We start from the raw sequence: 72,089 nt of genomic DNA on the forward strand, positions 1-72,089 counted from the left end.
AATTACAAAATGACTTAGACAAGATATCTGTATGATGCAAAAAGTGGCACTTGACTCTAAATAGTGAAAAGAATGAAATCACCCACATGAGGACTTAAAAGACACCGCTAAATTTCAGTTACAATAAAATCTAAGGCTGTAAACTCAACTATATACTTAGGTATTACAGTTGCGAATAACTTAAAACGGAACGATCACATAGATAATGTTGTGGGGGAAGAAAACCAAAGACTGCGATATATTGGCAGAACACTTAGAAAACGTAACAGATTTCCTAAAGAGATTATTTACACTACGCTTGTTCGCCTTCTGGAGTATTACTGTGCGGTGTGAGATCCACATCATATGGGACTGACGGAGGACATCGAAAATGTTCAAAGACGGGGAGAGAGTGCCATGTATATGATACATGAATTGGGTGGATCTTCTCATGAAATTTCAATCACGAACTTTCTCCTGAGAGTGTGAAAATATTCTGTATGCGCCCACCTACTTAAGGAGAAATGATCATAACAATAAAATAAGAGAAATCAGAGCTCGCATGGTAAGCCTTCTTTTCTCCCGCGCGCTGTTTGAGAGTGGAACTGTACAGAAGTAGCTTAAAGCCGTTTCGATGAACCCCCTGCCAGGCACTTAATTGTGAGTTGTAGAGTAATCATCTATATATAGATGTAGATTATTAACAAACTATTGAAAATACCCTACTGACTTCTATTTAAAATATGTAGTTCAACTTTTAGGACAAACGTTCGACCACGTATAACTCCAATTCCGGTTTTTCTGTTTTTGGTCTTGGCAACCACACACATCACGTGGGAATGTGTACATTATTGTCTCTGCAGTGCTGTACCGATTCTTACGTCAAGTGCTTGTTGCTAGTTTCTATTTTTAGGCGGTGTTATTAAAATAGTGCTGTTCGGTTTTCCCAATTTCTATAATAATCCAATATTTCAAAGCAGTGGAATTTTTTACGATTAAACCACCCCTTTTTTAAATGTTTTAATAAAAAATCAAAAAGCTGTAGCACTCTTGCTATGGTAAGTTGATATATCGGACTTTTTATCCAGTTATTATTAAAAAAGTTTAAACCAGGTGATAACCGAGACCAAACAAATACTGAAAAACACCGATCATTCAAAACTAAAATACCAGATACCTTTTAACCGGTCAGTTTTTCGCATCCTTAGTTTATAATCTCGGTGGAATAGTGTGTGGTTGGTAAGATGTTGGACAGGATCACTGTACAGCATAATTGATTGCTAGCACAGTGCCTACAACAACAATGATTTCATTAATTCATTGTAGACTCAGGCTTAAGCTTGGTTGTAACTGTGCGTGTTGTATTCCTGGAGTGATGCAAGCCGATCCCCTCCGACCCGCCGGCCGGAGTGGCCGAGCGGTTCTAGGCGCTACAGTCTGGAACCGCGCGACCGCTCCGGTCGCAGGTTCGAATCCTGCCTTGGGCATGGGTGTGTGTGTTGTCCTTAGGTTAGTTAGGTTCAAGTAGTTCTAAGTTCTAGGGGACTGATGACCTCAGCAGTTAAGTCCCATAGTGCTCAGAGCCATTTGAACCCTCCGACCCATCGAAAAAACTCGCAGCTTAAGCCATGTATTTGCCTTCTACGTGTATGATGAGCCTTGTCACCTAGTTGATGTCAGTTGATATTATCTGCAACCAGTCTTCTGGCGACTTGTTAAGAGGATTGATGTATTTAGTTATCAGGAACTTGTTTTCAGCTCAATCCGTTTCGTCACAAAGGCCAAAACCAGATGACAGATCTGCGTGAAAGCAGCTTGAGGCGGAGTTCATGGTACCGTTACCAAATATCATCATTTTAAAAAATCTTAACCTCCCCCCACGTCCATCAAAAGGATTAGTAAGAAACAGAAGACATTCCACTGAAGAGCAGTCATGAATACAGTTGCTCTTGAAGAAAGAAAGGCTAATCACAGTTTTTAAAGGATCCAGTCTTGACATTCACATGAAACTGATTAGTCCCTGCATGTTATTTCGGACATTACTATAGGTGATATTCGCGCTTCTGGTATATCAACTCCTGCGGAAGTGAAGGCCTGCCAACATTGAGGGACGGTCAAATGACCTTTCACCTATTTAACTTCGCACACGGAGCACACGTGCATGAGAGAAGTTCTCGTATGCGAAGGCTGCAGAAAATGAGCGGCAATTGCTAAAGCGTTTTGTAATACAGGTTGCCGTGTACATCCGGATAGCCTTAAGCCGTACGTCTGGTTCACCACGAGTGCGCGAGTGAAGCATTTGTCTGCTGTGGCAATTCCTGCCACATCAGCGACATGAGAACGAGTGTGTAACCGAATCGTGACGCTCGGCCGCAAACATTTATCTCGTTCCCTGTTCCTTCGCCAGCGGTGTCACTGAGATGCAGCAAGACTGTCCCCTTAAGCCCGAAAGACCACTCCATTCTACCCGCGGCTCCACAAATACATTCCCACATATACTACAAGTACTTTTTTCAACCAATATGCGAAAATTTATCTCAAAAAAATTCTCTACGCAAAACATATTCGGTAAAGAGAAGAATGTTAGCTCAGATTATCACTTTGCGTTGTTTATTGACAAATACACTGAGGCGATAAAAGTCGTTGGATAGTAATATGCACACAAAATGATGGCGGTAGTATCGCGTAAAAAAAATAAAAGGGCACTGCTTTGGCTGAGCTGTCATTTGTATTCTGGTGATTCACGTAAAAAGTTCTCCGACGTGATTATGGCCGCGCGATGGGAATTAACAGACTTTGAACGAGGAATGGTAGTTGGAACTAGACGCATGGGACATTCCACTTCGGAAATCGTTAAGGAATTCGATATTGTGAGATCCTCATTGTCAAGAGTGTGTCGAGAATACAAAATTAGAGGCATTAGCTCTCACCACGCAGTGGCTTACAGCCTTCGCTTGACGACGGAGAGTTGTGGTGTTTGCGTAGAGTTATCAGTGCTAACAGACAAGCAACACTGCGGGAAGTAACCACAGAACTGTATGCAGGACGTAAGATGAACAGTGCGGCGAACTGTGGCGTTAATGTTCTACAGCAACGGATGACCGACGCGAGTACCTTTGCTAACAGCACGACATGGCCGGCAGCGCATCTCCTGGACTCGTCACCACATCGTTTGGACCCTAGACGACTGGAAAACCGTGGCCTGGTCAGATGAGCTCCGATTTCAGTTGCTAAGAGCTCATGGGAGGGTTCGAGTGGTGGCGCGGACCTCACGAAGCAATGAGCTGTCAACAAGGCACTGTGCAGACTGCTGGTGGCTCCATAATGGTGTGGGTTGTGTTTACATGCATGGACTGGGTCCTTTGGATGTTCGGCTACTTAGAGACCATTTACAGCCATTCATGAATGTTATGTTCCCACACAACGATGGAATTTTTATGGAGAACATTGCGCCGTGTTACCAGGCCACAATTGTTAACGTTTGGTTTGAAGAACATTGTAGACAATGCGAGCGAATGATTTCGCCACCCAGCTCTCATGACATGACTGCCCTCGTACATTTATGAGACATAACCGAGAGGTCAGTTCGTGCGCAAAATCTTGCACCGGCAACACTTCCTCAATTATGGACAGATGGCTCAGTATTTAGGCAGGGAACTTCCAAATACTTGTTCAGCCCATGCCACGTCGAGTTGGTACATCACGCCGGGCAAAAGGTGTGGCACGATAGTAGGAGGCATCATATGGGTTTTGTCATCTCAATGCTATGCGATACGATGTTTCCCGGTGTATTTCTAACTTTTAGAATGCTCCCGAGTCCGACCGAGTGAACTCATACGTTCTCTACGATATTTTGGCAAACAGACTTGTTGCTATGTTCAGGTGGTTCTTAACGACTGCTGCTCTGATTGGATCAGCCTCCCATATAAGTGGATATTTACCCTCTGCATAATTCCACTTCTATAGTTGCCCGTGCAGACTTCGTGGAGGATGGCGACGGTAGTGGGGGTGGCGACGCTCGCCAGCCTAACTGTGGCTCTCAGTCGTCGCGTTATCGTCGCTGGGAGTGGAGCACAGACTACGGGAACACTTTTGCTTGTTTCGGATCAGTTCAGGGATCCCCACCTGACTCAGTTGCAGGCCACTAATTTCGCTAATTAGAGAATCTCGGATGCGAACTTCAATGGCCTCTGCAATCAGTCCCTGAAGAAGGAAATGTCTTGGTATTATTGTAATCTCGATATTACTGTAAGCTATTTTATGGACAGCTTTCAACTATGGTCGGCCACGGTTGATTTGGTGGTTTTGCGTAATTCAGGATGGCATCTTATTTCACAGCACCTCTCCTCCACTGTGCGTAGTTCCCCCAATACGTGCCTTTTCACATTGGCAGTGGATTTTGTACACCAATGATTTGCGAAGGCCTAGGTCATTCTTTACTCAGCCTCCAAGGCATCCAAATTTTATGGACCTTACATGAGCTTGATCCATAACAACAGGACAATACAGTATGAGATCCTCAGAAAATAATAATTACATTTTATAAACAAAAGGCAATTGCAGTTAATCTCATGTATCGAAAACTAACAAAAGAATATCTACCAATATATGGACTGGCATGAACAAACAAGTTAAAATGAAACGCATTTTGAAGACGAACCAAGCAGGTGGTTAATATCATAAAAATCAGTGCAGAAAGGGATAAGGCCAGAACAATACATTATTCCTTTAACGTAAATAAGGCTGGGACCGAGGGTAAGTGGTTGCACGTCATTAACATGGCTAGGCTGCGACCCAGCAAGAAAAATAAAAATGTATTCACCTCTAGCGAGACGCTGATTGGCTCAAGCCATACTTGACGACGTAGACGTAACTCAGTGGGGAGAGCCCCATTATATAAAAGCATTTTGAGACCTAAAATTTCTTTCTCTCTCTCTCTCTCTCTCTCGTCTCGCGGCGGACCACACAAGTGTGTGGAAATAAGCAAGGATGTTGAGAGCTTTGCTTTCTGCAGAGTGAGGACGATACACTTCACATATCATGGAGACAAGTTGAAGTGAAATGCATTTTGGAGACGAAACAAGCACGTAGTTAATTATTCCTGCGGGAATTTTTGTGGCCAAAGAAATTGTGCATGTCATTCCAACCTACAGCGAGTGTGCAATAGCCATTATTTCAACTAGGGAAAGATTGATGTTCTACGGAATGCAGGAAAGTTGTGACTGAGTGAATTCAGTCAAGGACAGAGTAGGGAATTAGCAATTCAAATACAGTATGGACACAATGCTGTTGCAGATGCCACTTGGTAAAGTACCATCACGCATTAGGCCACAGTAAACGTTGAGTCTAGAGTTTGCTCACTCCAACTTGCGTATGCTTCGACCATTGAATATCAAAAGCTAGAATACTAACCTGCCCCCACATTGAGTACATGAGAGTTTTTTATTGGTTCAAAAAGTAAATTTAATCTCCACCAACTCAGTGCATTGACCAGCTATGACAACATAGATTTAAATGAGCTGATGAGGATTTTTCATAATCATTCTTTCCTGTGATAAAAAATTTTCATGTATGCAGATAACGATTTTAATAATCGTCATTTCAATATGTCCAAGAATTAAATATTTTGTTATTGAGTGTCAAAAGTAATTGAACATGATTGTTGTGTATCACTTGACCCCTGAAAGCAACAGTTGATAAATTATTTGTAGAATAAAAGAGGGAATAGCTGTTTTGTCTTTCTAGAATAGACCCCAAACTTTCGCTTTTATTAATTCATGCATTCTAGGTACTTGACAGCAGCATTTCTAATGATTTTTGTTACGATCCGCACCTGATATTAGCTGCCTTACTGGGCCAGGGTCATATTTATGTAGAATGTCTGTTTGACACCGTGGGCTTTAGAAGACAGGTCAGATGTTTTGTCCACTTGCGCGCTAAGTGGTAAGCTAAGTTTGTACACATTAGTACACTAACTGTGCTGATACAAAGGTCGGACATTCGACAAGCCTAGTAGTTCAAGGTCATAGGCATGGGCGAAATACTCATTTGACAGTTTCTGCAGATTTTTCTTAGAGTATTGCCGACAAACGAGATACACACAAGTGATTTATGCTCTCCATTTTCTTCCTACTCTTGCCTAGGCACAACCTGTCTGGACACATTCCTTATCTGCTGAACTCATTCCTTAGGTATGTTTTCACCAGGTGCTTTAGTTCATTTGGAAGACTGTCTTGATCATAGGTGGATCAAGCCGTGTGGACAGGAGTGCGTAAAAATCTTCACAGTGCGAGTTCTGATGATTGCTGGATGCGTGTAGATATCGAAAAGCGTGTGTAGGCTGTACACACTGTCTCCCAGCTTGCCATCTGATTTCAAGAAGCGGGAAGGCGCCATTCTGTTCCACCTCCATGGTAAATTATATGTTGGGGTTAAGCGAGTTGAGGTGGTAGTAAAATTCACCTAAGCTGCCTCACTGTAATGGCCGAACGACGCAAGTGTCATCCACGTAGTTGCAGAAACAGGTTGGTTTTAGTTGGAGTTGATCCAGAGCCTTCTCCTCAAAATCTTTCACCGACTGATTCACCATATTCCTGTCGGAGGACACCTCATGTAAATTCCATCCATCTGTTAATAATTATTTCCTTCAAATAGGATGTACATTCAGGCATGCACAAACTTTTCTCGTCATGTTGGTCTCGAATTTCCCCCTCATCAGTTCCGTGGATTCCTTTAGTGGTATCCTGGTGAAGAAGGACGCTATGTCTAAACTCACCAGCATGTCACTAACATCGAGATGAGTTTCTTGTACATGTGCAAAACGAATCGAAACATCTGCAATGTTGGCATTTCCTCACAGATCTCTTTGTGATCACCTCAGCTTATTTCCTGTTCGATGGAAATTGTGATGAAAAGACGGACAGCGTTGCCGACTGCGGTGAATTTGCTTCCAGATACTGTAAACAACAGGCCCCTAGTTCCTGTGTTGAGTTATCAGTGTGTAGAACGAGAGGAGTCACTTAACTCCCCTTATTTCCAGCCGGTCGCTGTGGCCGTGCGGTTCTAGGCGCTGCAGTCCGGAATCGCGGGACTGCTAGGGTCGCAGGTTCGAATCCTACCTCGGGCATGGATGTGTGTGATGTCCTTAGGTTAGTTAGTTCTAAGTTCTAGGGGACTGATGACCACAGATGTTAGGTCCCATAGTGCTCAGAGCCATTTGAACCATTTGACCCTCATTTCGACGAGAAGTGGTTCATGCAAGACGGAGCTCGACCCCATAGAAGCAGGAGAGTGTTTGATATCCTGGAGGAGCACTTTCGGGACCGCATTCTGGCTCTGGGATATCCTGAGAGCTGGTATGTGCGTCGATTGGTCGCCCTTATTCTCCGGATCTGAACTCCTGTGACTCTTTCTCATGGGGCTATATCAAAGAAAAGATGTACAGCAAAAACCGCAAAACCACTGCTGAGCTGAAAACAGCCATTCAGGAGGTCATCGACAGCATAGGTGTTCCGACATTTCAGCGGGTCATGTAGAATTTTGCTATTCGTCCGCGCCACATCATCGTCAATGATGGCAGGCATATCGAACATGTCATAACGTAAATCCGAATATCATTAGCGATGTAAGTAATTTACGTTTTTTTTCTTGTATTTCAATAATTGTCACCCTGTACCTTTCAGACTGGACGTGGTGTCTTGATGCTCGTGAAGAACGGCTTTAAGACGGTAATGACTCTGTGAGTTTGAACGAGAACGTGTGGTAGGACGACGCGAAGCTGCATGTTTCTTCCACGATATTTCAGGAAGAGTTGGCAGGAATGTAGCCAGTTAACGTGATTGCTGGCAGCTGTGTTCACTAAAATGTACGGTCGCTAGAAGACCGGGCTCCGGAGGGGCATGAGGCACTACCGAGAGGGAAGACCATCATGTTCAATTCATGGCTCTGGCACAGCGTAACTGCACCTGCAGCATCAATTTGAGCATCAGTTGGCACCACAGTGACACAACAAACTGTTGCAAATCGATACTTCAAAGACAGCTCCGAGCCAGATGCCCTGAGGTGTGCCTTCCACTGATGCCAAATCATCGCCATTTGCAACTTCAGTGGTGTCAACCGAGAGCTCATTGGAGGGCAGGGTAGAGGTCTGTTGTGTTTTCTGATGAAAGCTGGTTCTGCCTGGGTGCCAGTGACACCTGTGTGTTGATTAGAAGAGATCAGTTGAGGGTCTGCTACCAACCTATCTGTATGCTGGACATACTGGACCAACACCTGGAGTTATGGTCAGGTACGATTTCGTATGGCAGCAGGAATACTCTCGTGGTTATCCAAAGCTCCCTGACTGTTAATTTGTTCGTCAATATCGTGATTCGACTTGTTGTGCTGCCATTCACGAACTGCAGTCCAGGATGTGTTTTCCAGTAGGATAATGCTCGCCAGCCACGTGGCAGAGCGGTTCTAGTCGCTTCAGTTCGGAACCGCGCTGCTGCTACGGTCGCAGGTTCGAATCCTGCCTCGGACATGGATGTGTGTGATGTTCTTAGGTTAGTTAGGTTTAAGTAGTTCTAAGTCTAGGGGACTGATGACCTCAGATGTTAAGTCCCATAGTGCTTAGAGCCATCTGAACCATTTTATAACGCTCGCCCACATACCGCTGTTGCCTTGGCCTATTCGATCAGCAGATCTGTCTCTAATCGATTACATATGGGACATCACTGGACGGCAACTCCAGCATCATCCACAGCAAGCATTAACTGTGCTGTATTGGGCATCCGAGTGCAACAGGCGTGGGACTCCATTCCACAAACTGACATCTGGCACCTGTACAACACAATACATGCAAGTTCGCATACTTGCATTCCACATTGTGGCCGTTACACCGGTTGTTAATGTACCGGCATCTGACATTTGCAAAGACTTATGTCGCGGTTACATTAACCTATGGTCTTACAATGTTAATTGCTTAAATATGTTACCCAGACAAACGTATTCCCGAAACTTAATCACTCTACATTAACTATTTTTTGGTGTTGCTGTTTTTTCCGTCAGTGTATATTGTGTATATTGAATTTAAATTATCAGGATACATTTCGAATATTCCCTACACAGTTTTAAGTCAACGTTTTCGGAACTGTTGATATCGAGGGACGTTTTACAGAAAGGTCTAATCTTACGGCCGCACGTTGAAATGCCGCTTATGTCCAAGTATCAAACGTTTGTGAGCGTGCCTTCTGCAGAGTATAGCTCTTATGGGCCTCCCGAAGGCTCAGTTCATTCAGCCTAAGTGTGCCCTACCAAGTGTGGAACACTTTCTGCCGCTTACAGCTAAAAGTCAACAGAGTGACTGAACCTCCGGTACAGAATCTCTGTATATCTCTATTACGCCATAGCCGCGACACTGTCTGGTGCAAAAGCTGTTACCATTTGACAGCTAGAGCGACACTAGCGCTCCAAGTGGCTAGAAAGCAGACAGTTACATGCGTCGAAAGGATGTTTGTTTTTAATTACTTTTTACTTAATTAACGTATCAGCTTTTGTTTTGCGTTCCATGCATTAGAAAATTACCAGTAGACATAAATTACAGTGAAAGAAATGCAAAAACAGCCAAATTTCACTTACTCGACGACATTAACTACAACTCAGTCATGAAGAAATACTTTAGAACATCTAATTCCAGCTTACTCCACTGAAAGCAAGAGAATATAAATACATATTTCATGCTTAAGATGCAAATACTGCTGTTTTTGTCTGTTCTTATTATGACAGGGAATTTCCTCGACATATAAAAACTTTTACTATGGAGTCTAATGATTCGCCCATTCTTACACTTCACTCGACTTTCTAAAGCATGGATACTTTTGTAGATATAATTACTTTTGCTTTAAAAGCGAATATATTGAAAATTTTGCCGTTTGTGGTTCAGATATAGCAATTGTTATGGAACTGTTTTGTTCTGAGATGGGAAACAGTTTTTTTTTTCTTTGCCGTGTTTATTATCACCTCTGTGTGACTTTCCCTTCAGCTAAAGATGTGGTGGCTTATTTTGTACGTTAAATAATGTAAGTGTTACGTTCCTTATAGGTTTTCTACGTTTCACATTCACTGATTAGGATGAAATTGTTGCGAACAAAACTTGGCATTGTCGAGTAAATATACAACATCTTTCTGCAAAAGATCAGGTCTCCTGGTGTTTACTAGCAACTTTTGTTGTTCAAGCAGAACGATGCTCTTTAGTTAATATCTGCAAGTTATGAGAAGACCGGATACCTCAGGAAAATAAGGAATGACAAATGTGCTGTCATTTTTAGTTAGTCACTCTACATTAACTGTCTTTTGGTGTTTCGGTTATTGTCGATTTTTATTGCACTATATACTCTCTCTGTTGTACAAACTATGTTACAAATTAAAGTGTCGCTCGCTGTCCACGTGGCGCGCTGCTATAGCAATGGGTAACAAAAAACAGACAGTGTCGCGATTCACATGTTAGACTGCGATCTGCCTTGATGCGTCATTAATCGGCCTTTAATATTAATGTTTTGATAGTTTTTTCTTTGTTTCTGGGATTGGCATTCTATCCGCTGCAGGAAAGGTATGTTATATTTATAAGTATCTTGCTAAAGTACTCTGTAAGTGGCATCACCTAAAGAGATTTTCATGATTGGTTGGAGGAAACAAATTAGAGCAACATGTCCCATTACGTTTAGTTGCTAAATATTTCCTTGCTCGCTGACGGCATTTACTGGGTAAAAGTACATTACTAGCAAGTTTCCCACATTGCGAATATGGAAACAGTACTACATGAATTCGGAATGCAATTTATTAGGCAAAAATCTGGAACACGAGCATACTGTGAAAGTGAAAGAACTTGGTGCGCTCATATCCGATCTAAACATCAATTAAAAACAAAAACAGCGCAAACCTAGGCAAGGAATGATTTGTAATGTCATAGGAGCTATATACCTGTAGGAGAACATGTTTAGCCACCGACATCACATTCCCCGACACTTTCCCACAACAGACAGTATTAAAAATGAACCATCTTGGATACATCTAATCCAATTACTTGGTCATACCCTGTAATGTGTATAAAAGCACAAATACTGGGACATTTGAGAAGAAAGCACATTTGGAGATACTAATATACTTATGAACAATAGTACAAAATTAGACTGCTACATACTTCCACCTACATTTTCACATAGTCGCTTAAATCTTGTACATCTAGCGCAGCTCGACAATAATTTGAGTAGTCATCCCAGCGCGTAAACAGTTTTTGACAACGGGTGTCGATGGCAGAAAACTACAGGTCCTCAGCGCCCGTAAAGCGTCTACAAACATCTTCCTTCATGTACAAAAGGAGAAGGTACCACATCTTGAATATATTAACGAAGATCAAATACCTACCAGGAGCATTACTCATAGAAGATGATTTTGGTCTGCCTCGTGTCACTTTGTAGCAGACCAGTACAATGCCGTAGTCCGCAACATGACTACAATGAAACTCGGAGTCCAACGTTTTCCATTTGTAAAGCTGTGCGCATCGCCTTGCACTTCACAAACGGCGTTCACATTCGCAGTTTGTTAACTCACCAGATGGGTAATCGCTTGCACAAATAAAAATACATAAGCCCCTTCACGTTTTAGGACACACTGAAACGACAGTCGGCTAAAGCACTCCTTTCTCTCCTGTAGACTGTAGCATTTTGCAGGTCAGACTGTGTTCACTGTCCTGACAGGTCACGCAAGGTCGCACACAAACTTTGTCCGATCACGCGCGGCGATGTAATGTTACCGGAAGTATTCTGCGCCTCTCTCTGTCTTAGTTGAGGCAGCGTCATTCTGGCGGTTCTTTCACGAGTATACTACATGTACAATTGCATTCTTCTAGTTATCGTATACTTCGTGGTATAAGATACGTAGTATGAAGGTAATATTGGTCTCTTTCACGTTACATTTGTGGCTGGTGTGCCGAAAAAGGAGACTACTATTTCGTCGCTGCTTTACTGGAATTCTCATGTTTTATCATCGTTGCATTTTTTTCTTGCGGTTATCATTTTCCGATTTGACAATGTCTCTGAAAAAATGCGAAGCTGAGTTTTCGAACTATATCAAAAAAATGGTTCAAATGGCTCTGAGCACTATGGGACTCAACTGCTGAGGTCATAAGTCCCCTAGAACTTATAACTACTTAAACCTAACTAACCTAAGGACAACACACACATCCATGCCCGAGGCCGGATTCGAACCTGAGATCGTAGCGGTCGCGCGGTTCCAGACTGTAGCGCCAGAACCGCTCGGCCACCAGCGGCCGGCTTGAACTATGTCTTCCCCACAACTGTTTAGTTGTAGCAGATCACAAACCCGGAGGAGATGAGGACATATTGCGTCCCAAACAAACCAGCTGCAATGATCGAGCTTAAACCAAATTACAGTTAACGGTTTAACATTGACAAAGAACAAACAAATTCATACGGAGGCGTTAAGTTCTAGTACCAGCCCTGTATTTTGTCACGCAAGGTAATATATATGTGCATCTCAAATGTCTCATTTTTATGTCAATTCACTACGGAGTGTATTTAATACCCAGGGAGTTAGTTTTCGCTTGAGACAACTAAATATCTCGAAAACTACGCATCGTATGAAAAAAATGTCCTAGGTGAGAAGTTAGTATTAGTAAAGGAGACATCTGTCTGTGGTACGACGGCCACCTTCTAACTACCCCTCCTGCTTGGAGTGGGTCGACTTCGTATTTACACATGGGAATCCCCTATTCTTGCTGCATGTTCGCAGTCTACGCCAAAAAATATGTACGGTTTACTCAGATCATTGGTTTAGATTCGTGGTAGATGGCTATGTAATCGGCAAGCATCAAGTGTGCCTGTCTTTGCAATTAAGACCCGACTCATCTGATTCTGCGTTAGTAGATTTAAGTTGTTTTGAGAAACAGCAAGTCAAAGTTTTAAATTTGAATATATAAAATAGAAATACAAATATAAGGTTATGTGAAAAAAAAAAGAATTTTTAACAATCAGATGACACATTCTAAAGTTTTTACACAGCTGTCTTCAATCGATACAAGGATAAAATGACTTAAAGTTTGTTAGAATACGCTGTTATTGCATAGAACGCCTAAAAGCTATATAATTGCAGGTTCTGAGTAACTACTCGTACATCGGCTAAATATGAATCATCTATGATTGGAAAATAGGTTTGGATGATACATTGAATTACTTAACATATTTTTCATTCGGTTTAATTATTTATTTCATTCATGCATTGTTACATCAGGTTCACTTTTTGAGCTACCATTGAGTTGAACTCTTGGTTTCACTCAGCATTGTTACAATCGGAATCACTTTCTGAACTTACTGATTCACAGCTGACACGCAAGACCTCTTCATACTACTCTATATTTTCAAGTTTTATGTACATAAAGATAGTACTTCAGCCTTCTCTTGTACTTTCACATTTAATGGTGGATACATATGAGAGGTGCGCTAGAAAGGAACGGAGTGCACTAGAAAGGAACGAAATCGACAATGAAAGTCGCACACACGTAAATTGCCGGATGACGTCATCATTGGAAACTCGCCCTTATATTATACGTCGTAAGGAACATATTGATTTGTCGCTTTTACAGTAGGTATTTGTTCACACTCCATAAAAGTCTGCAAGCGAACATACCGGCAGAGAATGTTTCGAAACAACCGAGCCACATATATAAGGGAAGCAGAGTCGCTGCCAGGTAGTCAGTTTGAAAGCTACAATCGTCGCGATAACTTGGAAGCGATAAAAAGTGAATTGCGATTATTGTCTATTACCACGGAATAAGTCAGTGTTGTGCTTAGTGGTATTAGAAATATGCGGAGTGTGACGTATGTGTTTTAGTGCTAAGTGTAAGAGTGTGAATAAACTGTTTATTCGAGAATTAAACTTTGCATGTGATTTGATTATTTTTTATTACGGTAAAAGTAAAAGTTGCTTAAGATATCTTTAGCCCCCCATCCTTGAGGTTTCTCTGTATCCGTCACTGTTTCACGCCTGGCTGTTTTACATTACCTAATTTTAAGTCACTGTAAGACAAGAAGTTAACCTTTTTATTTAGAAATGCAAACGGCTGAAAGTTGGAAAAGTATGTCTGAGACCCAAATAGAATGCCGTTCTTATAACGAAGCCTCACGTATTTCTGAACTGACTGAAGTACGTGGTAATAGCCAATAATCGCAATTCACTTTTTTATTACTTAAAAGTTATCGCGGCGATTGTAGCTTTCAAACTGACTACCTGGCAGCGACTCTGCTTACATATATATATATATATATATATATATATATATATATATATATATATATATATATGGCTCGGTTATTTCGAGAACATTGACTGATGGTCTGTTCGCTTGCAGACTTTTTTGGAGTGTGAACAAATACGTACTGTGAAAGCGACAAATCAATATGTATCTTACGACGTATAACGTAAGGGGGAGTTACCAATGCTTTGCAGTAGGTTCACTTAAAAGAGTGGTTTAAGAGATGAAGCCCAGTCTTTTATTAAGCTGGCTGACATACCTGAAACATAGGACTCGGGACTTTTTCTGCTTATTTTCACTATGTTGATGACTCCTCAGCAGATTGTATGTTTCCAACCTGTTTCAGAAGCGTGCCATGTTTGCCAAAATTTCGGTCACATTAATTGAAAGAATGCCCCGTTACAGGAAAAAAATATTCGATAACTACTTTTAAGGTTTTGGACAGCCATGTGCAAAACATTGTCATTACATTATTCTTGTTCTGACCATCGCATGAATCAGATAACAATATTATCTTTTTCTTGTTGAATATTCGAGTTTATGAACAATAAAATCATACAGGAAAGAACATACAGAATTAGGAATTTTATCCGACTCCGATTCTAGGAAGCAATAGAAAGTACTACTCCCATCATTGTGACAATGCACACTGAATGTTTACAGCCACAATAGCCGTTTCTAAACTGGCAGTTACATTTAGACGAGGCAATGGAAGGTTCGCGTTCTGTCCTTGGCTATCGAAAAGAGTATTCAATATTTTCTCTGAAATATTTGTGTTAGGCAATAAATCCAGTTTCAATGGCTTACCTGTTGTGTCATAAAAACACAGCTTGAATGCATTATACAACTTCAGAACATTCAGTTCAAGATTTACAAAATATCTCCTGGCTACTTTTGCTCTGTTATAATGGGCTTCTTTATGAGGAACCTGTTTACAGTGTTCTTCACAAGTAGCCACCCTTTTTCGGTTATTTTATTTGGGCTCCTCTAGAACATCATGTGTAAAAAATAACTGAATGAAAATAATACATGTTTCCTCACGTAACAGTAGGCATAACCACGTTTATAAGCAATACGTAATGTTTTCTTTTCGGAAGTACTTACTCGTTTTCAGAGAATGTTGTACATTCGTTAATCTCATTTCATATATTTGCACTGAAGAGAGTCGAAACTGCCTACAAATGGCTTTTTCATCATTCTTCACTTTGATGGACTAACACAATAAATTATTTCTCTTTTTTGCTCTTTCTTGTTTCCGAAAGCTCTCCTTTCTTTTCAACTAACCCAGTAACATTGTACCTTGCATTATCTTATCTCCATTATCCCAAAACCATTTAAAGCAGTCTTTTTGTTCCTCATTGTCCAGAGCCTCAAAATATCTTAAACAAAACTACACAAATGTACTATACTAAAATTGTTGCAATTATTTGTGTTCTGGCTTTAATAAATAGTATGTCAAACCGAACATACGGTAGGTACCTTTGTCTGCAGCATTTATTTAAATGCCGAAATATCTTCTTCTTCATCTCCTTGCCGCTCGTGAGGGAAACGCAACCTTTGCCTCGGCTTCGCTCATGATTTGCAACGTTTCTCTACCAATTACCGGAGTTTCTCTTGCTTTTCTTCCCTCTCGACTTAGATGTAAGACTTTTATCCACCTCATCTTCATTATTAGTCGCATCTGAGTCATAATAATGTGAAAAACTAGATTGAATGTGCCCTGTTTTCTCGTGCATCGTCACACTAGCACGCGCCTTCAAGTCTTCTGACTGGTTGGTGCGGCCCGCCATACACTTCGAGTATTTGCTGCAATAAATAATTATAAAAAGCGTTATTAAGCTGTTTTTAAATGTTTACAGTTGTTATAAATATAATCTAAGTGTTGGTAAATTAGTGGAAGTGTTAGTGACGTCTAAAATAAGATTAAACGGGGTAAGAAGCGTATTTTTCTTCTCGCGCCTGTAGCACGAATCCTAGGCCTAATTTCAAGCGCGCGAATCGTAAGTAAGCAGTGAATTCAACTTATAGGTAAACGTTTCCAGTTGGTATGAATATAATATAAGCGTTGTTAAATTAGTTGAAGTGTTAGTGAAGTGTTAAAGAAGATTAAAAGGGGTAAGAAGCCTATTTTCCTTCTCGCGCCTATAGCACGGATTTTAGGCTTAATTTCACGCGCGCGTATCGTAAGTAAACAGTGACTTAAACTTATATGTAATCACCAGTTTTTTTTTATTCAGTACTCTTTCAATTTATTTATATCTGCCTGAATAGTTTCTATGGTCCTTTGTTTACGTTTTAGTCAGTACTTAAATCAGTTTATACGATTTCTGTTTTTACCATGAGTGAGAAGTGTGTGACATGCCGTAGGATCGTTAGTTCCGGGGTATGGTGTGATAGGTGCTGTAGTTTCTTTCATTGGGGCGAATGTAGTGGCGTGGGAAATGGGGACATAAATGAGGCTCACCAGTGGTATTGTAGGATCTGCAGTAGAGATAGGAAAATACTGGAACAGGAAGGGAAAATTGCAGCTCTTCAAGCTGACTTAGACAAGGCAAGGGAGGATATGGGCAGGTTAAAGAGGGAGAAGGGTGAACAGAGGTGGGAAGCGGCAAAAGGTAATAGGGGGAACAGGCAAAGGAGAGCATCAGACAGCTTTGTCATAAATCTTGAAAATAGATTTGACCTGTTGTCTCAGTCAGAACCGGATGAGCCTCATGTAGCTGCAGCTGTAGAATGGGCACAACAAGCTTTCAAGGACTTGAAAAAGGTAGGGAAATTTGTAAATAGAAAGAAAGTTCTGTTGTTAGGTAGTTCCCATGCTAGAGGTGTTGGCCAACTACTGCAGGAAATATAGGTCCAGAGTACCAGGTCACAAACTTTTTCAAGCCTAGTGCAGATCTGGGTCAGGTAACAGAGGGTGTAGGTTATTTATGCAAGAATTTCACAAAGGAGAATGCCGTGGTTATAGTGGGTGGTCCGGGACTCTGAATATTCCATAGAGAGTGACCTGGTGAAGATAGCATCAGCAACGAAGCATACAAGTGTGAGATTTGTGTCTGTGTTAAGACGCCATGATCGGCCTCATTTGAACTCTCCCGTCGGGAGGGTGAACTTGGAGTTGGAGTGGCTCCTTAGGACGGATATGGGGTCCCATATTGGTTTGATTCCTGTGGATGCTATCGATAGGTGGGAGTACACTAGGCATGGCCTTCACCTTAATAGGAAAGGGAAGGGAAAACTGTCTGGGTTGATTGCAGAAAACTTCAGGCGGGACAATGTCACAAGTGGTAAAATACCAGTGGTCACAGGTGTCAGAAGGATGCCTTTTTAGGATAGGGAAGGGGGAAAGAAAACGAGTTTTAAGACAGATTGGCAGACACATTCAGTTTGAGAAAACAGATGAACAGGAGTCAGATTTTAGCATACAGCCTCCATTTCAACAATGTTTAACAGAAAGTAATCAGAAACTGCTAGTTCATCTTCGCCAAAGCAGTTATAATCCCATTAGTATGCAGTATCAGTTATCTTTATTACACCAGAACATTCCGGGACTCAGAAATAAAGTTGATGAACTACTCATTTGTATTGATGAAATGAATTCATCTAACAAAATTGACATAATCTGCCTCTCTGAATATCAAGTGACCACTGGTATAGATATGTTAGACATTTCAGGATTTAATCTAGCTTCCTGCTTCTGCAGAGTAGATATGGATGGAGGAGGAGTTGCCACATTTATTAAAAACTGCCATAAATTCAAGAACATTAATCTAGCTTCCTGCTTCTGCAGAGTAGATATGGATGGAGGAGGAGTTGCCACATTTATTAAAAACTGCCATAAATTCAAGAACATTGACATTAATAAATTCTGTTTAGAGCAGCAGTTAGAAGCATGTGCAACAGAGGTAGAGTTCCATAACAGATCGTATATAATAGTAACTATCTACCGAGCACCTGCAGGAAATTATAATCTATTCATAAATCATCTAGAAGCTCTTTTGGGTTATTTAACAGGAAGAAACAAAGAAATTTTGATTGCTGGTGACTTTAATACAGATTTTCTAATGCAATCTTCCAGTAAACATTTACTGCAGTTAGTAATGTTGTCTTTCAATCTAACTCACACTGTAAACTTTCCAACTAGGATCACTAAATCCTCAAGGACAGCCATTGATAACATTTTTATAGACAAATCAAAGGAACAAAATCATACCATAAAACCTGTAATAAAGGACTATCAGATCATGACATGCAGCTCCTTGTTTTAGATGTAAATTCTAAGCAGATTATCAAGACTGCTAAATCTGAGTACAGGAGAGTAGTCAATCAACCAAAAATTGAGTGTTTTAGAAAACTGATCAAAGATATGAACTGGAAAGATGTTTATAGTGCTCATGACATGAATGAAAAATATAACACATTCATGAACAATGACAGTACCATGTTTGAAAACTGTTTTCCTCTAAAAGTTACTCAAATTAAACAGAAGTCTATAATAAAACCATGGATTACACAAGGAATAAAGATTTCCTGTAAGACAAAAAGGAAAATGTATCTGTCGACCAAGCATAGCTACAATTCTGATGATTTAGCTAAATACGATAAAAAAAGTAATTCAGACGTCTAAACAAATGCACTATGAGAAGAAGAGAACAATGTCAGGGAACGAAATAAAAAAATATGGGATATAGTGAAAGAGGAGACTGGTAGAACCAGAAAGGAACAGGAGCAAATACCATTAATGGTAGATGACACATTAGTAACCAATGGGCATAGTGTGGCAAATCTATTTAACAAGTACTTTATATCCGTTACTGATAGAATGGGATTGTCAGGATCAGTAAATAATGCCCTAGAATATCTGAAACTAGCCTTTACAATTAGCTTCAGGTACATGAATATGTCACTCAATTCACCAAAAGAAATAATTTCCATAGTAAAATCTTTGAAAACAAAGCATTCTAGTGGTTACGATGAAATATCAACAAAATTAAGGCATGTTCTTGTGAGTTTAGTACAATTCTAAGTTACTTGTGTAACCAATCAATTTTAACTGGGACGTTTCCTGACTGGCTAAAATATGCAGATGTTAAGCCTCTATTCAAGAAAGGGGATAAAGAGATAGCATCAAACTACAGACTGATTTCACTTTTGCCAGCATTCTCAAAAATTTTAGAAAAAGTAATGTACAGGCACAAATAAGATATTATCAAGAACACAGTTTGGATTTCTGAAGGGTTCTGATATTGAGAAGGCTATTTACACCTACAGTGAAAATGTACTTAATTCATTAAATAACAAATTACAAGCAACAGGTATTTTCTCTGATTTGTCAAAGGCATTTGATTGTGTGAACCACAACATCCTTTTAAATAAATTAGAATTCTATGGTGTCACGGGCAGCACTGCAAAATGGTTCAAGTCATACCTCACTAACAGGAAACAAAGGGTGTCAGTGCAAGGGACTAGTGAATAAGGTCATCAGTCATCATCAGAATGGGAAGAAATTACATGTGGTGTCCCACAAGGGTCCATTTTAGGGCCATTGCTTTTTCTTGTGTACATTAATGACCTCTCATCAGTTACACTGCCAGAAGCAGAGTTCGTTTTGTTTGCAGATGACACAAGTATTGCAATAAATAGTATGTCAAGTGTAGTTCTAGAAAGATCTGCTAATGACATTTTCATGGATATTAATAAATGGTTTAAAGCCAACTCACTGACATTAAACTTCAAAAAGACTCACTATATGTAATTCAGAACCTGTAAGAGGTTTCCATCCAGCATATGCATAAAGAATGAAGAAGAGCAGATAGAAGAGGTTGATAGTCTTAAATTCCTGGGATTACAACTTGATAATAAATTCAGTTGGGAGGAGCACACCACAGAACTGCAGAAATGCCTTAACAAATCTGTATTTGCAATTCGAGTGTTAGCAGACATAGGCGACATAAAAATGAAAAAGCTTGCATACTTTGCCTACTTTCATTCCACAATGTCATATGGTATAATATTTTGGGGTAACTCGTCAAGTCAAACAAAAGTTTTCAGAGTCCAAAAGCGTGTAATACATATTATTTGTGGAGTAAATTCATGGACGTCCTGTAGAAACCTCTTCAACGAACCAGGTATACTAACTATTGCCTCTCAGTATATTTACTCCTTAATGAAATTTGTCCTAAATAATATATATCTTTTTCCAACAAACAGCTCAGTTCATACATACAATACCAGGAACAAAAATGATCTGCACTAGGACTTAAAAGCACTTACTTTAGTTCAAAAAGGGGTCCACTACTCAGGAACACTCATCTTCAATAATTTGCCAGCAAACATAAAAAATTTAGTTACAAATAAAGATCAGTTTAAAAGAACCCTCAAAGACTTACTAGTGGCCAACCCCTTCTAATCCATTGACGAATTTTTTAATAGAAACAAATGATGTATTGTGTATACTCATACTATTTGTATTGTTATTTTAGCTTAAAAAATTCTGTATTGTATATACTCATACTATTATTATTGTTTTTTCAGCTTAAAAAGAGTGACATCTTCCACATCCACGAGGATCTCCTCAGTACGGATCTATAGAACGAAAAACTAATCTAATCTACTCTAATCTAACATATCTCTCCTGTGCCAACCTCTTCATCTCAGAGCAGCACTTGCAATTACATCCTCAATTATATGGTGGATGTATTCCAATCACGGTATTCCTCTACAGTATTTGTTCTCCACAGCCCCCCCCCCCCTAGTACCATGGAGGCCATTCCCTGATGTCTTGACAGACGTCCCATCATCCTGTCCCATCTCCTTGCCAGTGGTTTCCACATATTCCTTTCCTCTCCGATTCTGCGCAGAACCTTCTCATTCCCCACCTTATCAGTCCATCTAATTTTCGACATTCGCCTGTAGCACCACATCTCAGATGCTTCGATTCTCTTCTGTTCTGGTTGTCCCACAGTCCTTGTCTCACTACCATACAATGCTGTGTTCAAAACGTACATTCTCAGAAATTTCTCCCACAAATTAAGGCCTATGTTTGATACTAGTAGACTTCTCTTGGCCAGGAATGCCCTTTTTGCAAATGTTAGTCTACTTTTGCTGTCCTCTTTGCTCCGTCCGTCATTGCTTATTCCGTTGTCTATGTAGTAGAATTCCTTAACTTTATCTACTTCGTGACCATCAAACCAGATGTTAAGTTTTTCACTATTCTCATTTCTGCTACTTTTCATTATTTTCGTCTTTCGATTCACTCTCAGTCCATATTCTATACTCATATAACTGTTCATTCCATGTACCGTAGATCATTTGATTCTTCTTCACTTTCATTCAGGGTAGCAGTGTCACCAGCGAATCGTATCACTTATATGATTTCAGACTGAATTACAATTCCACTCACGAACCTTTCTTTTATTTCCATCATTGCTTCTTCGATGTACAGATTGAACAGTAGGGGCGAAAGACTACATCCCTGTTTTACACTCTTTTAATCTCAGCACTTCGTTCTTGGACGTCCACTCTTATTATTCCTTCTTGGCTGGTGTATATATTGCGTATGACCCGTCTCTCCCTATTGCTTACCTCTACTTTTTTCAGAAATTCGAGCATCTTGCACCATTTTACATTGCCGAACGCTTTTTCCAGGTCGACAAATCCTACGAACGTGTCTTGGTTTTTCTTTATTATTAGGTCGATTATCAAACACGAAGTCAGAATTGCCTTTCTGGTGCCTTTATCTTTCCTAAAGCCAAACTGATCGTCATCTAACACATCCTTAATTTTCTTTTCCATTCTTCAGTATATTATTCTTGTCAGAAACTTGGATGCACGAGCTGTTAAGCCGATTGTGCGATAATTCTCGCACTTGTCAGCTTTTGCAACTCGGAACTGTGTGGATGATATTTTTCTGAAAGTCAGATGGTATGTCGCTAGATTCATACATTCTACACACCAACGTGAATAATCATTTTGTCGCCACATCCCCCAACGATTTTAGAAATTCTGATGGAATGTTATCTATCCTCTCTGCCTTATTTGATCTTTAATCCTCCAAAGCTCTCTTAAATTCTGATTCTAATACTGGATCCCCTATCTTTGATAAAATCGACTCATGTCTCTTCTTCTGTCACATCAGACAAATCTTCTCCCTCTAGAGGCCTTGAGTGCACTCTTTCCCCCTGTCCTCTCTCTCCTCTGCATTTAACAGTGGAATTCCCTTTGCACTCTTAATGTTACCAACCTTGATTAAATTTCACAGAATGTTCTTTTGACTTTCCTATATGCTGAGCCAGTCCTTCCAACAACCATTTCTTTTTCGGTTTCTTCACGTTTTTCATGCAGTCATTTCGTCTTAGCTTCCCTGCACTTCCTATTTATTTCATTCCTCAACGACTTATATTTCTGTATTCCTGAATTTTCCAAAACATTTTTGTACTTCTTCCCATCATCAATCAACTGAAGTATTTCTTTTGTTACCCATGGTTTCTTCGCAGTTACCTTCTTTGAACTTCTGTGACTGCCCCTTGTAGACAGTCCATTCGTCTTCAACTGTACTGCTTGCTGAGCTGTTCCTTATTGCTGCGTCTACAGCCTTTCGAGAACTTGAAGCGTATCTCGTCATTCCTTAGTACTTCCGCATCCCACTTCTTTGTGTTTCGATTCTTCCTGTCTAATCTCTTAAAGTTCAGCCTACTCTTCATCACTACTACATTCTGACTGAGTCTACATGTGCTCCTGGGTACGTCTTACAATACAGTATCTGATTTCGGAATCTCTGTCTGAGCATGATGTATAATGTATCTGAAATCTTCCCGTATCACTCGGACTTTTCCAGGTATACCTCCTCCACTTGTGATTCTTGAACAGAGTGTTCGCTATTATTAGCTGAAATTTATTACAGGAGTCAGTTAGTGTTTCTCCTCTCTGATTCCCTGCCCCAAGCCCATACTGTCCTGTAACCTCTTCTCCTACACCTTCCCCTACAACTGCATTCCAGTCCCCTTACTATTAGATTTTCATTTCCCTTTACGTACGGTATTACCCTTTCAACATCCTCATATACTTTCTCTATCTCTTAATCTTCAGCTTGCGACGTCGGCATGTATACCTGAACTATCGTTGTCGGTGTTGGTTTGCTTTCGATTCTGATAGGAACTGAGCTGTCCACAGTAACACATTCTCTACCCTACCTTCCTATTCATAACGAATCCTACTCCCGTTATACCATTTTCTGCTTCTGCTGTACTCATCTGACCAGAAATATTTGTCTTCTTTCCATTTCACTTCACTGACCCCTACTGTATCTAGATAGAGCCTTTGCATTTCCCGTTTCAGATTTTTTAGCTGCCCTACCACATTAGAGCTTCTGACACTCTTTGGTTATTAAATCTTTTTCTCGTGTCACCTCCCCCTTGGCAGTCCCCTCCCGTACTGGGGGATTATTCGGGAATCTTTTGTCAATGGAGAGATCATCATGACACTTTACACTTACAGGCCAGATGTCCTGTGAATACACGTTGTGTGCCTTTAATGCAGTGGTATCCATTGCCTTCTGCATCCTCATGCCGTTAGTCGTTGCTGATCTTCCGCCTTTAGGGGCAGTTTCCCACCCCAAAGGCAAGTGCCCTCCGTCCTCTTTGACAAGGTTATTGGCAGAATGAGGGTGACTTCTTATGCCGGAAGTCTTCGGTCGCCAGTCCTGATTATTAATCATAATTTAAGCGATGGTGGGTTTCGAACCCAAAAATAATTTGACTACTAATCAAAGACGCTACCCCTAAAATACTTTCAGTCTCATGCAGATGGGTATCGACCCTCTTTCTTCACGCTTATCTGTGAATGGAATAGGAAAAGGGAGGATCTTGACCGAGTGGAGGGGGCAAAGGAAGGGGGGAACACTACTGCCACACAATTTACCCTCCGCCACACACCGTATGGTGCAGATGCAGTTGTAGATGTGAGAAAGACGGTGGAATCAGGTGAGAGCTGTCGGTGACCAACAGCTACAGACGACAGCAACAGCGCGCTCGCTCTCAGCTAAGCTACTGCATTCTTGACGCCACTGGAGTCCAGAGGGCCGAGTCAGATGGCCCTGGGCGTGGGTGGCAGCAGTGGACAAGCGCACCGCGGCCGTGACCCGGCCACCGCAGTGCCAGGCACACCCTGGCACCACACGTGTCCCTGCAAGATGGGCTGCTGCATACTCGTCCTTATGAAACCAGTCGTGGACACTTCTATATGCGTCAAGTGTACAGTGATGTTGGGATTTTCTGACACGGCACCAGTGTGTCCCAATTTAAAGCTGGGAGACGCAACAGGTGCAGGTGTGTATATCTACCCAATTTCGTACTTATCTCGTAACTATATTTGTGTCTATGAAATGTCTCAACAGTTAGTTAGTTGTATGTTCCATAAATCATTAGAACGATTCTTTTATCGAAATGATGTACATCGAGTCAGTTTACAGGATATGTATAGATGATTGCTGTTAACATTACTGAACTCATCATCATTTTATTTCTGCTCGTGCAGCTACTCCTAAAAACTAGTTCTTTTCATTGTTTACTTATTTACTTTTTACTGGTTATCAGTTTTTAAGTAGAATTTCTTCAGTGAATTAGAAGGAGTTGTCCAGGAGAAATGATTTTAAATTAGATTTAAAACTTGCTTCGCTACTTGTCAGTCATTATATGTTATTGGGCAAATGATAAACAACTTTTATTGCTGTATATTGAACTCCCCCTGAGCCACTGACAGCTCTCTCTAGTGTTATAGGTATGTACATCACAGTTCTCAAATTGTGATGGATTATTTATAACGAATTTCAATAGCGAAAATATGTTTCGTGACGGCACATTTAAAACACCTAGCTCCTTGATGGAGTATCTTCACGACGTCTGTGAGTGAACACCATGTATTGTTCTTACTGCTCCCTTTTGTAAAATCAATACTTTCTTTCTAAGTGATGAGTTACCCCAGAAAATTATACCGTACTACATTACTGAGCGGAAATATGCAAAATATATCAGTAGGTGGATATTTTTGTTTTCAAGATTAGCAATTATACTAAGACCAAAAGTAGCTGAACTTAATTGTCTGAGGAGCTCTGTAATCGCTTCTTCTAGATCAAGTTTTCATCAATATGCACACCCAAAAACTTCGAGCATTCAGCCCTACTAACTGACTACTGCTCATATGCTACATCAACTGTTGATATGACCATTTGTTGCACAGAACTGAATGCACCTTGCTTTCTTCTCAGAATTTAGGAAGAGTCCATTTTCAGATTAATTCTTTTCTTAATAATTCTTTGGAAAATCTCATTTACAATCTCTTCCGTTGTTTTCTCTCTAATGGAATTTATTATAACTCTAGTATCACCTGCAGAAGTATCAATTTTGCTTGTTGAATGTTAAGTGGAAGGTCATTCACATATATAAAGGAGTGGACCCAAAATTGAACCCTATGGGACTCCCTTTGTAATTTTTTTTTCCTGCTCACTAAAATTTTCTACCTTTCCGACATTGTCGATATTATTCAGCCCAACCTTTTGCATTCTATTTGTCAGGTATGATTAAAGCCATCTTTGAGTAAAACTACCAGTTCCATAAAACCTGAGTTTTTCTAAAACAGTATCATGATCTACGCAATTGAAGGCCTTTGAGAAATCACAAAAAATACCAGCTGGCGAAATATTTTTATTTAAGGTTTGTACTCTCTGAGTGCAATTGGAATCGTGATTTCGTGTCTGAAAGCTCACAATTCACTGTGACTGGTGGGTAGTTATATAGTGCAACCAAACTGATATCTGAAGTCCCACAACTGTTGTAGGCCCTCTGCTGCTCTATATAACGATTTAGGAGACAACTGAACAGCCCTCTTAGATTGTTTGCAGATGATGCCGTCCTGTAACGACCAGTAAAGTTATCAGAAAATCAAAAGAATTGCAAAATTATGTAGACAATTTATTGATTTAAACAAGATATTTGCAGGGTACAAAGACTGGCAATTCACACTAAACAATCTGAAATGTGTGGTACTCCCCATGAGTGCAAAAAATTCTGTTAAGTTTCGGCTACACAATAAAAAGTTAAATTTAAAGGTTGTCGGATGCAGTTAAATATCTAGGATTTACAACCAAGACCAACATAAATTAAAACTTTCAGATACAGGGTGATTCTTATTAACGTTAAAAAAACCCAGAGGCAATGTAGATGACGCTGATACATGTAATATAATATAGGACACATGGGGTCGCAATATACATGTCCGTGTGGCTCCGGGTCTACGTCCGTGACTCTAGCGCGTAGAGGTCAGGGTTCGAGTCTTACGTCTAGCAGACAGTATTTTTATAATTCCTTGAGACGACTATATGTTTAGATTGAGGTAAGAATTATTATTTTATTTACAAAGCACATGGTCTCCGATGATTTATTGCGAAGTACAGTACGACAACATTCTACCGAATTGCGTCACAGGTAAATGAGTATAAGCTTCTGAATTGCTTCGTCAATAGTAAATAATCTGAGTTTTCTTTATTAAATAATGCGTGTAAACAAAAAAAAAGAATTGACAAAATGAAAGAAACACAATATAAGAACAGCTCTTACTTACAGTGAGGACAATAATTTTGTAACTTCTCCGTTTACAACAGATGACGTTTCCAAAAGGTTTTCGAAATTTGCGTCGTTTGCTCGGATGCAGTCACTGGCTCGCTCTATCATCCCTTAACACACAAGATCAAGCGCTGGGCGTGCGGCACCTGGTGATGTCACATGTTTAATATTTCTCATCTATTTTTGAAGTACGAGTATTTCCGGAAATTTGCGATCCCATGCGTCGTATATTGAATTACTTTTCTCCGTGTGATCTACGTCGCTTCCGGGGTTGGTAAAGGTTAATAAGAATCACCCTATACAAAATATTGTAGTCATGGCATACCACTGCGATTTACTGCCACAACACTTGGAGGCTGCAACATATCTACTAAACAGACTGCCTACTGTAACATCTCGTAAGTTTTCCGCGTTCCGTCGTGGATGGAAATTATGTCGTGTAAGTTTCTAACAAAATATTAAGGTAAACTCAAAGGTAAGTGTATGATGTGTAAGTATAGAATGTACATCTGTGGCTACCTTCCTTTGCTTTTTCCTTTCGTAGAAGAAGGCGAAGTGTATCGATTTTACAGAGTGTGATTCCGCCATCGGAGAGACGTTCACCCTAATGGTCTATAAGAACTACTATATCGAATTGTACTGTTAAGTTGGCCTAGCTGTAATTACGAGGGTGAGTCAAATGAAAACCTTAAATTTGTAATAACATATCGAAATTTCGTGCCATTAACCTGTAAGATGGTAAGCGTGCTACTAACAGCTTGCAGAATGGCCTGTAGGTGGCAGCATAGTGCAGATGCACACATACCGTTGCAGTATTAGTATAAAGATGGTCGCCCCACATGCGACTTGCACCAGGGAAGAACAGCATTCTGTTATTCGGTGTGAAGGTGTCAAACCTATTGAAATTCATCGACAAATGAAGGTTCAGTACGGTGATCCATGTTTGTCACAGCAGCAAGTCTACGAAAGGAGTAGGAAGTTCGCAAATGGTGTGACGTCAGTGGAAAATGTTCCTCGTCCAGGTCAGGCACAATGAGTTGTGACTCCGCAGAACATTGCAGCAGTTGAAGCCATAGGAAAGGAAAACCGCCGAGTGACACTGAATGACACTGCAGCATGTTTACAGATTAGTCATGGGTCAGCACACCACACAGTGCATGATGAGCTCCAGTTTCAGAAAGTGTCTGCAAGATGGGTGCCACGGCAGCTGACTCCTAAAATGAGAGAACGACGTGTTGATGCTTGTGAAGAACTTCTTCGGCGCTTTGAACGAGAAGGTGATGGCTTCCTTGCAACACTCGTTACTGGGGACGAAACCTGGGTTCACTTCCACCAACCGGAAACGAAGAGAGCGAGCAAGGAATGGCGCCATTCCTCATCACCAAAACCAAAGAAGTTTAGAACAGAACCACCAACAGGAAAGGTTATGCTGACTCTCTTTTGGGACGAAAAAGACGTCATTTTGGAACATTACATGCCTAGAGGGACCACTGTCACCAGCGTATCATACACAGATCTCCTAAAAAATCATCTGCGGCCTGCAATCAAATCAAATGGGCGTGGATTGCTGTCAGCAGGTATCCTTTTGCAAGATGACAATGCAAAGCCCCACAATGCCCGTACAGCAGTTGCAACAATCACAGACCTGCATTTTGAGTGTCTTCCTCATCCACCATACTCACCAGATCTTACCCCAAGTGATTTCCATATATCTGGACCACTCAAAGACGCAATGGGAGGAAAGAAGTTCCGTTCTGATGAAGAGGTACGCCACGCGGTGCGTGAGTGTTTGCGCGGACTACCAAAAGATTTTTTTTTCTAAAGGAATTTATGCACTTTGTAAGCGCTGGAGGACTTGTATTGAGCGTGGGGGAGATTATGTTGAAAAGTGATACAGCTTTGTACCACTTCTGCACAATAAATAATATTTAAAAAAAAAAACATTTAAGGTTTTCATTTGACTCACCCTCATAAATAAGAGGAGGAGGAGGAGATTAGTGTTTAACGTCCCGTCGACAACGAGGTCATTAGAGACGGAGCGCAAGCTCGGGCGAGGAAAGGATGGGGAAGGAAATCGGCCGTGCCCTTTCACAGGAACCATCCTGGCATTTGCCTGAAGCGATTTAGGGAAATCACGGAAAACCTAAATCAGGATGGCCGGAGACGGGATTGAACCGTCGTCCTCCCGAATGCGAGTCCAGTGTGCTAACCACTGCGCCACCTCGCTCGGTCATAAATAAGACTTATTAAGTTCTAGGACTATAAAGATGTTCTAGAGTTATAAAACTTTAGTAATTGCATAGTCAGAAGTCGTTGTGCGAGTATTAGAGAAAAAAATAAGAAGGTATAAAAACAATTGCTATAATTATTTTACGAATGACCTCCTTCTTCGCCTTTTCCCTTGCCTCTGCGCAGTCAGTGTGTTCTTTCGGTTTTGTTAACGTCAGAAAGGGAGGCCACAACTTTCGAATCACAGATTTGCTTCAAACTTTCTACACTTTTAGTAGTCCATTAGAACGTTATAATATGCAAGTAGTAAGGCATACTACTTAGGCGAATCCGAGGAAATCGTAAGAGAAGTTGAAAGCATCAAAGATGTGTCAGTGTGTTGCGACCTGGAGCACGGACCAGTGGTGTATCGCTCATGTCTTTTTTTTTTAATTATGTTTTTTTTTAACACTAGTCATATTATTTCACAAATATTACATTTGAAATGTAATGTGATGAGAAGACACGTGTATTTGCATGAACCTGTATTGAATTTCCAATGTTATTTGCTTGTTTGCTAATTTTTATTACCAACCAACGCCCAAATGTATAAAGTTTTCCTGAAAATATATGCCTGTCGTGATTTCCGAAATCCCTTATGCCTGTAATCGGGTAAGGCACCGAGAACTGCTTTGCATCCGGAGGTTTCGATCTGTAGACTCAGGTTTCAAGGAGGAGGAACAGGTTTGGAAAGCTCAAGTCAAATATCGATAAATAAAAGTGTAAATAACTTTATTTAATAATATAGTGGTTTATAACGTGAAGGTAATGCACGATTAATCGTCAGATATGCTTTCGACACTACAAGCTGCAGGATGATATTTTTCAGACAGACATGGAAAACATAAATTAAACAGGCATCTTCTGCATTGAATGAATACAGTTTTATCGAATGCACGATAAATATTGAGAGTTTCTAAGGAAAACCAAAACTCGTTGACATTCTGAAAAAATTCTGTTTCTTCCGAAAATTTGGAAGCAAACTACGCGTAATGTAAATATTGGTACCGAAAACTGGCGATGTACGACTGAATGTATTTTAATAGAATCTTCACGAGAAGCAATTTCTCGTTCGTTGTCAATCAAATATGAACACGTTTGAAAGCATGAGATACAATTTTTAACTTGCCTATTGAAATAAAAGTCGCATAATACTTGTTGTAATAATAAAAATTCGTAAACAGGCGAGTAACATTGGGAGTTCAATAAACGTTCATGGAAATGTACGTGATGACTAGCGTTGAAAAAAATAAATTGAAAAAAATTTGAACGGGACTCGATCCAGAGACGCACCGGTCACAGACCTCGAATGCTAATCAAATGACCGCAGCCATATAGTGCACAGTGCTGCAATTCACTGGTACATCGGTGACGACTAAAATTTCTTAAGATTTTCTCGCCTTGATACTTACACACTTCTTTTCTTGACAGACAATTAGAAGCATGCAAAGTCTGAAGTAAATCCGTGATCCACAGGTCGTGGCCTCCGCTTGTCACTGGTAGTGGTCAGATGCCCATTCAGATCCCAGTACTTCCCCCAGGGACGAAGTTCATGTACCGCATCTGCCTGTGTTTAGAGTGAATCTCATATTCAAGTGTGAGAACGGTTCCTGAATATTCGTGTAGCGAGTATCTGAGACTGGACCCAAGTATCAGCTCAGTATTTATCTCGTAGGATATGAGAAACCGCCTAAAAACCACGTCGAGACTGGCCGGCACACCTGCCCTCATGTACATCCGCCGGGCAGATTCGATCGGTAGCCTACGCCTCTCTCCGTGTCCCGGAAGTAGGAGCTTTTATGTGCTCTGCTATCCATGTGGGTCGTTCTACGAACAACGCTAATCACATTTAAAGGTGTGTACCCAGATCTTGTCTCAAGTTCGTAGCCCAGATTGTTTTTACAGGGTCACTATTATTGAACTATATAAAAAAACGTAAATTAGTTAAAAACTACTGCTTGTACACGCTTTATTCAACATTTAAACGTCACTACGTATATTCGGATTTAGGTTATGGCATTTTCGATAGGCGTGCAATCATTTGCGATTATGTGGCGCAGACGAATAGCGAAAATCTGCATCACCTACCGAAGTGTCGGAACATGGATGATGTCGATGACCTCTTCAATGGCTGTTTTCAGCTCAGGAATGGTTCTGGGGTTATTGCTGCACACCTTGCCTTTAATTTGGCCCACAGAAAGGAGTCGCATGTGTTCAGTTCCAGAGAATATGGGGCCAATCGAGGCCCATGCCAATGGCCTCTGGGTATCCCAGAGACATAATACGGTCCCCAAAGTGATCCTCCAGGACATCAAACACCCTCCCGCTTCGATGGACTCGAGATCCGTCTTGTACGAACCACATCTAGTCGAAATCACGGCCACTTTGGGTAATGGGGATGAAATCATCTTCCTAAACCTTCGCGTACTGTTCGCGTACTGGACGTTGCACACCTCACAGTCACCAGTTGAGGGAGAGGAGACTTCTCGATAGCGAAATGCGGATTCGCAGCCCCCAAATGCGCCAATTTTGTTTATTGACGAACCCACCCAGATGAAAGCGGGCTCCGTTGCTAAACCAAACCATACAGCGCATATTAATTCCCCTCACGCCCCGCGACCAACCGTACAGTTTTAACATACTATTGCAAATCGTTCAGAAGTTATGACGATTTTATTTCATGTAGTTCAATAATTATCACCCTGAATAAGACCTGAGCTACACTAATTGCCTTTCCTGGAGCGCACGGATCGTAAATTGCAATTTTTTAGAGAAAATATTTTTGAACAAAACGTGTTATTCTCTTATAACTCGAGAACAGAACCATACAAATGAGGTACGTATAAAACAATCTAAATAACTCTTGTCCACGCAGGAATTTCATACAATCTCTTTATTATTATACTGTAATTTTGTGATTTTCCTTTAAATAGCGTGTTTTCAATTACAGCAATGACATTGTCACATTGAAGGTACTGATGACTAAATATTGAATAACATGTTTCAATCCAAAACACTTTAAATAAAATTTTTACTCTTTCGGACATTCGCTTATTCCTCAGTGCACAATTAGCAGATTGCGCAATAGAAAATTACTGTGATGAATAAATAAGTATCTGCGATTTTATGTTCCTAATTACCACCTCTGTTTCCAAAACAGCAATGAGGTGGTGAACCTATATATATGTATATTCTTTTTTTTTCACTCGAAAACGATCCAGACGACAAGCTTCTCGTAGTTACTTTTGTGTGATCACCTGTGTAGCATCACACGTACATACTATAAGTTCATAGTGTAAGACTTTCTCCTGGATACTTTTCATTGGATCATTGTATACTGGAGACTTCACAATAATTCTGGTTTCCGAGGATGGATCTTCAGTATCGCAGAGACATCGTTTCCACGACCATAAACGTCGGCGCGGGACGACCGCAAGTCTTGGACGAGCGGACGTCGTGTCGGATCCATAGGGCAATACCGGGGCTTTGAACGATCTCCTGCCGACCTGAATGTGGGGCGTCAGGAACCCATTTCTACCGAGCCTGTACGGAGACAGATGCACAACATAGTTACAACAGCCGTCAAGCGACGCGTGCACCCTTGCCTTCCCATGATTTTTGCACGCTCAGTGCAATACGATCGCGAAACACACGAACGTCAAACTAGTTAAAATTAAACTGAATATATGTTGAAAAAAAAAAACAAGAAAAAATTTTATATACAGTTACTAATACAGTTATATACCAACACTGTTGTGGGTGGTATTGCCACAACAAAAGCTGCAGTGACAGGTGTAACTCACGATTTCGTTTGACTTAGGACACAGAAAATCTCACATTGTACTAGCTCTTTGGTCCTTTTCTAGAAGACTTAAACTCCACCGCCTTAAAACCATTACAGAGCCGAATTTTGGCCGAGGTGAAACGTGATAATTAGCGGCAGGTTTCTCCAGCGGACGCGCAGATTTAGCAGCCACACATGCGTGTTCATCTGAGCGTCCGTGATGACATAACGACCGCAACTAATTAAGTACTATGTTGGGAAACGGGCAAGTTAATGGTTACGCAACATAGTGGACAAAATTTAGTCTCTGACGTGCCTGTATAGAACGTAGTAGGCCATCGGCACACACGTCGAGTAGTTATACATGTTTTGATCAAAAATGTGGAAACCTGCGAGGAATGCGTGCTTGAACGCAAATGCAGATGACTGCCAAGCCTGCAGATTGCACTCTTGGACCTAACCACGAACGGCATCTGTGCTATGTCTTCAATACGTTGCAAGTATCGGTCGCGGTCAGAACACTGTCCTATGAGGTTGTGACTGCGTTATGTTTGAGCTAAGTAAATTCGAAATTGACAAATTGTTGGTGCTCGTATGGCCTGTGCTTCCATAACCAAGGGAGCCGAAGTGTTTGATGTTTCTAGAGGCATCCTAACAAAGATTTTTACGGTATTCTGGGAAAGCGGAAAGACATCATCAGTTCAGTCACAACGCAGACAAAAGTGTGTGTTGAGTGATCGTGACAGTCGCTCATTCAAGAGGACTGTGACGAATAATAAGAGAACCACAACAGCAAAAGTCACTGCAGAACTGAATGGTGCACTTGCGAACGATTTCAGCACCAAAACCACTACGGAGCAATGGGAAAATGTCACTGTTTTCAACTTATGACCGTGTGTACCTGCCAGGCACTTAAATGTCATTTGCAGATTATCCATGTAGATGTAGACGTACGTCTCAAGAGTGAAACGTGGCTGGTGTTCGGTGATGATTTGGGCAGTAACATCGTGGTTCAAAATGGTTCAAATGGCTCTGAGCACTATGGGACTTAACTTCTAAGGTCATCAGTCCCCTAGAACTACTTAGACCTAACTAACCTAAGGACATCACACACATCCATGCCCGAGGCAGGATTCGAACCTGCGACCGTAGCGGTCGTGCGATTCCAGACAGTAGCGCCTAGAACCGCTCGGCCACCCCGGCAGGCCAACATCGTGGTATTCCATGAGCCATATGATTACTCTACAAGGTCGCTTTACTGCTGGGGATTATGTGACCGCTTTACCTGAACAGGTCCATCCCAAGGTACAACGTTTGTTCCGCAATGGTGATGCTATGTTCAGTATTATTGAGCCTTTATGGTCTACTTTGGAGAGAGGGATGCGTGATTGCTATCGAACTCCAGCATCGTTACCTGGACTTGGCACAATTTTGTAGGAATAATGGAACAACATTCCTCTGAAAACCATACAGGACCTGTATTTATTCATTCCAAGACAACTGGAAGCCATTTTGAACGCCAACGGTTTTCCTACACCCGATTAGGCCTTGTAACGTGCCGCGTTTTTGGTGTTTCCATACTTTTTCCACCCTCTGCGGATACAGCCTATAGGAAGATTAAGTAGACTTTGGGAGAAAAGAGGACAGCTGTACGAACACCAAGATCTCAAACCGAAAGCCATTACTAATCAAGGAAAGGAAAGCTTGTGGCCGTCTACCTATCGGAAGGTGAATATTCACAACTCTTGCACTGTTCACCTTGACGCACACTCTACCCGATCCTGAACTCGCAAAGAATATTGATTCCTGTCCAGGAGAGATCACCCGCAATTGGGGGTCTGAAGAAAATTCCCACTGAATTCGCGTTGCTCAAACTGATAGCCCTGACTAAAATATTCTGCATATGAGTGCGTTAATATTAGTTACGTTCTTCCCTGCGCGTGAAATGTAGAAGTTTCACTTACCCAACAAATTCTAGAGTTCCCACAGAATAAATGTTCTCCGCTGATCGTACGCGTATTTATTTTTCCCCAGTGAAATAAAATGTTCAACATAGATTAAACTTCAGTTCAAAAATCACACGGAAATACACTCCTGGAAATTGAAATAAGAACACCGTGAATTCATTGTCCCAGGAAGGGGAAACTTTATTGACACATTCCTGGGGTCAGATACATCACATGATCACACTGACAGAACCACAGGCACATAGACACAGGCAACAGAGCATGCACAATGTCGGCACTAGTACAGTGTATATCCACCTTTCGCAGCAATGCAGGCTGCTATTCTCCCATGGAGACGATCGTAGAGATGCTGGATGTAGTCCTGTGGAACGGCTTGCCATGCCATTTCCACCTGGCGCCTCAGTTGGACCAGCGTTCGTGCTGGACGTGCAGACCGCGTGAGACGACGCTTCATCCAGTCCCAAACATGCTCAATGGGGGACAGATCCGGAGATCTTGCTGGCCAGGGTAGTTGACTTACACCTTCTAGAGCACGTTGGGTGGCACGGGATACATGCGGACGTGCGTTGTCCTGTTGGAACAGCAAGTTCCCTTGCCGGTCTAGGAATGGTAAAACGATGGGTTCGATGACGGTTTGGATGTACCGTGCACTATTCAGTGTCCCCTCGACGATCACCAGTGGTGTACGGCCAGTGTAGGAGATCGCTCCCCACACCATGATGCCGGGTGTTGGCCCTGTGTGCCTCGGTCGTATGCAGTCCTGATTGTGGCGCTCACCTGCACGGCGCCAAACACGCATACGACCATCATTGGCACCAAGGCAGAAGCGACTCTCATCGCTGAAGACGACACGTCTTCATTCGTCCCTCCATTCACGCCTGTCACGACACCACTGGAGGCGGGCTGCACGATGTTGGGGCGTGAGCGGAAGACGGCCTAACGGTGTGCGGGACCGTAGCCCAGCTTCATGGAGACGGTTGCGAATGGTCCTCGCCGATACCCCAGGAGCAACAGTGTCCCTAATTTGCTGGGAAGTGGCGGTGCGGTCCCCTACGGCACTGCGTAGGATCCTACGGTCTTGGCGTGCATCCGTGCGTCGCTGCGGTCCGGTCCCAGGTCGACGGGCACGTGCACCTTCCGCCGACCACTGGCGACAACATCGATGTACTGTGGAGACCTCACGCCCCACGTGTTGAGCAATTCGGCGGTACGTCCACCCGGCCTCCTGCATGCCCACTATACGCCCTCGCCCAAAGTCCGTCAACTGCACATACGGTTCACCTCCACGCTGTCGCGGCATGCTACCAGTGTTAAAGACTGCGATGGAGCTCCGTATGCCACGGCAAACTGGCTGACACTGACGGCGGCGGTGCACAAATGCTGCGCAGCTAGCGCCATTCGACGGCCAACACCGCAGTTCCTGGTGTGTCCGCTGTGCCGTGTGTGTGATCATTGCTTGTACAGCCCTCTCGCAGTGTCCAGAGCAAGTATGGTGGGTCTGACACACCGGTGTCAATGTGTTCTTTTTTCCATTTCCAGGAGTGTACTTTCACTTCAGTAACTTCTAGCTACAAATCAGAAAAGGGATTTGAATTTTAAAATTTTCCCGGCGAATTGACTGTTCAAACAAATTTCGGGCTTGCAGCCGGTCGTCGTTCAATATTTCGCACAATATTTCAACTGGACACCTGCCAGTCATTTTCAGGTGAGCCGTCGCGAAGTATTGAAAGACGACCGGCTGCAAGCCCGAAATTTGTTTGAACAGAAAAGGGATTGTCGGCGCAGCTATATCTTAGCTGTCCGAACAACCATAATTCCACATTCGAAACACTCAGCCAGTTATGAGAAACATAAACTCCGCTGTACCAGAAAAGAATAAACATTTGTTAAAGATACTGGTTGGAGCTGAGTCTCGTTAGCGCTTGACAAGAACTGTCTATCATTGCTAAGAAATTGTCGACCTATGTAACATTCATGCAATGCCACACTGCACACAGAAAACAAACCAAAACCCAACGCGACTGGCGGCTGGAGCGCGAACTACACTCATGCTCATAGATTTAAGGATAATTGCAGAATGTGGTGCCACACAACGTGGCACTACTCAAAACTGGTGCTAATAGTATAGGCACAGAGGGAACACACACGACATAGATTTGAAAGTTCACGGTATTGGTGATAAGTTGAGAAAACCGTCCCGAAAGACATGTCCTACAAAACGCCACTGTTTCTTGCGCATGTACCCCAACATCAATATGGGATATGGTCACTATGCACATGTACACAGGCCGCATAACGGGTTGGCATACTCTGGATCAGGTGGTCGAGCAGCTGCTGGGGTATAGCCTCCCATTCTTGCACCAGTGCCTGTCGGAGCTCCTGAAGTGTCCTAGGGGTGTGAAGACGTGCAGCCATACGTCGACCGAGAGCATCCATGTCGTGCTCGATGGGGTTTAGGTCTGGAGAACAGGCAGGCCACTCCATTTGCCTGATATCTTCTGTTTCAAGGTACTCCTCCACGACGGCAGTTCGGTGGAGCCATGCGTTATCATCCATCAGGAGGGAGTTGGGACCCACTGCACCCCTGAAAAGGCGAACACACTGGTGCAAAATCACGTTCCGACACACCTGTCACAGTTCCTCTGCCAAAAACATGCAGGGGTGTACGTGCACCAATCATAATCCCACCCCACACCATCAAACCACAACGTCCTACAGGTCCCTTTCAAGGACATTAAGGGGTTGGTATCTGGTTCCTGGTTCACGTCAGATGAAAACCCGGGGAGAACACCTGGACTCTTCCATGAACACAACCTGGGACCACTGTTCCAATGACTATGTACTGTTTTCTTGACACCCGGCTTTACGGGCTCTCCTGTGACCAGGGGTCAGTGGAATGCACTTTGCAAGTCCCTAGGCGAATAAACCATGTCTGTTCTGTCGTCTGTAGACTGTGTGCCTGGAGACAACTGTTTCAGTGGCTGCAGTAAGGTTCCGAAAAAGGCTACCTGCAGTACTCCGTGGCCGTCTGCGGGCACTGATGGTGAGATATCGGTCTTCTTGTGGTGTTGTACACTGTGGACGTCCCGTACTGTAGCGCCTGGACATGTTTCCTGTCTGCTGGAATCGTTGCCATAATCGTGAGATCACACTTTGTGGCACACGGAGGGCCCATGCTATGACCTGCTGTGTTTGACCAGCCTCCAGTCGGCCTAGTATTCTACCCCTCATAACGTCATCAATATGTGTTCTTTGAGCCATTTTCAACACACAGTCACCATTAGCACGGCTGAAAACGTCTGGACACCTACTCGCTGCACCGTACTCTGACACGCACCTACACACCTCTGCTTTTATGAATTGCTGCCAGCTCCACCGTGCGACGACCACAGGTCAAACGTACCGCATGGTCATACCCCGAGGTGATTTAAACCCAGAAACCACCCACCAGAGCGTTGTCTCACCGTGTATCAGCATTATCCTTAATTTATGAGCATGAGTGTATTTGACAGCTCACATGAACATAGCAGCCGACGGTAAATGACAAGCTTGTTGGCTACATCAGCTCCCTCGGATATGCAGAGCGTCGGCCAAATATCTTGCTGGGAAATGCACTTGACCGCCGAGCTTGTTTTACGTTCAGGAAGCGGATCTGCTTTGCGTGGATGTTGTGCTTGAGGATGAGGCTAAGTCCTGTTCTGCGGTCGTGAGTTCGCTTATTTCTGTGAACACGTAAGCTGATTTCGCACTGTCAGTCGAGACTGTGGCCAATTTGTCATTCACTAGAATGTCCCTAGCTCGTACTCCTCTTTCGACGACACGACGCAGGTTTGTGTAAGGCGGCTGTAGCGCTGGTCTGGCACCGTCCGTGCGTAGCGTGATACGTGTGCATGTCTCTAAATCACGATGAATGTCGATTAGTGTCGTGCCGTGTCTAGGTGCTTGTTGAGGGCGAGTGCGAGCAATTTGTCTCCTCAGGTGACAAACGAAATCTGTCCGGTCGCTGTGAGGAAGCTGCAGGGAACTTGGGAGTCGTAGTACTTTGCCACACACGAGTTCTGCTGACGAAGCATCCAAGTCCAGGTTACAAGTGTTGTGAAGACCAAGCAGGATCGTGCGTGAAGCTGTTGTCCAACTAGTGTCATGACACATCAATGGCCGGCTGATGTGGTCGAGCGGTTCTAGGCGCTTCAGTCTGGAACCGGGCGACCGCTACGGTCGCAGGTTCGAATCCTGCCTCGGGCATGGATTTGTGTGATGTCCTTAGGTTAGTTAGGTTTAAGTAGTTCTAAGTTCTAGTGGACTGATGACCTCAGATGTTGAGTCCCATAGTGCTCAGAGCCATTTGAACCATTTTGACACATCAATGCCTCTTTCAAGGAACGGTGCCAACGTTCAACCACGCTGTTGCTCGCTTCGAGCTAGCTTGTTGTCCTATGATGAATAGCGCCGCAGAATTTGCTAAGTTGAGTGAATAGCTATGATTCGAATTGTCTGCCGCGGTGATGTGCAGTGGACAACCGAAGCATGAAGTCGAGTCCGACCCAAAGGCGAGCGAGGACTACGGTTTCCGCAGAAATGTTGTCGACTAGCGTTGAGTCTGCCAACGAGTTTAACGATCTCATCGCGCATGTTCATTGGATCGAAGAATTTAGTTTATTTTTAGGTTCTCTCGCGTTACACAGACAACGTCGTTAAATGAGAGGAAATATAATAAAATATTTCTTTTTATTTTGTTGTTCTAACGTGATGGGCTTTTCTGAAAATAATTGATAGTTTGATTTTTGGTTTTTATTTTTGAACTTAAATGACATTGCTTTTTGGAATGTTGGTTGTTTGATATAAGTTAATCCGGGGCAAAATTATTTTCACGTTAATAACTGTAAGACACACTGATACTGGAACACGTTACATTTAAGTTGAAAAATGAAATAAAAGTTTTTTTTTATATTTTTGCCTCGGCTAAACTTTTCTGCTCAAGCATGAGATCTTTGATTATTATTTGCAGTTGCCCACACACACGTGAGAGAATTATTTCTTACCACTTTTTTATAATTCATTGTAGTCCGAGTCGTGGCTCTGGATCTCGGCCGTTGAATTGAAAATGAAAATCTTAAAACTACGTCTTCTTTTGCCGCGCTTGTCGACTGTGGAAGAAATGCTTATTATAATTTACTTGGGCGAATTCTTCGCTTCCGCTAATTTTATAAATTAAGATTACCACGTAATGGCGTCTATGGCTGCAGCGGCGGCTGAAATTGTTGCGCTGAAAATTAGACTACTTGAAATACAGGTATTTAAAGGAAGCGGGCATGATAGGGCTCACCTCTTACAAATAAAAATGAATATCAACATGAAATTAATATATTACCAAATTAAGATTACAATTGATCTTACATTCAACAGCACTAGCGAATATGTCCGACTTCTCGCACCGAGGGCAAGAGAGAGAGTGTGAACAGATAAAAGAAGACAACTGAACTGTCCTTTTTCATCTACATTGTCCATTATTGTCAGAGTGCATCCTTTTTATTCTTTGCACTCGAAACGTCTAACAGAATTTTATATAATAATACATCAGAAAAATTATCTACCGCCTGAGCGGTCAGTTTTCACGCACAATATAATATTTAATACCGAGATAAAATCTCTCGTCCATTTTACTTGTTTTTTATATATCACGTTCGATTTTTTTTTTTTCTGCACTCAGTGATTCTCGCAACTCGGCCGAGCGGGGCAGACGACGCTAAAAACTCAGTAGTCATATGAAACGACTTAGTTCCCTGGCGGTTTCAGGTCGTGAAATCTTCATTGGGGCTTATACTTCTTCAGGCAGCGGTAGTGACCTTGCTGACGAAATCAGATATCCCAAGAAGGTAGTCTGTGGTTCGCCAAATACACACCTAGCAGTATACAATACGAGACCACGTTACCCTAAGCGTTTAAACGCTTCCACCGAGTGTTGCTGGTGCTGATCTGCAGTGGCCGAATAGACGAGGATGTCATCTACGTAGGAAAACCAGAAAGACAATTCTTGCAGCATGAAGTCAATAAACCTTTATCAAGACTGTGCAGCATTGCATAGCCCAAATGTCATAAAGAAACATTCGAACAAGCCAAACGGCTTGATAATAGCTGTTTTTACGATGTCCTCATCTGCTACGAGAATTTGCGTGAAGGCCTTTCTGCCGCCTAGCTCACTAAACATAGTCGACCACTAAGAGCATAGTTATAATCTCTTAACAGGGGCACTGGATATCTATGTGACACTGTCCCTGCGTTACGTGTATGGTAATCACACACGAGAGCCATGCGCCACACTTCTTGGGTATTAGGTGGAGAGGTAATGACCACAGACTGCTAGAAGGGCGTATAATACCTTCTTGGAGCATACAATCGTATTCTGACTTTGGTGTAGCCAGACGGTCATCCGCTAATCGCCTAGGTCTTCACGAACTGCTGGATCATCGGTCATTTTTATGCAATGAACGGTGTTGTGACGTACCTGTCTCAGGGAACCTGGAGGTCACGTTATAGCTGTAAACTGTTCAGATGGCTCAGCGTATTTACGACCTGAACGTAGACGAGCTTCGCGCTCTGTATGGCTGTACAGCGTTAGAACCCAGCAGTTGAAAGTCCTTTGATGCTGTCGACGAGTTCCTGTATTCACGACATCCGCTAGCAGATGATAACGCGCCAGGAAGTCTGTTCCAGTTATTGGTTCTGTAACTTCAGCGATGGTGAAATTACAGGGGAAGGCACGGAGCAGTCCCAAGACCAACCCTATACGTTGAGTGCCATAAGTCACTATGGATGAATTATTTGCCGTAGAGAGGCAGAACGAAGCTGGTGGCCGGCGATTGTACTGTAAGGTACATGGATAAATACACAAGTCTGAAGCACGTCCCGTCTTCCGATCGCTGACAAACAGAAGATGAGACTGCGACCGGTAATTGGATGCGCCTACGTCCGACAGCTGCTGACATGTGGGTAAGCACAAGGCGACGTGCACTTCCTGCGATACCAGCAAAGAAAAGGTTGCTGATCTGCGCCACTCGGGCCAAGGAGCTTGTGGAGGAACGACTACACGATCTTTTACGGCAGCTTCCCCTGTCGTTGCTAGAGTTGCGAAGAAACAACAGCGCACTGATCGCTTTCAAAAAATGGTTCAAATGGCTCTAAGCACTACGAGACATAACATCTGAGGTCATCAGTCCCCTAGACTTAGAACTACTTAAACCTAACTAACCTAAGGACAGCACACACATCCATGCCCGAGGTAGGATTCGAACAGCAGCAGCGCGGTTCCGGACTGATGCGACTATAACTGTTCGGTTACCCCGGCCGGCTCACTGATCTCCTTAGGCAGAGCGTCTTCCGCATCTGAGAGGCAATCGTCATCTGCACATGTCAGCGCTGATGACGAAGCACCGTTGCACAGCTCTGCCTCTAGTCTGATGGAAGTCGGCGTCATTGCCTCTCGTATCCTATCGGCCAGATCCGCGACGGCGTCTAGTGGCATTTCCGTATGAGACGCTATTGCAGCTTTCAACTGGGCTGCAAGACGGCTCCTACACAGTATGCGTAGCATTGTATCAGGCACACTGCCTGTTTCTAATTTACTGTGTAAGTGCCTGAGATTCTGTGACGGTTTTCAGTCACCGATATCTTCTTGCGTCGGGACGCGGAGACCCTGCGAATTAGTTCGGGCTTTGTCTTAGCAATCTCGCTTAGGGAGTGCAGTTATTATCTCTTCGACTTCAACTGCGTAATGCTGATCGAGCTCGCTGACCACTAGGGCGAGTTTGATAGAGTCCGTAGTAATGAGAGCTTGCTTCTACCTGCGCAAATCATAATGCAGGATTATGAGGCCAGAATGGGGGTAGTCTCAGAGCGAGTCGCGGTACTGAGGCTACTTCAGCGCCCTTTGTGTCTTGCATTTCGTAAAAATTCTGCATTCGCTCTTGAAGGTTAGTCATGCTTGTTCTGGTTGTGCAGACTGAACACGCGGCTTGAGATCACGTTGCGGTCACCAGCGTCAGCGCAACTAGTTGTTAGCTGTCCGAACAACTATAATTGCGCTTTCTAAATACTCAGCCAATTGTACGAAATATAAACTTCACTGTACCGGTGACAAATAAACAATTATTAACAAATAAACAAAGATAAAAATACCTAATTGGACCTGAGACTAGTTAGCGCTAGCGAATAGGTTGATAAGAATTGTCTAGCAATGCTAAGAAATTGTCGTCCTGTGTAACATTAATGGAAAGTCGCTCTGTGCACGGAGAACAAAACAAACCCCACCTATTCTGACGGCTGGAGCGCGAACTACACTCCTGGAAATTGAAATAAGAACACCGTGAATTCATTGTCCCAGGAAGGGGAAACTTTATTGACACATTCCTGGGGTCAGATACATCACATGATCACACTGACAGAACCACAGGCACATAGACACAGGCAACAGAGCATGCACAATGTCGGCACTAGTACAGTGTATATCCACCTTTCACAGCAATGCAGGCTGCTATTCTCCCATGGAGACGGTCGTAGAGATGCTGGATGTAGTCCTGTGGAACGGCTTGCCATGCCATTTCCACTTGGCGCCTCAGTTGGACCAGCGTTCGTGCCGGACGTGCAGACCGCGTGAGACGACGCTTCATCCAGTCCCAAACATGCTCAATGGGGGACAGATCCGGAGATCTTGCTGGCCAGGGTAGTTGACTTACACCTTCTAGAGCACGTTGGGTGGCACGGGATACATGCGGACGTGCATTGTCCTGTTGGAACAGCAAGTTCCCTTGCCGGTCTAGGAATGGTAGAACGATGGGTTCGATGACGGTTTGGATGTACCGTGCACTATTCAGTGTCCCCTCGACGATCACCAGTGGTGTACGGCCAGTGTAGGAGATCGCTCCCAACACCATGATGCCGGGTGTTGGCCCTGTGTGCCTCGGTCGTATGCAGTCCTGATTGTGGCGCTCACCTGCACGGCGCCAAACACGCATACGACCATCATTGGCACCAAGGCAGAAGCGACTCTCATCGCTGAAGACGACACGTCTCCATTCGTCCCTCCATTCACGCCTGTCGCGACACCACTGGAGGCGGGCTGCACGATGTTGGGGCGTGAGCGGAAGACGGCCTAACGGTGTGCGGGACCGTAGCCCAGCTTCATGGAGACGGTTGCGAATGGTCCTCGCCGATACCCCAGGAGCAACAGTGTCCCTAATTTGCTGGGAAGTGGCGGTGCGGTCCCCTACGGCACTGCGTAGGATCCTACGGTCTTGGCGTGCATCCGTGCGTCGCTGCGGTCCGGTCCCAGGTCGACGGGCACGTGCACCTTCCGCCGACCACTGGCGACAACATCGATGTACTGTGGAGACCTCACGCCCCACGTGTTGAGCAATTCGGCGGTACGTCCACCCGGCCTCCCGCATGCCCACTATACGCCCTCGCTCAAAGTCCGTCAACTGCACATACGGTTCACGTCCACGCTGTCGCGGCATGCTACCAGTGTTAAAGACTGCGATGGAGCTCCGTATGCCACGGCAAACTGGCTGACACTGACGGCGGCGGTGCACAAATGCTGCGCAGCTAGCGCCATTCGACGGCCAACACCGCGGTTCCTGGTGTGTCCGCTGTGCCGTGCGTGTGATCATTGCTTGTACAGCCCTCTCGCAGTGTCCGGAGCAAGTATGGTGGGTCTGACACACCGGTGTCAATGTGTTCTTTTTTCCATTTCCAGGAGTGTATTTGACAACTCACATAAACACAGCGGCCGGCGGTAACTGACGATCTTGTTCGCTACAAGATAAATGCTGTAACGAAGCCTCACTTATATTCTGAAAAACAAATGTTACATACTCTGTGCCGTATTTTCTCTCACCATCTTCAAATAATTCATTTCAAATTAACATTCAATATTAATTTCAAAAACTATAGTGGCGCGGCGCAAACACTGGGCGTCCATAAAGACTTTAATAGCTTTAAAATTATTCTAGATATTAACGAATGAATTTCAACATGTGATTCGATAACTCATAATGTTTTGTTTCCTCATTCATACACCTCAATGTGTGCACCCTTGGTGGCACGGATAATGTCTAATCGGAATTCCAAAAATGGTTCAAATGGTTCTAAGCACTATGGGACTTAACATCTGAGGCCATCAGTCCCCTACACTTATAACTACTTAAACCTGACTATCCTAAGGACATCACACGCATCAATGCCCGAGGCAGGGTTCGAACCTGCGACCGTAGCACCAGCGTGGTTCCGGACTGAAGCGCCTAGAACGGCTCGGCCACAGCGGCCGGCAATCAGAATTCCATTTCTCTCGATGCACGACTTAAGAGTTCCACCTGACATGTCCAGACGCATTAAGAACGCATGCCTTCAGATCCTTTAGGTCTCTAACCGTGGTTCGGCACACCAGATCCTTTACAAATTCCCGCAGACAGAAGTCTAGTTGTGTTGTGTCAGGGAATAGTGACGGCTATCGAATTGGACCATACCGTCCAATCTACCTATCTGGAAACTTTTCATCTAAAAACTGACAGACATTTAGGGATTAGTAATGTGGTGCCCCATCCTGCTGGAATACGATATCAGGTTGGAGGTGTTCTAACTGCGACACAGAAGACTCTTGTAACACCTCAACGTAAATACCACTGTTGACGGCAGACTCGATGAAAAATAATAAAAAAAATTGTGCATCAGTCCGCACCAAATATTGACCATGCGACTCTCTCTTGCCGTTTCACGTGTAACATGGGGATGTTAACCCCATATATTTTTGAACGTTGTGACGATTCAGTTTGCCAGATACATGAAAGTTGCCTAATGGAAGAAACAGTTCTTTTCCAAGAAATCACTGTTTGTGTCAGTCTTACCTCGAAAATTGTTCGCACTAGGGTTTGTCCGTAGGCTTTAATGCCTGAAGCAGCTTCACCTTGTGGAGATATAGCCGTAACTTCTTATCCAAGCCATTGCGTCCTATTGATAGTCTGATTTTCAACTCTCTGGCCTCCGTATGCACAGATTTCATCGGACTCCTTGCAAATGCCTGCCGTATCTTGTCCAAGTTGGCGTCTGAAAAAGATGGGCGATTCATCCATCCCTTTCGCCTGCCCCCTCTTCATGGACAACACTACCTATTTCCATAAACGACGTATGCCAAGCCCGAGTAGTTGGTCGGGATGGTGGTTGTCTTCCATACCGTGTTCGAAAGTTTCATTGCACTTGGGACCCGGACGTCGTCTGTATGAACCAGACCACACACTCATCTTTCTCCTGTGGTGCCACATTTTGTCAGATTTTCAAGTTCAATTTTGCGTCAAAATTGCGTCACCTTGAAGGTAAAAAAATTATTACTTACCTTATCACATGGCAAACCAATTGTTAATATATAGTATAATTTTAAAGTTATTAATCTGAAGTTGTAAAGATAATTTGTGGACACGCTGTATCCCGTCAGTCGTTCAAGTATCCAAGCACATGCCTGACAGTCCATAATACAGGCTGAGTCAAAAGTCGCAGTACACCATGTTACGACAAAAACCATCCAGGAATGGGGAAACCTGAATATTCCAGTAAGTTATGGGTGAGTTGGTCTATCTTTTACGAAGTATACCGAACAATGGAACCATCTCGAAATCGGCAATCTTGAGTCTACGTCATTTTTGTTAAAATGGAAAGGACGTCGTTTGCCATATCAGATGACATCAGCATTTTCTTACAAATTCATTCCTATAAACAGATTCGAAGTAGTAGTTATGGTTGAAATGTTACAACACTTTTTTTGTTGCAGATAACTGAATTTGGCTTTGACCAAGTAGGAGAGGACTGAGAACGGAGTTTCCGTGTCATAGCGGCAGATTTTAACAACCAGTAGTAGAAAGACCTCCAATTTCACACAACACAGTCAGGTGCTTAATTTCCAAATTTCGATACACGGACTGTGACGGACAGGCACGGAGTGGCCGTCCAAAAAGTGCTACTGACGAGACAACCTCAACAACCGTTTTGGCGTCTTTCGTGAAGAACCCATTCCGCAGAACACTATGTCTGTCACCAGAATGTGGAATCAGCCAGTCATCGATCGTATGAATCCTTCAGGCTTATCAGTGGCATCCAGTCCAGATTCAACTACCTTAGCACCCGGCAGAGGATGACCCAGACAGACGTACGCCGTTTTGCACGTGGGTCCTAGAGCAAGTTCAACAAGATCCCTCATTTGCACAAGGTATCTTGTTCAGTGACGAAGCAAACTTTTTTGTCATTGGTGAATGTGTGTGTGTGAAATCTTATGGGACTTAACTGCTAAGGTCATCAGTCCCTAAGCTTATACACTACTTAACCTAAATTATCCTAAGGACGAACATACACACCCATGCCCGAGGGAGGACTCGAACCTCCTCCGGGACCAGTCGCACAGTCCATGACTGCAGCGCCTTAGACCGCTGTCATTGATGAAGTCAACCGTCACAACCACAGATACTGGAGTGAGCAGAATCAACACTCAGTCAAACCTTCCAAGGTAGTTGGTGACGTAGACGTTATGGTGTGGCGTGATATATGGGGTACCCGTGTAATTGGACACATTTTCATTGACCGGAACCTTACTTCTCAACGCTACCTGGAAATTCTGCAAGAAGCGGTGTTTCTATTAATTCTGAATGAAGATAGCAGCTTTCCCTCTTACTGTCAACGTGGTGGGTCTCCACCACACTAAGGAGAAGTTGTTCGTCAGTGGTTAAATGGTCAGTTTCGTGGTCATAGGATTGGCCGACATGGTTGTGTAGAATAGCCATCCAGACAACCTGATCTCACACAACTTGACTTTTATTTGTGAGGTCATTCAAAGCAACTCGTATATGCAGAGAAAATGAGAAACAGACATTACCTCGAGCAACGCGCTGAAGAAGCGTGTGCCAACATTTCTGCGGAAATCCTTCTGTAAGTGCATGACGATTGTATTCACCGCCTTCAAATAGGCGTCGACCGAGAGGAACACCATGTTGAACACATTAAATGACTGTCATTTACGGAGAACAGTCCAGCCTGTAATTCCAACCAAAATGTGTTGTAACTTGTAAACCACAATTGCTACTTCGAATCTGTTTACAGGAACGAATCTATTAAAAAATTCTGATGTTATTTGATACATCACACAACCTTCGTTCCATTTAAAAGAAATTGACTTAGGTTCAAGATGGTGTCCGTGTTCGGTATACACTGTAAAAGGTAGTCCACCTCATCCATACATAACTGGAATATTCAGGTTTCCCCATTCCTTTGGGGGTTTTTCACATAACAGGGTGTACTGCGACTTTTGACTCACCCTGTACAATTCAATATTTCTTTTTCAGCATACGTAGCCCACCAACAAATCATGGCTTCAGGAGTACTGTTCGCTATGCCATCGTTGCTCACGCTGCCTAAGGCAGGCAATTTCGCCTTCCCCAGCACCTCTGGATACTGTGATGCGTCGTAGTACTCTTTCTACAACAGTTTACATACATATTAGCACGTGACATATCCCCATTCTTCTGATTCTGTCAGTCTCAGCAACATATACAGTATGTGTGTATATCATATATTCTTCTATCACTGTCATTTATAAGACGTCGTCATAGGCAAACCGTTACTAGTTGAAAAGTGGAAGGAATATATAGAGGGGCTCTACAAGGGAAATGAACTTGAAAACAGTATTATAGAATATGAAGAGAAAGTAGATTAGTATGAGCTATGATACTCAGAGAAGGGTATGACAGTGAACTAAAAGAAGCCAAAACATGGCACCTCGAGTAGACAACATTCCATCAGAATCATTGAAATGCTTGCGAGTCTCATCCATGACAAGACTACTCCACCTAAAGTGCATGATATACGAGACTCGTTAAACAACCTCATACTTCAAGAACAAAGCAGTAATTCCAATTCCAAAGAAGTCTGGTACAGACAAATGTAAATATTACCGAACTATCACTGTAATAAGTCATCGCTGCAAAATACTGACAGGAATTGTTTACAAAAGAATGGAAAAACTGATTGAAGCCGACCACGTGGAAAGTCAGCTTGGTTCCGGGGAAATGTAGGAACACGTGTATCAATACTGGCCCTACAATTTATCTTAGAAGATAAATTAAAGAAATGCAAACCTCCATTTAAAGCATGTATAGATTTAGAGAAACTTAAGACAGTTTTGACTGGAACACACTCTTTGAAATTTTGAAGATAGCAGAGATAAAATATAGGAGCGGAATGTGTTATACAGCTTGTACTGAAACCAGACTGCGGTGGAAATAGCCGAAGGACATGAAAGGGAAGTATTGCTTGAACAGAGAGTGTGAGAGCGTTGCAGCCTATCCCCAATGTTATTCTACCTGTACATTGAGCAAGCAGTAAAGGAAATCAAAGAAAAATCTGGAGAGGAATTAAGTTCAGGGAAAAGAAATATAATCTTTGAGATTTGCCAATGACACTGAAATTCTGACTGAGATGGTTAACGACTTGGGAGATCAAATGAACAGATTGGATGGTGTCCCGAAAAAAGGTTATAAGATTAACATTAGCAGAAGTTAAACAAGGATAATGAAATGTAGTCGAATTAAATCACTGGATGCCGAAGGCATTATAACAGGAAATGAGAAACTAAAAGTAATAGATGAATTTTGCTATCTGTACAGCAAACTAACTGATGATGGCCGAAGAAGAGAGGATATTAAATGCAGACTGACTGTAGCAAGGAAAACATTTCTGAAAAAAAAACGAATTTGTTAACATCGAGTATAAATCTAAGTGTTGCGAAGTCTTTTTCGAAGGTATTTTTCTGAAGTATAGTTTGTTCGGAAGTGAAAGGTGGACAACAAGCACTTCAGACAGAAAGAGAGTAGAAGTTGAAGATAAGATGGGTAGATTGCATAAATAATGAGGAGGTACAAAGTGAATCGAATTGAGTAGAAAAGAAATTTATGGTACAACTTTACTAAAAGAAGCGATCGGTTAATAGGACACATTCTGAGCCATCAAGGGATCGTCAGCTTGGTATTGGAGAGAAGTATCAAAGTAAAAATTATAGAGAGAGGCCAAGGGGTGAATAGACTACGCCCGTTCAAATGGATGTACTTTGCAGTAGTTATTCGGAGATGAAGAGGCTTGCACAGCATAGCCTAGTGTGATGAGCTGTATCAATTGTGGGGTACGTCTACCCACTGACATCTTTTTTCAGAAGAAGAAAGCCAACTGAAAATTGCTACTTTTGACTGTCAACGAAACCTCCAAATGTAACGTTGAAATCCGTTGCGTAAATATCCGTTACTTTCATCCGAGTCGTCTTTCATTGTTTATACACTCCTGGAAATTGAAATAAGAACACCGTGAATTCATTGTCCCAGGAAGGGGAAACTTTATTGACACATTCCTGGGGTCAGATACATCACATGATCACACTGACAGAACCACAGGCACATAGACACAGGCAACAGAGCATGCACAATGTCGGCACTAGTACAGTGTATATCCACCTTTCACAGCAATGCAGGCTGCTATTCTCCCATGGAGACGGTCGTAGAGATGCTGGATGTAGTCCTGTGGAACGGCTTGCCATGCCATTTCCACTTGGCGCCTCAGTTGGACCAGCGTTCGTGCCGGACGTGCAGACCGCGTGAGACGACGCTTCATCCAGTCCCAAACATGCTCAATGGGGGACAGATCCGGAGATCTTGCTGGCCAGGGTAGTTGACTTACACCTTCTAGAGCACGTTGGGTGGCACGGGATACATGCGGACGTGCATTGTCCTGTTGGAACAGCAAGTTCCCTTGCCGGTCTAGGAATGGTAGAACGATGGGTTCGATGACGGTTTGGATGTACCGTGCACTATTCAGTGTCCCCTCGACGATCACCAGTGGTGTACGGCCAGTGTAGGAGATCGCTCCCAACACCATGATGCCGGGTGTTGGCCCTGTGTGCCTCGGTCGTATGCAGTCCTGATTGTGGCGCTCACCTGCACGGCGCCAAACACGCATACGACCATCATTGGCACCAAGGCAGAAGCGACTCTCATCGCTGAAGACGACACGTCTCCATTCGTCCCTCCATTCACGCCTGTCGCGACACCACTGGAGGCGGGCTGCACGATGTTGGGGCGTGAGCGGAAGACGGCCTAACGGTGTGCGGGACCGTAGCCCAGCTTCATGGAGACGGTTGCGAATGGTCCTCGCCGATACCCCAGGAGCAACAGTGTCCCTAATTTGCTGGGAAGTGGCGGTGCGGTCCCCTACGGCACTGCGTAGGATCCTACGGTCTTGGCGTGCATCCGTGCGTCGCTGCGGTCCGGTCCCAGGTCGACGGGCACGTGCACCTTCCGCCGACCACTGGCGACAACATCGATGTACTGTGGAGACCTCACGCCCCACGTGTTGAGCAATTCGGCGGTACGTCCACCCGGCCTCCCGCATGCCCACTATACGCCCTCGCTCAAAGTCCGTCAACTGCACATACGGTTCACGTCCACGCTGTCGCGGCATGCTACCAGTGTTAAAGACTGCGATGGAGCTCCGTATGCCACGGCAAACTGGCTGACACTGACGGCGGCGGTGCACAAATGCTGCGCAGCTAGCGCCATTCGACGGCCAACACCGCGGTTCCTGGTGTGTCCGCTGTGCCGTGCGTGTGATCATTGCTTGTACAGCCCTCTCGCAGTGTCCGGAGCAAGTATGGTGGGTCTGACACACCGGTGTCAATGTGTTCTTTTTTCCATTTCCAGGAGTGTATTTGACAACTCACATAAACACAGCGGCCGGCGGTAACTGACGATCTTGTTCGCTACAAGATAAATGCTGTAACGAAGCCTCACTTATATTCTGAAAAACAAATGTTACATACTCTGTGCCGTATTTTCTCTCACCATCTTCAAATAATTCATTTCAAATTAACATTCAATATTAATTTCAAAAACTATAGTGGCGCGGCGCAAACACTGGGCGTCCATAAAGACTTTAATAGCTTTAAAATTATTCTAGATATTAACGAATGAATTTCAACATGTGATTCGATAACTCATAATGTTTTGTTTCCTCATTCATACACCTCAATGTGTGCACCCTTGGTGGCACGGATAATGTCTAATCGGAATTCCAAAAATGGTTCAAATGGTTCTAAGCACTATGGGACTTAACATCTGAGGCCATCAGTCCCCTACACTTATAACTACTTAAACCTGACTATCCTAAGGACATCACACGCATCAATGCCCGAGGCAGGGTTCGAACCTGCGACCGTAGCACCAGCGTGGTTCCGGACTGAAGCGCCTAGAACGGCTCGGCCACAGCGGCCGGCAATCAGAATTCCATTTCTCTCGATGCACGACTTAAGAGTTCCACCTGACATGTCCAGACGCATTAAGAACGCATGCCTTCAGATCCTTTAGGTCTCTAACCGTGGTTCGGCACACCAGATCCTTTACAAATTCCCGCAGACAGAAGTCTAGTTGTGTTGTGTCAGGGAATAGTGACGGCTATCGAATTGGACCATACCGTCCAATCTACCTATCTGGAAACTTTTCATCTAAAAACTGACAGACATTTAGGGATTAGTAATGTGGTGCCCCATCCTGCTGGAATACGATATCAGGTTGGAGGTGTTCTAACTGCGACACAGAAGACTCTTGTAACACCTCAACGTAAATACCACTGTTGACGGCAGACTCGATGAAAAATAATAAAAAAAATTGTGCATCAGTCCGCACCAAATATTGACCATGCGACTCTCTCTTGCCGTTTCACGTGTAACATGGGGATGTTAACCCCATATATTTTTGAACGTTGTGACGATTCAGTTTGCCAGATACATGAAAGTTGCCTAATGGAAGAAACAGTTCTTTTCCAAGAAATCACTGTTTGTGTCAGTCTTACCTCGAAAATTGTTCGCACTAGGGTTTGTCCGTAGGCTTTAATGCCTGAAGCAGCTTCACCTTGTGGAGATATAGCCGTAACTTCTTATCCAAGCCATTGCGTCCTATTGATAGTCTGATTTTCAACTCTCTGGCCTCCGTATGCACAGATTTCATCGGACTCCTTGCAAATGCCTGCCGTATCTTGTCCAAGTTGGCGTCTGAAAAAGATGGGCGATTCATCCATCCCTTTCGCCTGCCCCCTCTTCATGGACAACACTACCTATTTCCATAAACGACGTATGCCAAGCCCGAGTAGTTGGTCGGGATGGTGGTTGTCTTCCATACCGTGTTCGAAAGTTTCATTGCACTTGGGACCCGGACGTCGTCTGTATGAACCAGACCACACACTCATCTTTCTCCTGTGGTGCCACATTTTGTCAGATTTTCAAGTTCAATTTTGCGTCAAAATTGCGTCACCTTGAAGGTAAAAAAATTATTACTTACCTTATCACATGGCAAACCAATTGTTAATATATAGTATAATTTTAAAGTTATTAATCTGAAGTTGTAAAGATAATTTGTGGACACGCTGTATCCCGTCAGTCGTTCAAGTATCCAAGCACATGCCTGACAGTCCATAATACAGGCTGAGTCAAAAGTCGCAGTACACCATGTTACGACAAAAACCATCCAGAAATGGGGAAACCTGAATATTCCAGTAAGTTATGGGTGAGTTGGTCTGTCTTTTACGATGTATACCGAACAATGGAACCATCTCGAAATCGGCAATCTTGAGTCTACGTCATTTTTGTTAAAATGGAGAGGACGTCGTTTGCCATATCAGATGACATCAGCATTTTCTGACAAATTCATTCCTATAAACAGATTCGAAGTAGTAGTTATGGTTGAAATGTTACAACACTTTTTTTGTTGCAGATAACTGAATTTGGCTTTGACCAAGGAGGAGAGGACTGAGAACGGAGTTTCCGTGTCATAGCGGCAGATTTTAACAACCAGTAGTAGAAAGACCTCCAATTTCACACAACACAGTCAGGTGCTTAATTTCCAAATTTCGATACACGGACTGTGACGGACAGGCACGGAGTGGCCGTCCAAAAAGTGCTACTGACGAGACAACCTCAACAATCGTTTTGGCGTCTTTCGTGAAGAACCCATTCCGCAGCACACTATGTCTGTCACCATAATGTGGAATCAGCCAGTCATCGATCGTATGAATCCTTCAGGTTTATCAGTGGCATCCAGTCCAGATTCAACTACCTTAGCACCCGGTGGAGGATGACCCAGACAGACGTACGCCGTTTTGCACGTGGGTCCTAGAGCAAGTTCAACAAGATCCCTCATTTGCACAAGGTATCTTGTTCAGTGACGAAGCAAACTTTTTTGTCATTGGTGAATGTGTGTGTGTGAAATCTTATGGGACTTAACTGCTAAGGTCATCAGTCCCTAAGCTTATACACTACTTAACCTAAATTATCCTAAGGACGAACATACACACCCATGCCCGAGGGAGGACTCGAACCTCCTCCGGGACCAGTCGCACAGTCCATGACTGCAGCGCCTTAGACCGCTGTCATTGGTGAAGTCAACCGTCACAACCACAGATACTGGAGTGAGCAGAATCAACATTCAGTCAAACCTTCCAAGGTAGTTGGTGACGTAGAGGTTATGGTGTGGCGTGATATATGGGGTACCCGTGTAATTGGACACATTTTCATTGACCGGAACCTTACTTCTCAACGCTACCTGGAAATTCTGCAAGAAGCGGTGTTTCTATTCGTTCTGAATGAAGATAGCAGCTTTCCCTCTTACTGCCAACATGGTGGGTCTCCACCACACTATGGAGAAGTTGTTCGCCAGTGGTTAAATGGTCAGTTTCGTGATCATAGGATTGGCCGACATGGTTGAGTAGAATAGCCACCCAGACAACCTGATCTCACACAACTTGACTTTTATTTGTGAGGTCATTCAAAGCAACTCGTATATGCAGAGAAAATGAGAAACAGACATTACCTCGAGCAACGCGCTGAAGAAGCGTATGCCAGCATTTCTGCGGAAATCCTTCTGTAAGTGCATGACGATTGTATTCACCGCCTTCAAATAGGCGTCGACCGAGAGGAACACCATGTTGAACACATTAAATGACTGTCATTTATGGAGAACAGTCCAGCCTGTAATTCCAACCAAAATGTGTTGTAACTTGTAAACCACAACTGCTACTTCGAATCTGTTTACAGGAACGAATCTATTAAAAAATTCTGATGTTATTTGATACATCACACAACCTTCGTTCCATTTAAAAGAAATTGACTTAGGTTCAAGATGGTGTCCGTGTTCGGTATACACTGTAAAAGGTAGTCCACCTCATCCATACCTAACTGGAATATTCAGGTTTCCCCATTCCTTTGGGGGTTTTTGACATAACAGGGTGTACTGCGACTTTTGACTCACCCTGTACAATTCAATATTTCTTTTTCAGCTTACGTAGCCCACCAACAAATCATGGCTTCAGGAGTACTGTTCGCTATGCCATCGTTGCTCACGCTGCCTAAGGCAGGCAATTTCGCCTTCCCCAGCACCTCTGGATACTGTGATGCGTCGTAGTACTCTTTCTACAACAGTTTACATACATATTAGCACGTGACATATCCCCATTCTTCTGATTCTGTCAGTCTCAGCAACATATACAGTATGTGTGTATATCATATATTCTTCTATCACTGTCATTTATAAGACGTCGTCATAGGCAAACCGTTACTAGTTGAAAAGTGGAAGGAATATATAGAAGGGCTCTACAAGGGAAATGAACTTGAAAACAGTATTATAGAATATGAAGAGAAAGTAGATTAGTATGAGCTATGATACTCAGAGAAGGGTATGACAGTGGACTAAAAGAAGCCAAAACATGGCACCTCGAGTAGACAACATTCCATCAGAATCATTGAAATGCTTGCGAGTCTCATCCATGACAAGACTACTCCACCTAAAGTGCATGATATACGAGACTCGTTAAACAACCTCATACTTCAAGAACAAAGCAGTAATTCCAATTCCAAAGAAGTCTGGTACAGACAAATGTAAATATTACCGAACTATCACTGTAATAAGTCATCGCTGCAAAATACTGACAGGAATTGTTTACAAAAGAATGGAAAAACTGATTGAAGCCGACCACGTGGAAAGTCAGCTTGGTTCCGGGGAAATGTAGGAACACGTGTATCAATACTGGCCCTACAATTTATCTTAGAAGATAAATTAAAGAAATGCAAACCTCCATTTAAAGCATGTATAGATTTAGAGAAACTTAAGACAGTTTTGACTGGAACACACTCTTTGAAATTTTGAAGATAGCAGAGATAAAATATAGGAGCGGAATGTGTTATACAGCTTGTACTGAAACCAGACAGCGGTGGAAATAGCCGAAGGACATGAAAGGGAAGTATTGGTTGAATAGAGAGTGTGAGAGCGTTGCAGCCTATCCCCAATGTTATTCTACCTGTACATTGAGCAAGCAGTAAAGGAAATCAAAGAAAAATCTGGAGAGGAATTAAGTTCAGGGAAAAGAAATATAATCTTTGAGATTTGCCGATGACACTGAAATTCTGACAGAGATGGTTAACGGCTTGGGAGATCAAATGAACAGATTGGATGGTGTCCCGAAAAAAGGTTATAAGATTAACATTAGCAGAAGTTAAACAAGGATAATGAAATGTAGTCGAATTAAATCACTGGATGCTGAAAGCATTATAACAGGAAATGAGAAACTAAAAGTAATAGATGAATTTTGCTATCTGTACAGCAAACTAACTGATGATGGCCGAAGAAGAGAGGATATTAAATGCAGACTGACTGTAGCAAGGAAAACATTTCTGAAAAAAAACGAATTTGTTAACATCGAGTATAAATCTAAGTGTTGCGAAGTCTTTTTCGAAGGTATTTTTCTGAAGTATAGTTTGTTCGGAAGTGAAAGGTGGACAACAAGCACTTCAGACAGAAAGAGAGTAGAAGTTGAAGATAAGATGGGTAGATTGCATAAATAATGAGGAGGTACAAAGTGAATCGAATTGAGTAGAAAAGAAATTTATGGTACAACTTTACTAAAAGAAGCGATCGGTTAATAGGACACATTCTGAGCCATCAAGGGATCGTCAGCTTGGTATTGGAGAGAAGTATCAAAGTAAAAATTATAGAGAGAGGCCAAGGGGTGAATAGACTACGCCCGTTCAAATGGATGTACTTTGCAGTAGTTATTCGGAGATGAAGAGGCTTGCACAGCATAGCCTAGTGTGATGAGCTGTATCAATTGTGGGGTACGTCTACCCACTGACATCTTTTTTCAGAAGAAGAAAGCCAACTGAAAATTGCTACTTTTGACTGTCAACGAAACCTCCAAATGTAACGTTGAAATCCGTTGCGTAAATATCCGTTACTTTCATCCGAGTCGTCTTTCATTGTTTATATGTGCCGCGTACATACGACCGGCGTTCAATAATTTCTTTCTGAGAGCTGTTTGATTTTATTCAGGATTCCAATACACCCTATTAACCCCCACTGTTTTGGCTATAAACCCTATTTTTTCTACATAATCTCCGTTTACTGCGACGGCCTTACGCCACCTCATTGGAAGGGCCTGTATGCCCACATGGTACCACTCTAATGTTCGACATCGGAGCCAACGTCTTGCTGCGTCAATAACTTCTCTATCATCAACGTACACTACTGGCCACTAAAATTGTCACACCAAGAGGAAATGCAGATAATAAACGAGTATTCATTGGACAAATATATTATACTAGAACTGAGATGTGATCACATTTTCACGCAATTTGCGTGCATAGATCCTGACATATCAGTACCCAGAACAACCACCTGTGGCCGTAATAACGGCCTCGATACGCCTGGGCAATTGAGTCAAACAGAGGTTGGATAGCGTGTACAGATACAGCTGCCCATGCAGCTTCAACACGATACCACAGTTCATCAAGAGTAGTGACTGGTGTATTGTGACGAGCCAGTTGCTCGGCCACCGTTGACCAGACGTTTTCCATTGGATAGAGATCTGGAGAATGTGCTGGCCAGGGCAGCAGTCGAACATTTTCAGTATCCAGAGGGCCCGTACAGGACCTGCAACATGCGGTCGTGCATTATCCTGCTGAAATGTAGGGTATCGCAGGTATCGAATGAAGGATAGAGCCGCAAGTCGTAACACATCTGAAATGTAACGGCCACTGTTCAAAGTGCCGTCAGTGCGAACAAGAGGTGACCGAGACGTGTAACCAATGGTACCCCATACCATCACGCCGGGTGATACGCCAGTATGGCGATGACGAATACACGCTTCCATTGTGCGTTCACCGCGGTGTCGCCAAACACGAATGTGACCATCATGATGCTGTAAACAGAACCTGGATTCATCAGAAAAACTGACGTTTTGCCATTCGTGCACCCAGGTTCGTCGTTGAGTACACCATCGCAGACGCTCCTGGCTGTGATGCAGCATCAAGGGTAACCGCAGCCATGGTCTCCGAGCTGATAGTCCATGCTGCTGCAAACGTCGTCGAACTGTTCGTGCAGATGGTTGTTGTCTTGCAAACGTCCCCTTCTGTTGACTCAGGAATCGAGACGTGGCTGCACGATGCGTTACAGCCATGCGAATAAGATGCCTGTCATCTCGACTGCTAGTGATGAGGCCGTTGGGATCCAGCACGTCGTTCCGTATTACCCTCCTGAACCCACCGATTCCATATTCTGCTAACAGTCATTGGATCTCAACCAACGCGAGCAGCAATGTCGCGAAACGATAAACCGCAATCGCGATAGGCTACAATCCGACCTTTATCAAAGTCGGAAACGCGATGGTACGCATTTCTCCTCCTTACACGAGGCATGACAACAACGTTTCACCAGGCAACGCCTGTCAACTGCTGTTTGTGTATGAGAAATCGGTTGGAAACTTTCCTCATGTCTGCACGTTGTAGGTGTCGCCACCGGCGCCAACCTTGTGTGAATGCTGTGAAAGCTAATCATTTGCATATCACAGCATTTTCTTCCTGTCGGTTAAATTTCGCGACTGTAGCACGTCATCTTCGTGATGTGGCAATTTTAATGGCCAGTGGTGTATTTCTTCCCGCGGAGTGTACCTTTCATTTGGCCAGACCTATGGAAGTCGGCAGGTGCGAGGTCTAGACTGTAGGGCAGATCAACAAGAACAGTCCATTGAAGATTTCTGACCTCTCGGGTGCGCAGACTTGTGTGAAATTTTGCGTTCTCATAAAGATGGAGAAGTTCGTCTGCATTTTCGTAGCGACGAACGTTCTGAAATCCTTTCTTCAATTTCCTGGTGGTAGAAAATATACTTAGAAGTTGGTCGTTGCACCATGACGGAGGACATCAAACAGAATAAACCCTTAAGAGTCCCAGAATGCCACTGCCAGTACTTTACCAACTGAAGGTGCTGCTTTCAACTTTTTCTTCAAAGGATAGGTGGTGTGGCGTCACTCCATTAACTACCGTTTTGTTTCCGGTTCGAAGTGATGAACGCATGCTTCATCCCTGTGACGATGTCCGATAAACAATTGTCATGATCAGCCTCGTAACGCAAAGGCAGTTCGTCGCTCTTTATAGTCTTCTATTAAGCGACGAGGGAAAAAAATGAAATGATTATGAGTCATAGTTGGCCGGGACGCCGCATCCGGGGAAGTACGGCCGCTTAATGCAAGTCTTAATTCAGTCGACGCCAGATTGGGCGACTTGCGTGCCGGTGATGAGGACGAAATAATGATAAGGGCACCACAATACCCAGTCCACGAGCGGAGAAAATGTCCAACTTGGCCGGGAATCAAACGCAGGCCCGCTGCATAGGAGGCAAGCACGTTACCCATCAGGTAAGCAGGCAGGCGGCGGCGAGGAACCCAGCGGACACACATCTTAGGTTTAATTTATTGTAAGTTGTAGGGGACCGATGACCTCAGATGTTAAGTCCCAAAGTGCTCAGAGCCATTTGAACCATCACCTGTAGTGAGTGTCCTCGCGTTCCAGCACTGACGGAGAGACAGCTGTGTGCGACCGGCCGGCAAGCGGGAGATGGAATAGATATGCGCGACCTTGTTGCGGTGATGACAGGCGCCTCGCCTAACGACCCAACGTGCTTTTGTTCACCGTTAGGTCTCCATAGACATTATGCAAGCGCTTATGAATATCTGTGAAGCTCTGATTTTCTACCAAAAGCAACTCAATTACAGCTCTCTGTTTGGGATGCACCACCGTTACAGGCGCATCTTTGAAGACTACATATAGCATCGCCACCAATTAGAGCTTCATGAAACTATAGTGGCTGAAGTAGGAATATTCCACGATGTCCCACAGCAAAATTGTCATTTTTTCAATCGAAGTTAGCCGAGAAAAAAAATATGTTGCGTTATTTATTGAACGCCGCTCGTATTTTTTGAAACAAGTAGGTAGGACCTCTAATGAACTGAAACCACATTATGATTACTGTATCAACATGTTCCTCTTTACAGGTTGCATATAAAAAATAATATTCAAAATTGCATGTACGTAACCTGTATGACTGGAGGCCAGGAACGGAATTAGAAACGTTTCAATAGCAACGAATTGAATAGGCGTTCGTTAAACAATGTCACTGCCGATTCAGCCTGCTGAAACTTACGAACTGGCGGATGAGAGAAAGCCGACTAGGTGACGGACTGCATGCAATGAAGACAACGTGCGAATAACGAATCGTTTTAGGGAGTCCAGAAGCGGTACTTCGAGTCTCGTGGAATAGTCATTACGTTGATGTCGATTGTATGTGGCACCATCCTATTTAAAAAAGCTAGTGTTTTTTTTTCAGCTTCATGTTTTTATCTCGTACTTGCATAAGAACGTGTGAGTGACAGAGGCACGAACATCACACTGGACGCAGTACGGACTTGCTGCGAAGTATCTGACCACGTTTATGATTCGATTCAGGATTCCTTCCTCGCAGATGGAACTCAATATGTCGCTCTTTAGGGAACAAAATAGAAGTACAGGCATCGTGATCTGCAACTACAGCCGTCATCGTTAATGTGGAAGATACCGAGAGGCGAAACCAGAAGCGCGAACTGAGACCGATGAACAAACAACAGAAACGCAAACGCTCTTGCTGACTCTCCCGCGCGCTGCAACAGCTGTTAGCTTAAACAACGCGGCTCTGTTGCTCACGTCGAGGTTACCACGACGCAGTTATATCAGACCTATTGTAAGCACGTGGTTGCAGTCAGTGCTAGTGAACGGTTCCAATTCTCGGCTTCGAGCCACGATGTCATGTGTGACGTCAAACTTACGATGCGAAGGATGCACGAAGGCAGACCTTAGATGAGCAGAAGCGGCGTGAATACCTTCACGGTAAGCGGCTTGTTGTTAAATGTCATCTGTGGTTGATTTAATAATAGGTGTAAACTTTTCACTTTATTCAGAATATGTCGCAATTTCCGAGGGTATGTTGAGGCAGGAACCTAAGAAGATAGCTTAAAAATGATTGCGTTCTTCCCTATTTAGTGCGAACTGCTCCAGTTCAGAATTCCAATTTTCCTTATGTCCTCTCTCTGACACCTTCCTCCCACCTTACCTTTGATCCTCCATCCCTCCAGGTTCCTTCACGCTCTGCACTGAATATCTTCTTAATCATTCTGTCGTTGGTCTCAGTAACATGTTCCGTCCACTCCAGGCTTTTCATCTTAATGTAGCTGATAATATCTGGTTCGTTAAAGAGATTATATAATTCATAGCTTATATTGTTGCGAGTGAAAGACCAAGGATCATATTTATTATGTAAATTGATGGTGGAGGGTGGAGAAAAGTAAGGAGAGGGAACGAACTATTGATGTTAGCTGCATCGGGACTTTATGCGGAATCAGCGGCGATGAGTGAAAACTTGTGTCGGTCCAGGATTCAAACCCGGAGTCTCGTGTTTAGAAGGTAGTTGCGCTAACCACTGCACCACCTGGACACAGTGGTTATCATAGTTGCGCGGACTATCCAGACACGGCCGGCCGATCTACATTCCCACTTAGTGCCACCTATCTGCAGTCCCCGTCCATGTCTTGCAAGTTCGCTACTTTGAGATTCCCACAGGAGGTCAAACGTAACTGTGCATCCGCACCGAAAGTGGTGAATTCATTGTCCATCGGGGAGAATCAGTTACGAGGGTGAGTCAAATGAAAACCTTAAATTTGTAATAACAAATCGAAATTTCGCGCCGTTATCCTGTAAGTTGGTGTACGTGCTACAAACAGCGTGCCGAATGGCCTGTAGGTGGCAGCATAGTGCCGTCGCAGTATCAGTATAAAGATGGCCGCCCCACTTGCGATTTGCACCAGGGAAGAACAGCGTTCTGTTATTCGATTTTTGCGTAGTGAAGGTGTGAAACCTATTTAAACTCATCGACGAATGAAGGTTCAGTATGGTGTTACATGTTTGTCACAGCAGCAAGTCCACGAATGGAGTAGGATGTTCGCAAATGGTGTGACTACAGTGGAAGATGCACCTAGTTGTGGCTCCACAGAACATTGCAGCAGTTGAAGCCAGAGCGAAAAAAAACCGCCGAGTGACACTCAATGACATTGCAGCATGTTTACAGATTAGTCATGGGTCAGCACACCACACTGTGCATGATGAGCTCCAGTTTCACAAAGTGTCTGCAAGATGGGAGCAACGGCAGCTGACTCCTGAAATGAGAGAACGACGTGTTGATGCTTGTGAAGAACTTCTTCGGCGCTTTGATCGAGAAGGTGATGGCTTCCTTGCAAGAATCGTTACTGGGGACGAAGCCTGGATTCACTTTCACCAACCGGAAACGAAGAGAGCGAGCAAGGAATGGCGCCATTCCTCATCACCAAAACCAAAGAAGTTTCGAACAGAACCATCAGCAGGGAAGGTTATGCTGACTCTCTTTTGGGACGAAAAAGGCGTCATTTTGGAGCATTACATGCCTGGTGGGACCACTGTCACCAGTGCATCATACATAGATCTCCTAAAAAATCATCTGCAGCCTGCAATCAGATCAAAGCGACGTGGATTGTTGTCAGCAGGTGTCCTTTTCCAATATGACAATTCAAGGCCCCACACTGCCCCTACAGCGGTTGCAACAATCACAGACCTGCATTTTGAGTGTCTTCCTCATCCACCATACTCACCAGATCTTACCCCAAGTGATTTCCATATATTTGGACCGCTCAAAGACGCAATGGGAGAAAAGAAGTTCCATTCTGATGAAGAGGTACGCCACGCTGTGCATGAGTGTTTGCGCGGACTACCAAAAGAATTTTTTTCTAAAGGAATTTATGCACTTTGTAAGAGCTGGAGGACTTGCGTTGAGCGTGGGGGAGATTATGTTCAAAAGTGATACAGCTTTGTACCACTTCTGCAAAATAAATAATATTTGACTCACCCTCGTATATGAATTCGTTGTGTTCTTTCGGACGCATTCGGACATATTTTCACTCGTCACCTCTGATTCTGCATAAAGTCCCAACGCAGCTGACATCAACATTTCCTTCCCTATATCTTACTTTCTCCCCCTTCCACCTTCAGTTTACATAATACATATCACAGGTGTGGATTCCGCATTGTGCCTGTTCTTTCGGACATAACCAGAAGAACAGACACCACCCATTCTCATAATCATATTTATAATCTAGGTTCTCAGAAATAGTTGGCTGCTTTCTCCGAATGTGGCACGATCTCTTGTAGGATTTATTTTCTTGGTATCGCTCTGTTTACTTCAGCTATAAAACTCAATTCAAGTTGATGATTCCATGTTTCATTATTTTTCGTCAATTTTCATTAGGTGTGTGGCGCGATTTCCTTAAGGATTTCTTGTTTTGGTATCGCTCTGTCTACCTGAGATCTATAGCTCTATTCCAGTTGTCGATACCCTCTTTCGCTATTTTTCGAGAATTTTCGCTAGGTGTTCTAAAGGAATGCATACGTGATAATTTCATGTTTTATTACATATGTAATGATATTGGTACTGGTGTGTAAATTGTTAGGTGAGTTGGTGTTCTTTTTATTATGTTGTCTTGAGTAACATGTTAACATATAACATTGAATAAATCTTTGTTTATGCTGCATATCAGATATTTTATCCTTGAGCTGGTAGCAGATGTGCGTGGTTCTGATAAACACTGATTTGGTGAACTATTGAGATGTGTAATTTACTAAAGTTACCGGTATCTAAGAAACGACGAATTCAAGCAGACGGCTTGTGATGCTGTACAACATTGTTGTTGACAGCTTATGAAGCCATTAGACATGTCTGCCACTTTAAAAGAAGACATAGAAGAGGAAAAGTATTTCGACTGACATGTGTGGACAAAAAAAAAAGGATCATGACTGAAGAAAAGCAACAGATCAAAATATTAACTGGTGAAGAGAACTGGGCAACGTAGCGTATACTCATGTAGGTTATTCTGGAATGTGATGCAGTTTATGATGTGATAAGTGGTAGCCGGCCGGAGTGGCCGTGCGGTTCTCGGCGCTACAGTCTGGAACCGCGTGACCGCTACGGTCGCAGGTTCGAATCGTGCCTCGGGCATGGATGTGTGTGATGTCCTTAGGTTAGTTAGGTTTAAGTAGTTCTAAGTTCTAGGGGACTGATGACCTCAGATGTTAAGTCCCATAGTGCTCAGAGCCATTTGAACCATTCTTTTTTTTTTTTTTTTGATAAGTGGTATTTTCATTAAACCAGAAGTAAATGTTGAAGATTATGTTGAAAAATTAGCTACTTGGACAAAATCGAATTCCAAAGCAAAGAAATGACTCGTTCTGTCACTAAAAGTAAAGCCGTTACTTCGAGTAATGGCAGAAGATGTATCGGAAAAGTTGTAACAGATCTATGATAATCCATATGCAGAAAATATTGAATTGTTGCGACATGAGTTTCTTAATAATAAAAGGAAATGGTCAGGTGGTACGCAAATTCATTTCGCAAAATTTGGTGAAGTTCAAACAAAGATGTCTACGCTAAATAAACCAATAGACATTGCCAAAATAAATTGGTCACATTTATGTGAACTGGCATAATCTTCTATAACAGAAGAAAAACTGGCATCAATTACAGAAAAAACATCAGAATTACGAGTTTCGAATACAAGGAAGAGATGAAACAAATGTCGCAACTGCAATGTTTCCACAATCCATGGAAAGGATATCAACACAGCAACAACACAAGGATAAAATTATTAGTATGCAAAAATGGCAAAATTCAAGCAAACACGACGTGAGGAAGTGTTTTTCCTGTGGTAATAATGGACTTATTTCGAAAGACTCCGTAGCAGGCTTCGTGTGATTTACGTCCAAAGGCAAAAGTCATCTACCCCGGAACTGCCCTACGAGAGATGATTCTGCAGTGCAATGCATTCATTCCGACTCTTCAGTGTTATTAGCTTCGAAAATATCAGAAGTAATTCCACAAAAAACATAGCACGAAAAGTCTGGTTTACCCGAAAAAGTAGATGTATCAGTGTGTGATGAGTGATACACTGATAACGGTGTAACACATCATGTAACAAATCTTCTATATTGGCATGTTTCACACAATCATTTTGATACATCAAAGAAAAAGGACAGCGCTGAGAACAATATACACATCAAAGCATTTGTAAGTGGCCGTATTGATGTTGAAGCTTTTGATGAAAAAATGTGAACTGATCAAGTATTTTGAAGATGTGTGGTGCCATCCAGACGGTGCTTACAATTTATTTTCTATTAGAAATGTTGGAGAGAAAAATATTGATCAGAGTATCAAAAATGATGGTAAAATATAGTTATTTTACAGAAACAACATACTAATAGCAGTTGATTGATCCAAAAGCACGAATGAACTATATCGTTTGGCAGTGAAAGCGCTCCAGCAAGAAACACCTTTTGTTGTAAAGGAAACTACTGCTAATCTTCAAAGGTGGCATGAAAGATTTAGGGACCAGAGTAAATGACGTTTGCAATCTTTCTTGACACCACATGGTATCAAGAAATATTGTAAAGGTTGATGGAGAATTTTGTGAAGGTTGTATACTAGGAAAACATCATCGGCCACCAAGTCGGCCAATCAATTGACCCAGGAGAATTTGGCTTTGCCGATGTCTGTGGTCCAATAGAAGAAAAGGATTTAGCTGGATATCGATAATTCCTTGTTTTAAGGATGATTTTTCTGGTTTCAGAGTGACATATCTTTTACGGCAAAAATCAGATTAAACAGAAAATGTTAGTTTTTATTATCATGGTGAAAACACAAGCTCAACTGAATATTTAAGAAATAGCAAAATGATGTTAACAAGGAGTTTGATAACTGTGACGCAAAAATATATGCTGTGTCAGTTGGGATGAAACATTCTCTGACTGCGTCGTACACACCGAAACAAAATACAGTTGCTGAACGCGAGAACAGGATTATCTGTGAGATGTTCGGTCCATGGCTTCGGTCAGTAAGACACATTCCATAAGCATTGTGAGGTGAAGCTGTACTTGCTACAGTTCACACTCTGAACCGAACTGGGCCGAGAAGAGATAATGGAAAAACATCAATTAAATTATTTTTTAGAAAGGAGCGTCGCTTTGGTAATGTGAAAATATCTGTAGCAGAATGTTTTGTCTGGATTCCAGAAAAGAAACGGAAGCAGTTCGATGCTAAATCTTTGAAAGGCTATGTATTTGGCTATGAGTACTGTAGCTATCGTGTGTACCTTCCAGACAGACATTCAGTTATTGTCAGCCGAGATATAAAATTCAAGTATAAAACATTACAACCAGCACTGATTAGTTGACATCTCGACTGTGAATGATTTTAAAATTGCAACACCGTATTGTTTAAATGAAGAGGAAACCTCAGAATAAAATATTAGAGTACTGAATCATCATGATATTGAAGTGATAGAAGACGCAAATGACATCTCGAATAGAGAAATGGCCTGATGATAAGGCCAATACGTTATCAAGATGAACCTGAGCAACCAAAATGTTGATGATGACGGAAGTTCCAAAGCACTACGGTGAAGCAGTGAAGTCTCCAGCCGTAGAAAACCGGGAAGCTGCAATGGATGAAGAAATGCTCTCACATAAAAATTTTGTACCTGGAAATTAGTTGATTTATCAGCCAAAAGAAAAGCTATTGGTAATGGCTGGCTAATGGCAATAAAATTGAACAATAACAATGACATCGTCCGTTACAAAACAAGATTAGTTGCCAAAGGCTTTAGTGAGAGGCCATGAGATGATTCTTCTGAAATACTTAGCCCTATCGTTAGCCCTATCAAACCAGTCTCTGGACTGAAGACCACAACAACAACGTCGTTAGATTTGAAACAATGAGAGCTTCTTTATATGTTGCTGCTTAACGAAATGGGAAAATTTAACACTTTTATGTCCAACCAGCTTTCAATGGTACTTTGGACGAAGAAATTTACATGCAACATCCACAAGATTATGATGACAGTACAGGTCGTCTGTGCAGATTGCTTCAAAGCTTGTATAGTTTGAAGCAAGCAGCAAAATGTTAATATGAGTGCTTGAAAGTGTACTTGAAGAAATTAAATTTATGGGAGAGCAGCACTCATCCACGTATCTATTTTTTTTTTTTTTTTGAGAATTCAATACTTTTATTTTGTGTGTATAATGGATTGATAATGGGATTCGATGAAATGGTTCATAGTTGCTCAAAACAATTACAAGAGAAGTTTGATATTTCGGCAAGCGAAGTGGATTGCTATCTTGGCCTCCAAATACAAAGATTTGAAAATTGTGTGAGGAATTATCACATGCACATTCAAAACGAGTGTCGGTAAGGTATGGTATGACCGATGCAAATTCAATATTATAACCAGCTAAATCTGTATGAGTACCTGGTGACTTACCAGCAGTTAGTGATACACTTAGCCGCGCGGGATTAGCCGAGCGGTCAGGGGCGCTACAGTCATGGACTGTTAGGCTGGTCCCGGCGGGGGTTCGAGTCCTCCGTTGGGCATGGGTGTGTGTGTTTGTCCTTAGGGTAATTTAGGTTAAGTAGTGTGTAATCTTAGGGATTGATGACCTTAGAAGTTAAGTCTTTTAAGATTTCACACACATTGGAACATTTTTGATACAGACACTTACCGAATTTAACATTGGGAACACGTTCAGATCTAGCATAAGCTGTCAATGTTGTTCCAAGGGTACAGGATTCACTTCCTAAAGGCCACCTCAAATTGGTTAAACGAAATCTTCGCATCTAAAATGCACAATCGAAGATGGAATTCAGTTTAGAAAATTAATCAGTTCTGTCATAGAAGCTCATTGTGAACCCGATCATGCAGGTGAAAAATGTACTAGACGTCCAGTAAGTAGAGTTTTAATGAAATGTAGTGGACGAGTAACATCGAAAAGTAAATTTCAAAAATGCGTTGCACAGTCGTCAATGGAAGTCGAATTTGTTGATGCAAATAAGGCAAATAAATCAATAGTGTTGCTGTATCATTTATCGAACGAAACTAAAATTATTGAAGAGATTTCAATTCCTACTTTACTTATTGATAAGGGAAGAACAATTAAATACATAAAAAGTACAGATTCTACGAACGCTGTAAACATACTGAAACACATTATCAGTATGTACGGCATTAGTCAGTGAAAAGTAAATCAAGGTAGAATACGTTTCAGTGAAGATGCTATCAAGAATGAAAACTGATTGGACTGACACAGTCAGATCTTTGATTCAGTAATAAAATATAAACACTACGGGAAAGTGTAAAGCAGTGGTCGTCAAACTTTTGTGCTCGAGAGCCAATACCGACATTGTGGGGCGGTACCGGGGCCGGTTTCTTAACTGTTTTATTATTAACTGGTAACCTCTATAAATTAGTATGTTATGACCCCACTATAGACTAGCTGTAGCAAGCCAGCCCCGAAATACTGAGCGTTAAAAGACGGCAGCATTCGGAACACTTGGTGTCAACCGTTCTCTGCCAATGTCAATGACCCCCAAAAGTTGTTAGACTGTAATTGTCTGACAAAGCATTCTCGTGTTGTCTGTGTGAGCGGATGGTTAATTGTACTTATATTTTAAATGCATTATGCAATCAAATACTACTAAATGTGTTGAATGTCATTTTTCTTCTACTCAGTATTACAACAGCGTTAATCTAATTTCATACTCTTTGCTACAAATATGTATCGCATTTGATGATGATTGTCCTTATAATGCACATTCACGAATCGACATTACTTCCGTGTCACAGTTTGTACTATAACAACTGATCGGTACGAGTCGCTCACGCCCTGAGTTGCCAGCAATGGAAGACAAGCAGTAAAACATTTCCCCTCTTACATCCTGTACCAGCGCATTGGCTGGGCTACTTACCCCTCTGGCTGAGATAAGCGGCCGAACTAACCAATGTCAGTTAAAATTAAGCACGTATTGAAATATTACTCTCTCTGTAAGTATTTTAGTTTGCTACTGAGCAGCACGACTACATTCTTAAGAAGCTCGTAACTTTACACAACGTTTTTGGATTCGGCTGTTAGTTGATACTTCCAATTATTATAAAATACGGCTGAGAACCGCTGACCGCACGAATACTTGATTTGGGCCACACTTTGACGACCACTGGTGTAAAGGATGGCATAAATTACAATTTCATATTTTATTATGTATGTAATTATATCGGTGTCGTCGTTTTAGTTCTTAGGAGAGTTGCTGTTGTTCTTGTTATGTTGTCATGAGTAACATGTTGATGTATAACAGTGAATAAATCTTTGTTTATGCAGCATATTAGTTGGGCATTTTATTCCTAAGAGATGTGTAGTGCAGTATCTTTAAGGATTTGTTTTTGTAATCGCTCTCTATGCTTCAGCTATATCACTATGTGATCAAAAGTATCCGGACACCCCGAAAAACATACGTTTTTCATATTAGGTGCACTGTGCTGCCACCTACTGCCAGGTACTCCATATCAGCGAACTCAGTAGTTATTACACATCATGAGAGAGCAGAATGGGGCGATCCGCGGAACTCACGGACTTCAAACGTGGTCAGGTGATTGGGTGTCACTTCTGTCATACGTCTTTATGCGAGATTTCCACACTCCTCAACATCCCTAGGTCCACTGTTTCCGATTTGATAGTGAAGTGAAAACGTGAAGGGACACGTACCACACAAAAGCATACAGGCCGACTTCGTCTGTTGACTGACAGAGACCGCTGACAGTCTAAGAGGGTCTAATGTGTATTACTGTGTAATAGGCAGACATCTATTCAGACCATCACACAGGAATTCCAAACTGCATCAGGATCCACTGCAAGTACTATGGCAGTTACGTGGGATGTGACAAAACTTGGATTTCATGGTCGAGCGGCTGCTCATAAGCCACACTTCACGCCTGTAAATGCCGAACGACGCCTCACTTGGTGTAAGGAGCGTAAACATTGGACGACTGAACAGTGGAAAAACGTTGTGTGGAGTGACGAATCACGCTACACAATGTGGTGATAAGATGGCACTGTGTGGGTATGGCGAATGTCCGGTGATCGTCATCTGCCAACAGTAAAATTCGGAAGCGGTGGTGTTACGATGTGGTCGTGTTTTTCATGGAGGGGGCTTGCACCCCTCGTTGTTTTGCGTGCACTATCACGACATTGGCCTACATTGATGTTTTAGGCACCTTTTTGTTTCCCACTGTTGAAGAGCAATTCGGGGATGGCGATTCCATGTTTCAACACGATCGAGCACCTGTTGGTAATGCACGGCCAGTGACGGAGTGGCTACACGATAATAACATCCCTGCAATGGACTGGTCTGCACAGTCCTGTCCTGAATCCTATAGAAAGCCTTTGGGATGTTTTGGAACGCCGACTTCGTGCCAGGCCTCACCGACCGGCATCGATATCTCTCCTCAGTGCAGCACCACCCCGTGAAGAATGGGCTGTCATTCCCAAAGAAACCTTCCAGCACCTGATTGAACGTATGCCTGCGAGAGTGGAAGCTGTCATCAAAGCTAAGGATGGGCCAACACCATATTGAATTCCAGCATTACCGGTGGAGGGCGCCACGAACTTGTAAGTCATTTTCAGCCCGGTGTCCGGATACTTTTGATCACAAAGTGTAGCTCAATTCAAGTTGCCGGTTCCACGGTTCGCTATTTCTAGTGATTTTTGCTGTGCCTTATTCCTGAATGTGTTGCGTTTCCTATGTTTTACTATTACTTTTATTCAGAGGTTCTCACGTTACGTGTTAGCTTCTCTCTATGCAGAACCCTATTTCCTGTGTTTCTCCTGTTACTTCCAACATTTAGCCACCGGTCTGAGGCGCCTTGTCACGGTTCGCGCTGCTTCCCCCGTCGGAGGTTCGAGTCCTCCCTCTGGCATGGGTGTGTATGTTGTCCTTAGCGTAAGTTAGTTTAAGTTAGGTTAATTAGTGTGTAAGCCAAGGGACCGACGACCTCAGCAGTATGGTCCCATACAACCTTACCACTAACTTCCAAATTTTTCTGATATTTATTTTTACAGCAAAAATTTCCTCAATTCAATAATTCCTGATCATATTTCAGCGTCGTAGAATCGTTTATGCTTCATAGGTACCCAAATTGATAACTGATAGATCTATTTTCAGCAACGTGAATGATATGTGTTTTCCACGAACAATGTAAAGAAAACATGTCAATGCGAGATTTCGTTCGTGTGTTATGCATGGTGCTAGACATATTTACGTTTTTCCTGTTTCTATGATAAGTTTCACCACACTGATTACGAGAACGCTCACGGACAGACCATCAGTTAGGATTATGCAATAACATACTTTAAGAATTTTTTGTACTCTGTATCACGATTAAAATAGCTGTCATTGGTGTGACGCGATTATTAGTCAGACCTCCAGACGTTTTACTTCCAAAAAAGGCAAAAAATATTCCGATTATCATATTATTATCAGATACACCGAAAAAGTATCGAACGGAAAAAATATCATGACTGAGAATCGAACACAGACGAGTGGTTTTATATTCTGATGCCTTGACCGCTTGACTGCCGATCTCGCTGTGCTAGACACATTGAACGACGGGTACCCAAGCTACAGCGTGAAAGTTAATAACTCAGAATTATTAACTTCGGACTCCACATTATATTAAGAAAAAACAGTCTGCTTTTAGACTATCTTTCGATGTATAGCATTGAAAATACGATTTTCCATCATCTACTTTGACCTTGATTTTTTCAAAAACTAGGGAGTGTCTCGCAAAC

Source organism: Schistocerca nitens, chromosome 8, assembly GCF_023898315.1.
Source record: "Schistocerca nitens isolate TAMUIC-IGC-003100 chromosome 8, iqSchNite1.1, whole genome shotgun sequence".
NCBI classification, from domain to species: domain Eukaryota; kingdom Metazoa; phylum Arthropoda; class Insecta; order Orthoptera; family Acrididae; genus Schistocerca; species Schistocerca nitens.